The 72,089-nt window shown below is 31.9% G+C and overlaps 2 protein-coding genes across 2 annotated transcripts; both read left to right on the plus strand.

The window, feature by feature from the left end:
- The first annotated feature begins 8,706 nt into the window (after positions 1-8,706).
- On the plus strand, positions 8,707-17,462 carry LOC127710608 (metalloproteinase inhibitor 4-like). Its single transcript, XM_052216560.1, has 5 exons — positions 8,707-8,911; positions 12,512-12,621; positions 14,045-14,147; positions 14,752-14,891; positions 17,264-17,462. Exons 1-5 carry the CDS (start codon positions 8,794-8,796, stop codon positions 17,396-17,398), a joined length of 606 nt encoding a protein of 201 aa, XP_052072520.1. The 5' UTR covers positions 8,707-8,793; the 3' UTR covers positions 17,399-17,462.
- Positions 17,463-32,080: 14,618 nt separating this feature from the next.
- On the plus strand, positions 32,081-52,132 carry LOC127710611 (metalloproteinase inhibitor 4-like). The gene is made up of 6 exons (XM_052216563.1): positions 32,081-32,197; position 33,232; positions 36,502-36,611; positions 39,581-39,683; positions 40,396-40,535; positions 51,992-52,132. Exons 1-6 carry the CDS (start codon positions 32,081-32,083, stop codon positions 52,130-52,132), a joined length of 612 nt encoding a protein of 203 aa, XP_052072523.1.
- Positions 52,133-72,089: the final 19,957 nt, after the last annotated feature.

Here is a 72,089-nt window from a genome sequence, read left to right on the forward strand (position 1 = left end):
TGTTTTCCTGTCGTTTGATGTGTTGGCGCTTTTGAATTTTGTCATTTGATAAGGTGTTTCCGTTTTGAATTTTCTTGAAGTTCTTTTTTTTTTGGTTATTTTGCGTGATGTTATATCATGGCATCCAAGAGTTTTATGGTGGAGAAAACCGGTGCAACCGGAGTGAAACCTGATAACCGATACTGACGTTTGGTATTAGAACTTGCATTTCTAGTCAAACAGGAATAGAGAAGAACGCAGTTGAACTCAAACCCTATAATTTGTTCCAACAGGCTACGTATTAGTCTGAACGAATTACTGTGACCACGCAGCTATAGATGACCTAAATGTTTAAACACGATTTACATAGAAAGCAAACACATGACTGGTATACATACTGTACACTACTCATCAAAGGTGTAATGTTTCTGCAGATCGAACGATTTATCTATTAAATGAATATAAAAAAAACAGAGAAAATTTGAAAATATTCTAATTGAAATAACTTCAGTATCACCGAAGAGACATTTATAACATAACGAGCTCGAGACATCGTTCAATTTAATAGAAACATTCGAATCTTAAATGTATAAATTATAAGACTTGAACATATTTGTTCTGTGTTATTAAAACCAAAACAAGCAAATAACAATCATTTAAAAAATTCCTCAGGATTAAAACTTGCAATAGGAGAACAACGCCTATATACAGGAGGTATTCGAGTGCTCTATGTGGTAACCATTGTATTAACACTGAGGTTGTGAGTTCGAACCCCGCTCGTGCTGGTGCACTCGATTCCAAGTTTAATATCTACAAAATAGCCCAAAAGCGGTGCTTAAAAGTGGCGTTAAAACACCAAAAATCAAATCAAATCAACCTATATACAGAAAACAAATGTTCATAAGATGTGTACATGTAAGGACATAAAAAGATTATTTGAAAATTGTCAGATTAATCAAAACACTATTTTCAAAATCATGTCCTATGGAAAACAATCATATCGAATAAAACACGTAAAACACAAACATTTTCAAAGTCACAAACCACTCGTATCTTTTTGAACCCTATATATGGTATATGATCGATAAAATCATTTATTTACTTGGAAAAAATCGAAAAGAAATAAATCATTATCTACAACATAACCTGTACCATGACGGAATATGTTTTTTCGGATTTTGTTTTACCTAAGCTATCAGTAAAATAAATGTATAGAAATCCACTCAATTGGAGAACCATTCATCTGGATATGCATGCATACAAAAAATCAATATTCTTTTTTTTTTTGACATAGTTTAGTGATTTTTTAAAACCTACAACAGAAAAGCGAGCTACAGACATATTATGAAAAACATTTACTTTGACTTTATCCGTTTTGAAATGGTTTGATGACTTTGAAATAAAAATCCACTTACAAACATTATCTGCTAAATGATAGGAGATTAATAAAATGCATTGTGAATGTTTGATGCAATATGCAGAGCAGAGATCTTTAAAAATTGTAACTTTGAACACATAATTCGAAAAAAAATACGATATTATTTGGGGATTTTGCACTAGAAATGATCGTTAGGACCATAAGATTTCCTTTAGGGATCACCGGGGGAATTATGAAGAAAATTCTGGAAGGGATTAATAATTCATTATTTTCTTCCAGATTCTTATAATAATATAAAATTGATAATGAAAAAAGGAAATTTATCAAAGAGACAACAGCAGACAACAACAACAAGGGTCTTCAACACATCAAGAAAAATATAAAACTGGAGGAGGGCTTCAATATATAATCGAAGTATTTTATCTTTAAAACGAAATTAATATTTATATCGAAAACGTTTCTTTTAAAGACTTGTTTTAAACTGAGATTTACTGTGCGTATTGCTGTGTGTTTCTTTTTACATTGGCTAGAGTTATAGGGGTAGGGTTGAGATCACTCTAAACATGTTTAACTCCGCTGCATTTTTGCACCCGTCACAAGTCAGGAGCCTCTGGCCTTTTTTAGTCTTGTATGTTCTTTAATTTTAGTTCATTTATATGTTTTGGAGTTTAGTGTGACGTCAATTTCCACTGAACTAGTGCACAATTTTGTTTCGGGGCCAGCTGAGGACCACCTCCGGGTGCGGAATTTTCTCGCTGCGTTGAAGGCCCAATGTTGGCTTTTGGCTGTTGTCTGCTCTATAGTAGGATTGTTGTCTCTTTGACATATTCTCCATTTCCATTGTAAATTTTATTATTTTTTCAAAGGATAAAATTATGGATTGAGTATAAAATACATGAAGACAAAACATGAACTATTTTCCATTTAAGCAGTGCTATGTGCATTTCTATCCGTAAAAACAGTTATATTGCTTTCTCATAATGTTTGTTTTATCGTAACTTCAGGCAAGTCTAAGTACAGTTTTACAAATTCACTGGTACTTCATTTAGTCGAGCCGATTTCCGATTCATGACTTTATGAAGTGTCACCATAAAATGGCATAGCACTGTTTGGGTATTAGTAATTGGAACTAAAAATTGAACAGATCATGCAAATGTGACATATGATTAATAAGTATTGCATTATTTTGAAATGTATATCATACTATAAAGGATCTGTGTAAACATTGTCATTCACATTTATAAAAATATGGTTAATACGTAATCAGGACATTTTCTTTGGTCTGAAAATCGACAAAGATTCCCCAGGATGTAAATACAAGTCCCTCAGAAGTGACCTTTCAAAGGTATGGGTTGTGCAAGAAACAAGTAAGCAAATGTGTTTGGTTCGAAGGTGATTAAATTAAGGTAATCGTAGCTGGTTCATTATCCACTACCTTTACTACTTGTTCAATAAAAAGATGGAATTTTTAGGTGCTATTGAATAACATTACATATCTGTTCAAATAGTTATCAAAGGTCCAAGGCTTATAATGTAATACGCCAGACGCGCGTTTCGTCTACATAAACCTCATCAGTGACGCTCAGAACAAAAAATGTTAGAAAGCCAAAAAAGTACAAAGTTGAAGAGCATTAAGAACCCAAAATTTCAAAAAGTTGTGCCAATTACAGCTACTGTAATATATGCCTGAGATAAGAAAATCCTTGGTATTTCGAATAATTCATACTTTTGCAAACAGTAAATTTATAATAATGACCATATAATTGAAATTCATGTCAACACCGAAGTGCTAACTACTTGGCTTGTGATATTCAAAATGTGATATCCAACTATTATAAATCAGCTATTTTCCTGCGTCCTCCACCTATTTAACAACTTTCCTTCTTATGAAGTGATTATAATACATTCCTGCACCACAAGTTTGGCATAAAAAAGGAAAATAAAGTCGAATCCCCGGCGTCGATAAATGAGATAATTATTCTTCAATTGATACTTTGCGTCTTTTGAATTTACATTTGTTATGTGTGTGTATCGTGTCAATCTTGAGACTTAAATCCTTAACAGCTAATTGTTAATATTTGTGTTAAATTGCGATGGGACTGATATGTTTAACCCCGCCACATTCATGACATTCTACATTGTTCAATAAATGCCTATCCATAGTAAGAAATTTCAGTAGATTATGTAGTTGTCGTTCGTTGCTGTCTGTCATATTTGTTTTCTTTGATTTTTGTTGTTACATACAAGTGTTTACCTTTTTTCATGTCAGAGCTTTATATAGATTGCTATGCGGCATGTTGTTTATTCATTGTTGGATGTCATGCATTAACATGTATAATTGCGAACATCCACGATAGTTGATCCTTGGTAGATATATGTCCCATTGGCAATCATAACACATCTCTTTTATGTTACTTTAGCAAACTTATCGAATAAAAATCGGAACAAGGTTTCCCACACATACTGTTGAATACTAACAATATTACTTTTTTTAATAAATAACTGTGGATTGAGTTTCAGATATTTAGTGAACGAATTTCAGTTTCAGCCTTTCTGTCCTAATATACAGATATATTGCTTTCTTAAAGTGTTCTTTCAATTCCAGGCGACAAAAATTAAAATAACATTAGTCATTCAAATTCATTGTTGCTTCATTGTTTTTAACTGTCCGCATTGCATATACCTGTTTGAGTAACAATTTCAAAGAGATATTCGTTTTCTTACCTGGTTAGTTCCATAACAAAGAGGTAAAATTTGATTTGACAATTGAATACAACAGTTTACATATTTTGGTACTTCTGGAGAGATGTCATATAACATCTTCAGGAGTGATGCACAAAGCAATCTATTTTTTTTTGGTCCCGCCGCGTTATTGCGCCTGTCCCAGTTCAGGAGCCTCTGGCCTTTGTTAGTCTTGTATGATTTTTGATTTTAGATTCTTGTGTATTTTTCGGAGTTTAATATGACGTCCATTATCATTGAACTAGTTTACATTTTTGTTTAGGGGCCAGCTGAAGCACGCCTTCGGGTGCGGGAGTTTGTCGCTGCATTGAAGACCCATTGGTGATCTTCGGCTGTTGTCTGCTCTTTTTTCGGGTTGTTGTCTCTTTGACACATTCCCTATTTCAATTCTCAATTTTATTGCAGATTACGTACAGTCTGAACGGTGTTAAAGTCAGTATGATAAACCAAACTGTTTAAGATCTCATCAAAGATACCATATTAATCGCGCAAAAAAATTAAAATAAATAAGAGAAAACTAAGGCCTACATACAATGAAAAAGGGAGTCGAAAGATATAAAAGCTACATTCATACTGATTAGTCAAAGATGAACTGAAAATGACATGCCAAAAAAAAAAAAGAAACTAAAACACGTACAACTGTATACAATTTACAAACAAAGAAAACTAAAGCCATACAACATGAACCCATCAAAATCTGAATGTAATTGCAGGTACTCCGGAAAGGCAGGTTAGATCCAGCTCCACTTGTGGCACATGTCATGTTCTCATGTAAGTACACATCCGATTACAAGTACAACAGCACTGATAGAGACTAATTAGGTTTTATTAATGAGGTTTATTCACTCTAATTTCTACTTTTTTCTAGTTTAAACTAAGATATAACATTGTAAATTTTTACTCTTTATATGAATAAAGGCAACAGTAGTATTCCGCTGTTCAAATGCCATAAATCGATTGAGAGAAAACAAATCCGGGTTACAAACATAAACCGAGGGAAACACGTCAAGTATAAGAGGAAAACAACGAAACAAGAGAACACTGAAGTGCAACAAAAACAAACGACAATGCAACATACACAGAAACGAACATTTAGATAAAAACTGTTATATTCCTGACTTGGTACAGGATTTTTTAAGAAAAATGGTGGGTTGAACCTGGTTTTGTGGCTAGCCAAACGTCCATGCTTTATGGCAACGTTAAAAATACCGCTAAAATGACAACATTACATGACAGAAATACAGTACAAATAAATGGATTTGTACTAGCTGTCAGTAACTGCGAGGACTCTCAACTCGTATTTTCTTGTTAACTTGACCTGTTGATACTATTTGTAAAGCTTTTGTTTTGTTATTTAATGTTTACTTTTTCAGGGTTATATTTGTTCTATATACCAGCTTTGATAAGTGTTTCGTATTACTATAATTTTCACTTCTTCGTACTATGAAAATTATCTATTTTGTGAAAATATTTACTTTCTCCATTTAAACTGTATATACCTAACAACAAAATTATTTTAATTTACCTGTGTATAAAGTTATTGTAAATGGCGGATTTTTGTTCAATGTTCTATGTTTTTGTCTGAAATTGTTTAACATTTCACAGCGGTATAATACTGTTACTTTAATTATGCATCCCTTATTTTATTGATTTTGTATTTACATTGTATCATATATCAAATTTATTCGTTCAGTGTATATTCACTTATGTTAATATGTCGTTTGATTAAGCCATTTCAATTAATTTTTTAAAGTGTTTCTTTCAATGTTGTGATGTTACACTATTGTTTCAGATAAGGGTGAAGGTTTTGTATTAATAAAACGTTTAAACCCGCGGCAATTGTTTGTACTTGTCCTAAGTCAGGAATCTGATGTTCAGTAGTTGTCGTTTGTTGTTGTGATTCATAAGTGTTTCTCGTTTCTCGTTTTTTATATAGATTATACCGTTGGGTTTTCCCGCTTGAATGGTTTTACACTTGTAATGTTTGGGCCCTTTATAGCTTGCTGTTCGGTGTGAGTCAAGGCTCCGTGCTGAAGACCGTATTTTGACGTATAATGGTTTACTTTTATTAATTGTGACATGGATGGAGATATATATAAAAAAAAGAAGATGTGGAATGATTTCCAATGAGACAACTCTCCACATGAGACCAAATGACACAGAAATTAACAATTTTAGGTCACCGTACGGCCTTCAACAATGAGCAAAGCCAATTCCACATAGTCAGCTATAAAAGGCAAATGACAAAAAATTTAATGTAAAACAATTGAAACGAGAAAACTAACGGCCTAATTTATGTACAAAAAACAAACGCAAAACAAATATGTTACACATCAACAAACGACAACCACTGAATTACAGGCTCCTGACTTGGGATAGGCACATACATACAGAATGTGGCGGGATTAAACATGTTAGCGGGATCCCAACCTTCCCATAACCTGGGACAGTCTCTCAATGGCACTCATACCACATCTTCTTATATCTAAGAACACCGAAAACAGAGAAATACATAAATAAATAATATAATAGTACATTTCGACATGTTAACCACAGAATAACAACGAATAACTAACATCAAGTTAGGACATTACACAAAAGCAGCTTAATAGAATTACGAATAGTGTGTCTGTCACACGAATGCATCAACCATTAAAAAAAATTTGATTAATAAATATGTTAACAGTTTATGTGGTTTATCGAGGAAAACACAGTTCAATCATCAATATTTTATATATAATGAGCTTATGAATATAATTTATACATGGCTACTTTTTTACAAGTACTTGTTAACAAGATCAGCAAATCGTGACAACATACTGTTTTTTTAACAGTAAATACAATATGTGAAGTATGACAATTAAATTATTTACAATATCAATACTAAAATAATCATTAGTACAAACAGTCTTTGATATAAGCAGGTAGATGATATTTTGATACTGTTTTCATTCAAACTTTATACGAATATTTAAAAACAAATATTACATCTTAGAGAGACAAATATTCCAATAACTTATAACGAAGTTGGGAAACACGTGTTCGTAAAAGTTGAAGCCTTTGTGTTAGACTAAAATCATGGGTGCCTTAAGTTACTTTTACAACTTTGGTATTTTCACGTTTTCGTCTTCAAGTTTGTTAACAGTAATTCCTACGACATGACCTACACATGTTTAATTTGAATGGCAATGTATGATATTTATCGGCAATGTGTACATTTTCCCTTTGAAATTTCGACCTCAAATTCCTTAGATCATGAACAGAACCTGATACTAGAAACAATTACCGTTGACGTCATGTATCAGTACAACAACGTCACGTGTGCATGTCCCTCTGCGTCAATATACCAATAAAATACGCGCAATTTCGTTTCTGCATTTAAACAGTTAACCAACGTTTCAATTATTGCATATGTTTAAAATGTTAAAAAAAAAAACAAATCCATAAATCCATCAGATAAGTATCCAATGAAAAGAATAATTTATCGTTGTATTTGCTAGTACTTGCTTGATATTCCTGCAAATAAAGTCAGTATCAAAATTTATATGTATCAAGAACAGATTTTGAGAGATCTTCAAAATACAAGCCAGACAAAGAAATTTTTAATGGAATTAAACACTGTATAAACAAAGAGTCAGTTCATGTCTTCAAACTGGAAAACGAACGTTGCCGAACAAATAATCTTATACTGGTATCTATGATGAGTTTATTTACAACCACTGGGTCGATGCCACTGCTGGTGGAGTTTTAATTCCCCGAGAGTATCACCAGCCCAGTAGTCAGCACTTTTGTGTTGACTTGAGTTATCATAGATATGTTCATAATTATAAATTAACTTTTAACAAAACTTTGAATTTGTGAAATACTAAGGCTTTTCTACCTCAGGAATAGATTACCTTAGCTGTATTTGGCAAAACTTTTAGGAATTTTTGGTCCTCAATGCTCTTCAACTTCGTACTTTATTTGGCCTTTTTAACATTTTTTTTTCGAGCGTCACTGATGAGTCTATTGTAGACAAAACGCACGTCTGGCGTAGATATAAAATTTTGATCCTGGTATCTATGATGAGTTAACTTATAGCAAATAACAAATGAGCAAATCTGTGTGAATAAAAGGCAGTTATGTATACATTTTCAAAACTAAAGCCCTTATGTCATAGCGTATGTACATAGTTGGCAATATGTTAAGAAAACAACATGACTAAATGCAAACCTTAAGTATTAATAAAGTTGTAGTGGTAAACGATTTAAAATGTTAAATATGAATTGTACTTCATAGTTATTTTCACAATTAATATTTATTTATGATAAAAATCCCTATGAATATTGTTGTCCATTGAACAAATCTTCCACAATTATTGCAGTTGATTTAATATTATCCTACATGTTAAATTACAATATAACTAGGTGTTAAGAGGTCAGTGAAGGGTTATTTTTGTGAAACATGTGTGCCATTTATTCACGTGTGCTCGTGCTGTACAGCCGAACATCAAACTAAATCGTGCAATATGATTACGTTTAAGTAGCGTTTGTTTGGACATAGATAATATCTCTGTTTGAGCTTTTAGTGTGTTAATTACCCAAGCTATTATCCCCTGATTTTCATTGGTAAAAAACACAAATATTGAGAGATAAAGGAACCAGATTCCCTTATATATGTTGTATTGTATATCAATAGAGAAATAATCAGTTAGGATGGTTTCGAAAGTACTACAACTGATAATTGTTCTAGTATGGATGACACATAGTGTACACAGTTGTTCGTGTGCTGGTGTTAAGCACCCACAAGATAAATTCTGCAAGGCTGGACATGGTAAGTCTTAGTATATCAAGGCCCGTGATTGAAATGTTTGCGTGTAACATGTGTGTCGAACAAGCCTTTTGTAAGTTAAGTTTTAAGTTGAATAGAAACGAAAGATTTTTCATTAATCAATTACAAATGAAGTGATTTGTTTGAACTCTACCACTTCGTCTGAACAAATTATACTTTCATCAAAAAGAAACACAACAACCGAAATCTTATTAAAGAATATGATTTAAATTTTTTTAATCTGACTGAGACATGAAAACGTGATTATGTTTAAATGTCAGTGGTTTTATTCAAAGTACTGATCTCAGCTGTTGATCACTTGTGACCTTTTCAGGTTAGCATGCAGACTGAAGCTCGAGAAAGGCGAACAGGAATAATTAAGACGGTACAACACGCAAATCATGTCTTATTTATGTAATCTTTAAGAAAAATATGTAACAGTTAATTAAATTCAGTCAATAAATTTTCTATCTTACCTTATATGATGTGCACAGCATATATACTGCTACCTTGAAAGTCGCGATTATTCGTTTTCAGACTGGTGAATAAAAATTTTATCGCTATAATTAATGCTGTTGAACCGTGCATCGTCTTCCAGACTGTTGCAACAGTACCAGCAATTTGGTTCAACCATCAACAGTAAATCTTTTGTCTAACCTAGCCGCACTTCATCCAGGTGCTTCACATGAGCAATCTGATCGTGAGACCATCAGAAACAACATAATTTGTCTAAGCTCTCCGACGAATACAAGCAAAGACAGGCTGAGGAAAAAAACTGCTCAAGGTCCTTGAGGTGTACAATGTTAGTGCATGGAATTTGTTGATGCAAATTCCCGGCAACCTTAACGGCAATCAGTACAAAGATGATCTTAAGTCACCACATATGTTGCTGGTTATGAAACTCAAACGGGACATTTTTCAGCATCACAATGATAAGTGGCACACAGCTAGTGCTTCTTATGACTTCTAGCCATTTATAAAGTAACAGTTTCTTCATGGATATCAAAATTAACATATTAACAGATTTGAACTTAGAGAAACACGTGGGGATGAATTAAAAAAGGACAGACGCGCACAAAGTCGTCATCATGTTTCGCATATAATATAGAGAGAACTCTGCAGGACCGTATATTTGTCGTTTGATAGGGTCTGTTCTGTGTTGTAGGCTTACGGTGCGTATAACATATATCTGCTTTATAGTGAGGTCATTTAAATGCTATGGACTCAAATGTGGTACATTTTGACGTTTTGTGTAATTTAAATGTTTGATTAACTATTGAACTAAATTTCTGTGTAATGAGATGTGTATTCCTTTGATATGTCTGTATCAAAAATAATGTTGAACATTTGAGCTAAAGTATATTATGTTTTATGTAATGTTTCTTTTTGAGAGAATATTTCATTCCTTACAAATTTGTTTCCATATTAATTTTTGATTTAACTACATTGTAAAATTCGACTCTTGAGTTTGAATGTCTTTTTGATATATTTCAACGACTAAGGTTACCACTGCTAGTTATTTATTTGACATACCAATACCACTTATAATGTAAAAGCAATTTGATATATACCAAGATGATAATTGAACTCATAAATCAAAGTTATCTACAATGTAAATCCGCAATTACTGTAATACACCATATCAGTTAAACTGTATATTGGTGAACTTATCATGACAATATTAGACCCGTACATAATTGTCGAACATTAATGTATGAAACAACATACATACTTAACACTTATGATTGCATACAACTTTATGTAAATATGTATATGTTTAGTTTTATAGTAAAAAATCTGTGGCTATTGATTTGACACAATTGTAGTATGTATTGATCATGTAAGCAGTGAATGTTTATAAGCTGAAAATTATCTTATAGTAATAAAGCGATCAAGTATGATATGCAATGTTATAAATATCCACCAGAGTTCAATGACCTGGATGTACGCAACTATATGCCAACTTTCATGAAAAACCTTGACGTGACAAAATGTAAACAAATTCAAATGACAAAAAACATAGGCATCATTTATGTCAAAGCAATTAACGAATCACAATTATTTATTATCATTAAACAGTATTTTGAACAGCACATTATTTTATGAGAACACTATTCTACGAGCTTTACAGCTTAATCAAGAACATACTCAGCTCTTCCCGTCCATTGTGAGTAACAAATTTCACTTCTAATTTTCATAGTAAATGACTTTCCATTTTTTTTTTGAATGGTTTTACACTAGTGGTTTTGGGGGCCCTTTGAAGGTTGCTGGTTGTAAATTAAATATTTAAAGAGTGAGTTGTATTAATTACCAAACAATATACAAATTTCAAAAAACTGATTTATATAACTTAGTTAAAATAGACTAAATGACATATTGTAAATTGTATTATCGTTTTAAAGTCGTTCTTACCTCGTGTGTTTTAGCTCGTACATTCGGAGACATAAAAAACAAACAATTTCTTTATTTAATTGCTTTCGTCGCTGAACAGGTTTTTTGTGGGGGATTTACATTGTTTTATTAATAAAAGAACATGCTGAAGAATACTTGACACGTCAGTGTTATTAATGATGTTTGTATGCCGTTCTCAGATATGAACATATATATTAGAAATTCAACTTAAATTATATATTTGGCATACGCCGTTTTGCATCATTCAATATAGATTAAGAAAGCTAGAAGTTCATATCAAATATTCAATAAAAAAACAACTTAAAACTAAAGAATTTTGATACTTAAGCAAGCACATGTTCCAGTTTATACAGGATTAATTCTGACATGTATACATAAACAAGTTTTCATATCTTAGAGATGTTTTATGAATTTGTTGAACATTCAACTATTTGTTAATCCCGAAATAGATGAACAAAAGACATGGCGTATTCTGTTTTTTCTGTGTTATTTGTCTGTATTTTTTATATAATTATGTATTATTCAAAAGATTATTACATGTCATTTTCATATCTGTTATAATATCAACCTTGGATCCGAAGGTTCCATGGCTGGTATTGACATATGGCTGGTATTAACCGAGGGCTGATACTATATATTTCCGAAATGAAAATTGCCATGTTATGATATTTTCATAATATGCTTCAACAATGCAGAAACATACATGTAACAGTTTAATATATTGATCCGTTTCACATGTTTGAGTGGTTCTCAAATAGAAGTTCAAAAAGTTAAATGTTTACGGACTACGGATGCTATGTGTATAACATCAGCAGAGGACAAAAGTATAATATATTGTCAATACTGACGATGAAAAAATCAACAAAACATATCGTTTCCTGTTTCCTTATATTTGTTTTGTACCCTACTTCACTGAAAACGTACCATTGAGGTGTTTTTTTCGGAATTTGTCGATTCACGTCGAAATGCCATGAGATAACGTTAGGTTAGACATGCGACAATATCTGGAAGCAGTTGATAAATATTTTATATCATGCTTTTAAGCACTACTTCGAAAAATACTGAATTCACGTAAATGTAATGCTGGTATCATATTGTAAAATTATGAGTTATTAACTTTAAGTATATGATAACTTCGTGTATTATTTAACAAAATCATAGCGTGTTTTACAATATCGTATGTTCTTTCAGTTTTCTATGGCAAAGTTATCAAGGAGAAACTTATACCAGGTCCAGCTAATGATGTTAACAATAATGACGCGATTTGGGAATATACCTTTAAAATTATTTTCAAAATGAAAGTAAGTATCAGTATCTAAATGATTTTCAAAATTCAAATTCATTGTATGTGTACCTGGAGTATGTACAAAAAATATGTGGTATGACTGCCCAAGACACAAACTCTCCACCACAGAACGCATAGCATAGATGTTAAATCAAACTATAGGTAAAGAATAATAGAAGTGTATTCTGTATTTCTCATAAAAACTGTTATATTACTTGTCGTTAACGAGCTCGAGGGAACTACTTAATATATATTTTGCCAAAAATCTTCATTCTAACCATGCTAACTAATAGTAAAAAGCAATTATCATAGTTTTTTTTTTGTTTTTTTGTTTGTTTTATGGTTTGATTTTATGTTTTTTTTCTGCTGGCATTTAAACTCTTATATAATAAACAAGGCAAATAACTACAAATTTGCTTATCAATTGCCTTATCATGGTTTTCAAATTTAAGTTGGTGTTACTTGCATACATTCGACTTGATCGATAGCATTGATGGTATTTGATTAAATCCGTGATTTAGGATATACAACAGTATAGACAATGAACTGTTGCATTTGAAATCATTGAAAATGGTAGTCTTCATTATCAACACGTCACGTTTATATTCTTTTTTCTATTTTTGTGACGTCACTTTTGTGGGTTTGATGTATTCTTTTGACGCACACTTCATAATGTTTTGTGGTGTCAATAGGAGGTGTCCGTTGTTTTTCTGTGGTTAACATTTTTTTAATGTACTAATATATTATTTATTTATGTGTGTCTCTATCCTAAGTGTTCTTGCGTTTAGTTGTATGTATTCCTGTCAGGTATTTTTTTTTCTTCATTTTAGCAGTATTTTAAACATTGTCATATAAGCGGGAGGTTTGGCGAGCCATAAAAAAAAATTCAACCTATCTCATTTGTTTGTTTTTTTTTAAATGTTATGTACGCAGTGACGAATATGACAGTTGTAGTTTGTTTCTATGTATTTTGGCGTTTGTTTTGTACAAGTTCAGTGTTAATGTTGTTCCGTGATTTTTATCTTACACTGGATATGTTTTCATCAGTTTTTATTCATGATCCAGATTTGTGTCATTTAGATCGACTATTAAACAAAAATATAATACTGTACCCTTTATGTACCAAAATAACATTGGCATCAGCAAACAACATCACTTTTGAATTATTACACCAGCCAAATAAATAAAAATTATAGTATTTTCCCTGAGAAATATTCTAATGTTTGTAAAGAGAACAATTCGATAGACACTTAATACTAAGTTAACTATTATTGAGGGATTATTATCACCCAAATAGGTAATACCTTACTCCTTTTTAATCAATCAAATTAAACATAACCATGTTTTGACTAAGAAAAAATACATGTGTTCCCTAGTAACTTTTATGTATAACATGTAGATATACATTTCCTGATTTATATATTCATTTTATAATACAGGGAGTGAGCGAAGGAGTTGGACAAAATATTGTTATAGAGACAGCAGGAAATGGTGCGCTCTGCGGAGTACGCTTTAATGTCGGAAAGTCGTATATCTTAATGGGTAAATATACTGTATGGTACATATCAATAGTTATACACTAGTACATAATACCCTGTAACGTGGACTTATAAATACAACATATAATTAAAATAATAAAATGGTTTTAAGCGATATGGAATAAACTCTTTCAGGGTTATCACTCATGACACAACAGAAATAATCATGTTGTTCAGTTAGTTGGTGTTTTAACGTGCTTAACAATATAATAAGGCTTTAGATCGGTCGGTAGTCACGTTGTTGTTTTTTTAATGATTTTGGTAATTATCAGGCTAATATGAACCGTCCTGAATTGAACATCTCTGGCAAAGTGCATATTTTGCAAATGAAATTTTATACTTTTTAGGAATACAATGTACTCATACCCACAACATGGGTATATATTGATAACAATGTTGGTGTAATTATAACATTAAGTCATAAGTTCACATTTGAACAGTTATAAAAAAAAAGTCAAAGGAGGAAGTTCCTTCGGAAGACCAAACACCACAGAAAGAAGAGATTAAAGAAGAATCACATGAAGGATTAGTCATTCCTTTTTTTATCAAATGGCATATTTATATATTTAGAAAATCAGCAAATAATTTCTATTTTCTTTTTCATAAAGGTGCAAAAAAACCTGATGGAACGAAAACCATAGCTTCGTGTGATTTCATCAGTCAACTCAGCAATCTGTCACCATATCAATCGTTTTACCTGTTTACAAGAGGTTCTTATTCATACAGACGTAATTGTAAAAAAAGATGCGTATGTGTTACAATATTAAGCTAATATAAATATACGAAGATGTGGTATGAGTGCCAATGAGACAACTCTTCACCCAAGTCACAATTTATAAAAAGTAAACAAGTATATCATATATAGGTCAAAGTACGGTCTTCAACATGTTTGTATTTAAGTTCTTTTTGCCATTTTTTACCTTGGGTTTTCTCATGAATTGGTAATAACATTTATAGTACTGAGCCTGCCTGGATTTGCATATTTATACAAACATTTTTTTTTAATTCCGTTTCTTGTTATCATACGTCATATTTTAATATGTATTATTACTAATATGACTAAGATAACTTGGTTTTATTACCGAAATCTTTGACATTTCTAGTTAACTTATTAATAGCATTTTGTTCATTGCGGACAACCTCGAGATATTTTCTGTACATTGTATCTTAGCACACACATGACTCAGGTTATGAATATGTGTTGGGGACAGCCTATATAAAGACGATGTGGTATGATTGCCAATGAGATAACTCTCCACAAGAGGCCAAATGACACTGAAATCAACAACTATATGTCACCGTACGGCCTTCAACAATGAGAAAAGCCCATATCGCATTGTCAGCTATAAAAGGCCCCGAAATGACAATGTAAAACAATTCAAACAAGAAAACTAACGGCCTATTTTATGTACAAAAAATGTAAGGTTGTTTTATGTTTTATGTCCCAACCATTTTTGTTTTTAAATCTTGATCATCATTGATGAATATATTTTTACACGAAAAAACAAATGCCCTTACAAGAAAATCAGTGACTTCTTAAACGTCTGTTAAGCAATAATAAAACAGAAACATAAATTCCAACAAAAAAAAATACTATACCGTTTAGAACTAGCCATAATAGCTGATTTATGGTATGATATAAGTGCATGTGTATTATAAAAAAGATTTCAAGCTGTGGTCATTGCTCGGATAAATCTGAAAATGTCTGCAAGTTTTCCTACTTTAGCAGAAGGATTCATATTCTTCATTTACTGAAGACAATGTTCCATCATTTTGTTATATAAAATTTTCTGCCCTACCATGTATACATTAATGACCAAAAAACAAAATATTTTGAACATCAGAAACACAAACGTACATTAACATGTTACGTCGTCTGCGTGTTTTATTTTTAATACATTTTTTTGTATCAACAAAATTGAAGATTTTGATTCTTTCAATTCACATCAGTGTTGTGCGGTTTTTCAAATGACGATATCGTAGTTTCCTATGGCCAAACCAAACAACAACGATTAAAATCGTACAAAAAAGGAAGTAACATTATAGTATCTGTTTTATACAAAATATGTCTACTAAGGATATAATTTAATTTGACAATTATTTCATATGCATCGTACTATTTTGAAGACAGCAATCATCATTGCATCTGAAGAATTCAATAAATGATAAAACCCATTTCATTATATTTTTCTTCGGGCAATTCTGACACCAAGATGTGTGTAATACAATAAGCAACATCTTAGAATATGCAAAATCAGACTTATACATGTCATACACATGTCATGATGATATACCGTCAAAAAATATTTTTTTTTGGATATCCAAGAATTGTATCCTATTTTACCAATCACTTTGAAGTAGGATATTCTTTCACAAGATTTAGGTATAAAACATCTTCACAGCTCATTTTCAATGTGAAATAATAAAAACTCATTAATTGATCTAGATACATGTATAAACGTTACAAATCTTTGTCCAGTTACAATATAAATGGTATATATAGTACAATGTAAATGCATGAAGTAAGAATTAATTGAATTGTTAAAACGTACCAAAAATACAAGTCAATTTGTAAGTAATTTATCATATAATCTATATAAAAAGGGTGCTGTGTTTCTTCTCTTGTTTCATGGCATTAGTATCGTGGAAAAGCAGATTATTATAACAACTGTTAACGAAATTTTAGTCTCATACACAGAGGAAAAAATAATTTCTGCCTAAATGTTTTTAAGGTGGTCAATTTAAAAAAATTAAAATACAACCAAATTGGCAACATCACTCGGATTAAATGTTTTAGTAATCTGTTGTTATGCATTTAAATGAGGGGAAATAATGACCCGACATAAGTAATTAATTCACACCTTGGAACATTTCATTGAAACGTTGTATCGTCCATGTTGTTTCTTTAAAAGAATGACCTGTCGTTCGGAAAAACAAAAACTCCATAAAGGCATATTCAGACTGAGAAACACTTCATTACAGCATTTGTTTTATACACTCGTGTATCGCAGACCATATTGTTTTGCGCAACTAGCATATTCATGGTATCTCCAATAGATAATGATATGTCAGCAAGTTGGAGCATATATTGTCAGTAAAACATACGCTTTCTGTTTTCAGAAAATTAGTCCGGACTCAAAAGATTGCAAATATGATCCTTTCAATACAAATGACGGTACCATCTGCCTTGCCAAGAAGGCATTGTGCCGAAGAGAAGGATGGCAGTGCCGCTGGGTTAATAATGGAACATGTTAACGTGCTTATTTCATCAACACGCGGACCTCAATGGCTGACTGAATGCACTTGCAATAATTAAATTGAGTTAAGCCTTTTTGCAACTGATTTATATAGTTTGTTCTTATGTTGTATTGTTACACCTCTTTCCCAGTTTAAGGAAGGATTCATGCCCACAAACTAGTTTACTCCCGTCACATTGTTTGTACCCGTCCCCAATCAGGCGCCTGTAATTTAGTGGTAGTCGTTTGTGCTGTATAATGTAGGTATGAAGGTAATTAAAAAGTCACAATAAAACAAACATTTTGAAAATTTTTGTCAGCAAAGGCAATCTATGCGAGTTTGGAAGACAAACATGGGTGTTTCAAATAATTCAATCTTTTATAAATTGTTTTTTTACTTTCAATAAACCAATCATATCTGTGTCACGCCGACACACAAGTTCTGACTTCTGGGCTGATGTTACACTCGGGGAAAAAACATCCATAATCTACCTAATGGTTGTAAGAACATGAATACACCGGGATAATAATTTAGTACGCCATACGCGCAGTGACTCTCGAATTAAATCATTTGAAAGGCTAAACAAATGCAAAGCTAAAGAGCATTAAAACTGAAACTTCCAACAATGTTGTGCTTCTATAACTCAAGCTGTCGGTTTCCCCGTTTTGAGTTGTATGACATGTGACATGTCGTGTATTTAATAGCTTTCTATACAGTATGGGTTGTGCGTATCGTTGAATAATTTAATTGCTTACATTGTCGTCATTTGATTTTTACTTTTGTACTTATTGTGAGATCTTTCTATTCCACATATCATTTAGTTTTGTTGACGTGATATATCACTTGGTGCAAATGAAGAGGACATCTTTCTGGCTACTACCTATATAAGTATACTCGTAAAAAATATTCTACGATAATACTGAGGTCAAACATGATAGGTTTACACAACTCTTGGATTGCTAAGAGTTTGCCTAAAATGTCTTTGTGTATAAAACGTAACCAGCAATATAACAGTCACACGTATATGAACATAATATGATGTGTGTCTCGTTACTTGTGGTTTATTATACATTTGATATCAATAGTATAGATATAGCTTCACCAGATGCGCATTTCTACAATAAATACCCCTTCTATGATATTCGCGGTCAAATTACAACATTTATTTACAAAATACAAGAACCTATAATAAAAAAGCGAGTATATCTGAAGGACAATCAAAATTCCAAAGTCGGCAATCGTCAAAACAATTTAAAAATGAGAAGCGACAAACTATAGTTAACACAACACTACAGAGAAAACAAAAGACTGAGCATCATAGATTTTGAATAGCTAATAAACCTATAATGATAGTGTGTGAGGTATTAGTTTGGTCTCATCTGACGTTGTTTATGTATTCATATCAGTTCGATATGCCTGTGTCTGTTTTGACGTTATAGATGCCAATATATCTAATGTATGTATCACTCGTAAATTTAAGTCAGGAATTTCGCAAATAGCTCAAAAACTTATAAAATTATTTACATGATACAAATAATTGCTTAAGAAGTTTGTTTGCACTTGAAGAAAACTTATTACAAACGAGATATCACATACTATCATTCACGTGGAGTTGTTTATATAACCTATTAATTCACATACGATCTATGTAAACTTATTGATCCTTTAACATGTTTAAAATTCTGTTTCTGAACTCGTCAAAGTTAAACAAAGAGTAAACTAGGGTAGACATTACACATTTCAACTTTGACCGCGTTAACGTAAAAATAGTAAACGCGCGTTTACTAGTGAACGCGAAAATGGAAGTTAACTAACGAAATATGTGCACGCGGTGTTAACGTGCATTTACTTTATGTAATGCTTGGTCCGCACCCTACTTTAACATCCGATAGGTTTTTAAATTTAACACTAGGAGAATATTGGTTAATTCATTGGTATTGACATTGATTCCGTTATAAACAAATTTAAGCATAAAGAATATTAATACAAAACAAGTTATGAACACTTACTATTGATATTTATATTATTGCATGTTTTTAAAACTGTTTATGACATCTTAAAGCTGAATCTATTGTATATGTTTTGATTGATATTATCATTATAAACATAGCGATAAAAACAAACTAATTATAGATGCGATAATTGAAATTTTGTATTTGCACCAGACGCGCGTTTCGTCTACAAAATACTAATCATTGACGCTCGAATCAAATAAGTTAAAAAGGCCAAATGAAGAACGAATTTGAAGAGCATTGAGGACAACAATTCTTAAAAGTTTTGCCAAATACAGCTTAGGTAGATTATTTTGATTGAATATATATATATATATATATATATTGCTATACTGTTATTACCCTTATTGTCCTATACATTGTCGATAATTATATGTTGGCTTTACAAAAGTTTTTTTTCTCTCGGACTGTTATAACATTTCTCACACTAAATCCGCTGGATGTATGCTGATTTAAGTATGTTAAACTTCATTTATGTAAAAGGTGTAATTAACTTTTAACTAAGTTTAAGTACATTGGAATATTCTTAAATCGGTACTTTTTGTCATAAGTCTTTCGTAAGTGTTCAAAGTAGTGAATATTTTAGTCTTCTATGGTCGTTATAACACATTTAAGCCTAACTTATTCAGTGCGGTAATTGGAGTACTGTTAAGAGATTTGTTTCCTGCCATCAATTCAGGACTGTAAAGTAGCTCAATAAACATGTATGCTGATGATGGGAACAGGTGAATAACAAATACTGAATACTCTAAACATTTCTAAACATGGTCTGATCAAATTGTATTCATAAAATTCATAAAGCATGTAAAGTGTTATATTAATGTTCGTACTGACAGACTAAAAAACTCAATAAGATTTGAATCAATTAATAAGCATATACATATAGTTATTGAGCATTAGTTCTATAATGACTAAAAGATAAAAGAAAAGAGATCTGCAATCCTAAACAGAATTTTCAATAACCAACATATAAAAATTGACTACCATGATTACGACAAAGTTAAATATTAGAATATGATGTAATTAAAAACCTAAAGGAACTGATTATAAGTGAGCAGGATGTTGAAGATGTGCTCGTCAATCTTGATATTTCAAAAGCTAAAAAAAAAGGGTTGCCCAGAATTTTTACTTAATTATAGACAAATAGCTTTGCTGTAGAACATTGGTAGGACAATGGATAGGTGGTTTTTTTTTTTAAATACCTTTTTAACTTTATTATCACAAATTCTGAATTGACAAAATTCCATTCAGGTTTTATCCCTGTTGATTCGACGGTAAACCAACTGCTATGTATAATTAACGATTTTGGTAAAGCATTAGAAGCAGGAAAAAAGGTAAGGGTAATTTTCTGCAAGTTTGGCATAAAGGCTTACGTCATAAGCTTACAAAAATCGGAACTAATGGAACATTGCTACTTTGGTTTGAAAGCTATTTAAAAACAGGAAGGCAACATGTTGTCATTGGTGGAGAAACGTCTCAGCTGGGGTACCCCAAGGGTATATCTTGGGTCCTATTTTATTTCCGATTTATATAAATGACATAGTCAATGATGTAGAATGTGGTATTATACTTTTTGCTGACGACACTTCAATTTATATAATGTTAGATAACGAATATGAAGCGGCAGAAAAGCTAACTAAAGCTATTGAGAAATAACAGAATTGGTATCAGCAATGGCTTGTCAATTTCACCCAACACAAAACAGAAATAATGACCATTTCAAAAAAGCACCATAAACCTCATTTTCCACCAGTGGATATGAACAATAATATCATAAAGGAAGTTGAGTCACACAAGCATTTAGGGGTTTTTATAAACGAAGATCGAAGCTGGAACAATCATGTAAAAATGAGTATTGATAAAGCTATTCCAAGATTAGCATTATTCCGAAAGCTAAAGTTTAAACTTAAAAGGACAAATTTAGAAAATATTTAATTATCTGTTATACGTCCAGTATTAGAGAATGGAGACATTATCTGGGATAACATACCTGACTATTTAAAAACATCTCTGAAAAACTTACAACTAGAAGCAGCAAGAATTGTTACAGGTGGTACCAAACTAACATCGAAACAGTTGGTGTACTATGAAACAGCTTGGGAAACTCTCCAGTCTCGGCATAATAAACATAAGTTAAAAAAATGTCACCAAATGTTTCACTTAGATTGTCCTAATTACCTTCCTGTATTAGTTCCAAATCAGAAGCTAGATCTACACGACCACAGGATTAGGGGGTCCTCAAATTTACAAACTATATTATGCAAAACAAAAAAAAAACAAAAAGTCATTTATACCAGCCGTTATAAACCTTTAAATAATATTCCAGACGACATTCGTTTAAATCAATCAAAATGGGGTTTTAAGACGTATCACTCTCAAAATATTAATGAAATACCTTTGTATTTTCAATAAGGCTGTAGAAGAGAACAGATATATTTAGCAAGACTCCAGAGTAGTGTTCTAAGGGACCATCTTGATGATCTCATCGAAAACGCACTGTGTTCCTATGGTCACGTAGAAACTAGCTCTCATTACTTCTTCAAAAGTCCAAAATATAATGAAATTCGAAGGGGACCTCTCAGGACAGTCTTTTGTTTTAATCTTAATATTATCTCATATGGGGACAGTTTAAAGTCTGACAAAGACAATATGTAAATATTTCATAAAGTTTCTGAATACATAGATAAAACAAAACGTTTTGAAAGTTGATCGTGTTTATATATGTTTATATAAGATGTATAAAGACGATGTAAAATCAAGTGGATTGCCCGGCGTAATTGACTATCATCGGACATGTGTGGTGGTTCCAGTGACTGTCTATCAAGAAAGTAAATAAAAGGTGACTGTTTCATTTTTGTTTGTTTTGTATTTATTCAATTTATCATAATTTTTTATGCTACCTTAAACTTAATATACTGTTGGCACGTACTATTGTTTGCTAAATAGATGTTACCTGTTTTCGAATCCCATATGTGAACTTCATGAAACATTGTAATACTTTATTCTTGTGTAAAAAATGTAATTTTTCACTAATAAATACTTTTTAAACTTCACAGAATTTGTATTTCAAAACAGTTTTATAAGACCCTAACTAAAGAAAACGCGATTTCCGATAAACCATTATGTAATGCTGTAATTCTGTTTTCAATGCATAACATTTACTTTAAAATAGTCATACTAATATTGGTTGACAATAGACAAAAAAGTACGTAAATGCGATTAGATGAAGTGAGGTCGATAAAGGTTCCTTTTTGTGCCAAATTTTTTTAACTTTTTAAGTATTGTCGTGCTGAATCGCCAAAATGCGAACTTCTGTATGATAAAGTTAATACAAACAGTTCAAGCATATATCATGTATATCATGTATATGTTTTACAAAATAAAACCTTTATAATTTAATGTCTTTTTAAATATTTACTCCCTTGAAGATGCCCAGTAACATGTCGGAAAAATAGTATTTTTAATACAAATAGTTTGTGTTAATATTTTGTTCGGGACAACATTCCAATAGACCACATATCAGAAAAGATGGTAATGCAAATATTGTCAACAATTATTGTATTAGCATGGAGTACCAGTGAGGTACATGGCTGCTACGGTGCCTTTTATCAACACCCACAAGAACAATTCTGCTCAGCAGATTATGGTAAGCTCTCGAAATCATGTAGCATGCACCATGGGGATTAAATGACTGTTTTGTTAATAACAAAATGGTCTTTAAAACTAGTGTTATATAAAAATAAGAAGATGTTGTAAGATTGCCAATAAAACAATTTTCCTCTAGAGTTCAGATGAAGTGAATCAAAGCAATTATAAGCCATCATACTGTAAGCCGACAAGTAGAGCAGGATGTACTTACCCTTCCGGATCACACGAGATCTGTTCTGATTTAAGTGGGGTTCGTGTTGCTCAGTCTTAATTTTTTTGTTGTGTTTAGTATTTTCGACGCGTACCTGTTTCGTTCCTTGCAAATGCATTGCTAGTTTATTCGCTTCTCTAATATTCTAAATGACAATTTAGTAGATTTAATGATTTGTTCTGGCGAAATGAACTTAAATGAAGCCAACATCACTAACCATGAAATTTCTGGAAAGGAAGATGAATACCTAGATGGCTTTTGGAACGTCATTTCTCATTTCAAGATATGAATTACTGGTTGAAAATTTGCCCTAATGAAAGCTGGTGCATGTACAGTTAATGTTTTTATTAACATGTTAAATTTAAACCTTCGATTAAATATTTAGATATTCAAGAAACAGCTAGTGTATTTGAATTAATAATATTAGACCTACACAATATTGCATGATGTTTTCAGCATTGTATGGTAAAGTCCTCACGGAAGAATTTATACCTAGTCATCGTGACGATACAGCGAATAACCAACCTGGCTGGAGGTACACAGTTCGTATTTTATCTAAAATGAAGGCAGGAAAAAGAATTTTTTTGAATCGCAAAACGCCTATTTCATGCGTTTTGAACAAAAAATTATGTTCGATTTAAAGAGAAATACGTTTATTATTCACCATTTTCATGAGCAATTCATTACTTTGTCCAAGGAATTTACATGCATTTCTTAACTATCGGAGTAAATAGAATAAATGGCGTTTACGAATACGATGAACGGTTTAACTCCAGTGCCTAAATATAACAAATCCTGATTTATTGTATACAGATACACATATAAAAAAGAGTTAGAGATCAAATAGCCTATAATGTATGCGCATCAACTTTGTTATAACATAAACGCTATATGATTTATGAATTTTGACAGAAACTAAGGTTTCAACCCCCTTATGCAAAGTTGGCTTCGATGGATTAAGCTATTTTTGTTAACGTATGTTTGGTTTATAAATTTTATAGCTCGGTCTTTAACATCCATGGCTTTCAAACATTCGTCTTTAAGTGTTCCTGAGGAAGGTAAATCCAGAAGAGCGCTTCGGACGCACGTAATTTATGACGTGTTGTTTTCATGTTTTGTCTATGACCTTAACGGTTTCTAGCCTGACAAAAAGCGCCAAAATATGACGTCGTATTTTGCATATCTTATCAGTCTGAGAATTGTTCTTAAATTATATGAAAGTCGCAGTTCAAGCTGAATTCGTTAAACTATCCCATAAGTAAGATTTTGATGCTATATATAGAAAAATTCCATATTTTCATTTACTTTCTTACATATCAGGGAGTGAAGGAACGAGTAGGTTCCGAGGTAGTTGAAAAGACACCAGAAGGTAGCTCGTTATGTGAAATTCGTTTAACGGTTAACGAGTCATATATAATAATGGGTAAATATAGATTTTATAATAATAATAATTTCCTTCGCAAGTAAGAAATGGCTATAGTTAGAAGTGTTAAGTAGAACTTTTAAGAAAATCTACTGTTCATAAATATAAGATGTAGCATGCAGTTAACATGGTTCGATAAACGAAGAAACCAATTACAAAATCATGCAAAAGTTGGTAAAAAACGTTACGGGTCAAATAAATTAGAAAAAAAACTGAATTCAAAATGACATTAAACATGTTAAATCGAAATAAAAATTCAGCAATATAAACGCCAATACTCTTGGGGATGGAATTACATGCTCTGAATTTTTTTTAGGATGCATTACGCTGATGGTTCTTCGAGTGTAATCGCAAAATATATTTAATACAATAATAAAGAGTAGCTGTTAATGATCATTACTGATTGATCTTGCACAATGTAGCACTTGAACGAACTTTTTATGAAATCAGTATCTGAAATCTTCTTTATTTGAGTAGTAACATCAAATATACGAAGGTTAGACACCATGATCTCATAAAAGCAAGCTGGGAAAGAACTTTGAACTTTGATTACATTGATTGATTGAATGATTCATGTTTAACGCAATTTTCAGCACTATGTGCTATTACGTTGCGGTGATTGTTTGATGTTAATGAAAGCCGGAGTGCCCATAGAGAACTTCTGACCTACGGCAATACAACTGACTGGAAAAGTACTTAATGTTCAATTGCTTGTGAATGAAAAGAGAACATTTAGAACTGAGATAAATTAAAAAAAAATCTATTCCAACGATAGCCACTAAAAATATTCATGTGAAATTATAATGTCAAAAATCTCTTTAATAGTAATCTCTTTTGTTTTATAGACTTAGTTTTAAAGGCAGATCTATACTTATTCCAGTATATATTTTTATAAACAATTATTCAATGACTGGTTTAATTTCTGATCAATGAATTCAGATTGCCTATTATGCAATGCATTTTGCAACGTCTAACACATACCTCATTAGTTTAAATTTAGTATTATACGGTTAAACATGTATAATAAAAGCATATGATTTAGCAAACTTAGATTACTCGTATTTAAATTTGTTTGTAATTTTCCCTTGATTATTTCAGCTATTTAATTAGTTATTCGTGTATCATATGTACATTATATATATATTCTGAACTTATTTCTTTACATTAATATATGTTTGTCTCTATCAACTCTATCACATGGATATAATGAGAACATAACCATACGATGTGTTACGACAATAAATTGACGGATGGAAATAGGACACACATTTGTCCAATTTAGCTGCAAATAAAATTGTACTGTCAGTGATAAGAAGTTATATATAATACAGATAAAGCTAATCATTTAATCTTAACCGCACATGTGATACATGTCGGAGATATTAACATCAGAAACGTCATATTGGGTAATAGAAAATATTGGAAGGAATTAAAGGGTATGATAAAGATAAGTAAAAGAAAAGAAAACAACCTACACCAAGAATGTCATTAAACAAAATAACATAATACTTGACATTGGAATTCCGATAATGTTAGCATACCCTTTTATACTTTAGTGGCAAGGAATGTTTTGCCTATGACAAATATAATCTGGTAACAAATTGCCATGCTTTTTATACTAAAAGGTGCAAACGATATGGATAGAACGAAAAGAACATCGTACTGTGATATTTCTAGACGGCTCAGCGATCTGGCACCTTCCAAATCGTTGTTACATGTTTACAAGCGGCACTTATTCATACGCTTTAAACTGTAGGAGGGGATGCAACGTAAGTAATAAACATAGGATAGCAAACAGTATACCTTTATTTTTCCCGTGTATTGTCTTACTTCTGCAATATAGAGGGATACAAGTTAATTTCACACCTAAACAGTATATGACGGCTATGACAAACATTAAAACAAATTCACGTAGGCTATTATTTGTATTTGTTCAAAGCAATATAGCAGTTGATTCAAATCTAATAAAAGTTTAGGTTCTAAATAATTGCTGAAACGTAGTTTTTGTGATTGGCTATATCAGATATAAGAATTATGGATGTGCCAAAAAACAAACAACAGCCGAACAATACCAAGCGGCCATTGAAGATTTAAATAAGGATGAATTTAGTATGGTGATGGACTTTTGAATGTTATAACTGGCTCATAAAAAAATCCAGTGGCATCAGTATTAAATTTACTTAACATTATTTTGAACGATTGCATCGTGTCTTTATTAACCACTAAGTAAACATGGATATTTTGTAAAGTGTGTTTTCAATTTTAACTTACTTTTGTCCAATTGTTGTGAAACCGTTCTCTCTACATTAATCCGATGACATGATTCAACACAATTGCTATCAAATGTTACTATTAAACGTTTAAGTTTTAATTTCCAACATGTTAATGCCCGAGTATAAATAAGCTTGTCACCGGTAGTAATGTGAACGTTATTTTTTGGGAATTTTACAGTTTAAAGAATTGCAATTATTTGTTTCCTTGTATGCATTCCTCATTTCCATTCCTAATTTTATAAATGAACAAAATCAGTACATTTGAATGAGACCTAACCCCGAAGGTGACCTATCGAATTAGACATATAAACGGGTTTTACATACCTGAGCAACAAGACGAGTGCTTTATGTGGAGCAGGATCTGCTTATTCTTTCGGAGCACCTAAGATCACCAACAGTTTTGAATGGGGTTCCTGTTGTCCAGTCTTAAGTTTTATATGTTGTTGTGGGTACTGTTGTGTGTCTGCTTGTCCTTACCTTTTTTAGCCATGGCTTTTTCAGAGTATTTTCGACTTATAAATATCCCTTCGTCTCTTGCAAGTAGGTCAGTATATGCATCTCCATGAATAAGTTCGCCCGTCTTTTATGTTGAAGGTGTGATATATCAACGTTAAATTATTCGTAACGTAATGCGTCAAAGTACTATTATAACCCGTATAACTCCAGCATGCATAAGTGCGTAATCAATCTTTAAATGAAAGACTGTGTTACATGTGCAATTGTTGTTTCAACTTACATCCCAAATTCAATTACGATCAAGTATAATTGAAGATTATTGATTCATCTTAAAATTCATTTCCTATCATACATTTCATACAAAAAAAAACAATCTTTAACCCGCAAAAGTATAACTTGTAAAGTACTTGTACAATGTAAGTAAACGTCGATAGGTCGATAGGGTTGATGTGTACATAATTCACATGATGGTATATATATATATTTTCCAACATTTTCGGTATTCAAGAGCTTGCAGTTGCCACTCAGATTTTTTACAACGCCACCAGTGTTGGAGAAAAAAAGTTGATGAACCAGGGGTATGTCAATGAACATCTCGTCCTTTTTATAAACAAGTTTATCGGAAGATACCAAGACCTTCTGGATATATGTATGTATATTCCTCACATCTCACAAATAATACACGATGACCTTGCAGTATAGATTCTGGGTACTGACGTTGTTTGTGATCTTTATAACGTGTTAAATTATTTCACTATACTTTATGCAAATTTCTAATATCATCCATTCATTTCATTGGACATGTGGCATTCGTTAATTTCTTCTAACCTTTCATAAGCCCCGCCCACCCATAACTGCATCTGATAATATTTGCAACAGGGGTTTTTGTCTAAAATTAACACCAGCCTGAGCCCGAGGTTTGCCGAGTCGGAACAATTTACATAGAATCTATATAAGAATGCATAACAAAGTAACTAAGGATGTGACGTTGCATACGGAACACTTAAGTATAAGTTAAGGTCATTACACTTATTAGTAAACTTTCTTGATTGATGACTTTCCGTTTTTACAATCGTCCTCCTGATAACATAGTCCACGCTTAAATCAGGAGGCATTCAGTATAATAAAAAAATGCTTCCCTTGGAGAAATAAAAATATTAACATACTGTCCTTAGATGAAAGTGTTAGGGTGATTAACACCCTCGGTGACGAAAAAAAAAACACTCATACCCACGACTTTGTCTTGGGTGATAATATTTTCTCTCGTGTGTTAATATACCCTAAAAGTTTAATCCAAGGACATATCCAATTGACGTGGCTCTGTACTTATACATCCCGTCATTGTCTTATTGTTTTATGGTAAACTTCTTGTATTCTTGTTTTTCAGTTTTGCTAATGTACTTTGTCTATATGTATTTGTGTTTCTTTGCAACATATTTGTTTGTTTTTAAAGTGATTAAGATTATAACACAGTGTTGTCGTATCCATATTTTTGACATGTTTACCTATTACATGTACATGTATTATGTCTGTTTGTTTTGTTCGCAAATCGTTGTCAATATAAAGGAATTTTATGCGACCGTCATACAAGTAACAGGTTTAGCTGGCTATAAAACCAGATGTAAATCCACCGTTTTCTACATAAGAAATTGCCTGTACAAAGTCAGGAATATGACAGGATTTTACAATACCCCTACAATCACCACCTGACTATGGTTTTTGGGGTAAACATTGAAAAATATGTACAAGACTATCCCTTTTGTTTTTTAAATTCATATTTATAATACAAGAATATAGTTATTGAAGAAAAAAAAATAGCTACTCACACTCACACTTTCTCTCACTATGGAATATGACAGTTGTTATCCATTCATTTGAAGTGTTTGCGCTTTTGATTTTGCCATTTGATTACGGACTTTCCATTTTAATTTCCTCGAAGTTTTTGTTATTTTACTTTTTAAACTTGAACAGAAAAGTTCAGATGTTTTCAAACAATATTAATAGCATATTTGATACACTTCATAAATATAAGCCTACAAACTGTCAAATATTTCATAGGAACACAGTTACTGCATATACATTTCCTTTTGTTTGTTTCAGAACCTGAATGTAGAAGAGGTAGGTAAAATAGGTTGTAAAGTTTAAATACTCTTTCATCCTGTCTTGCAAGAAATGCATTGTGCAAAAGACAAGGAAGACGATGCATTTGGTTTAATGATAATAAATGTTAACTTAATTTATATACATTAACTTGTTCAATTCGCTCGTGTATGTATCTACGTATTTGTTATTAACGAAAAAAATCTCTGTATTACTGAAAAAATTATTACACCGATATTTTCAACATCACAAACTTGTCATATCATATATGCAATTTTATCATCGGTACATGTACATCATTCGTAAATATAAATCAACATAAATAAATCGTATATGCTCAGGTTTTTCACATCAAATCTTTTATGGTAATATTTTATACAAAGCACACAAATGTCGTCATAAAGATAACCAAACTTTTAAACAGCCTTATTCAGAAGGGATGTAGTTACGATACTGTTGTCAAGTCATAATGAGGATCGCATTTTTTGGAATTATTAATATTCATTCACTCAAAGGGTCTTCGCATCAGAACTAAACATATTTATTCTAAATCTAGTTGTTGGCATGATACGAATTATGTTCTTCTCGTATATTTTGTTATGGGTTGACACTTAACCCATAACGGGAGGAAAAGTGTTTGATTTTCATATGACGAAAACATAATCTTCCAATCTGTTTAATTGAGGTATGTAGCTGGCATGTCAGTAACTGCTAGTAGTCCTTTGTAAATTTATGTTGATCATTGTCATTTTCAATTGTAAGTTACCTATTCTAACATCGGACTCAGCCTTACCTAAACTGAGTTTCACTGTGCGTTTTGCTGCGCGTTTGTTTATTCTACATTAATTAAGTGTAGATAGAGGGTTGAGATCTCACAAAGCATGTTAACCCCGCCGCATGTTTGCGCCTGTCCCAAGTCAAGGACCTCTGGCATTTTTGTATTTTGCATAGTTTGTTTCAATCTATTTATTTTCTATTTATTTTTTTAGACATCTTTCACTTCCACGCTCGCGCCGATGACCATAATTGAGACCTTCTAATTCTTTTTCTCGTTTTAATTTTTTCGCCTGTATTTGTAAGAGACCACACGCTACTAACTCGCCAGCCAAGAGTTTTCATATCAGTTATGTATCCCGTCATACTTTGAACGACAAAATTATTTTATTTTATTGATATTCTTTTACTGTTAAGCCTGTTTTTATGTATCCCGTCATACCTTGAACGACACAATTATGTTATATCTACATGTGTGACGTCAAACGCGCGATTCTACGCCAGTGCTTAAAATGGTTCAATCCTTTATGGGTGGATTTTACATAGATAAACAAAATCGTATAATAAAATACCAAAATGAGGAAGTTTAATTTGATTATGCCTATTTTGCTTCTTTGTTAAATTTGTTTTGTTTTTATAGTGATTAAGATGATAACACAATGTTGACTGCTGTATCCCTATTTTTGACATTTTCACCTGTTTGTTTTGTTCACGCATCGTTGTCATAATGGAATTTGATGCGACTGTCATACAAGTGAGAGGTTTAGCTAGCTATAAAACCAGGTTCAATCCAACATTTTCTAGATAAGAAAATGCCTGTACCAAGTCAGGAATATGACAGTTGTTATCCATTCATTTGATGTGTTTGAGCTCTTGATTTTGCCATTTGATTATGGACTTCCCTTTTTGAATTTTCCTCGGAGTTCAGTATTTTTGTAATTTACTTTTTTTAGCAGTCTTTGTAACGAATATGAGAGACAAAGAGCTACTTCATTTTGGGCAAATTAAAACTGTTTTATTTTCAACAGATTCACAATTTTTGTATTCTTTCGACCCTTTTTTCGTATGCAACTGAATGTGACGTACTATGATTTGGTGCTATTACACCTTGTTTAGTCATTTGCATGAAATGTCTAAAATGTGTAAGAATATGGCTTAGTGTATGAGTAGCATATCAACATAAACCAATTCATACTAAATTTAAATTAAAAAAAAAAAATAAAAACGAAAAAGTGTTAATCAAATGAAAAATCGAGAACCACATTATCAGTATTATTTTCATAATAGGAAACTTACATGATAAAAAAAAATATCATACATAAAATAACAAATTCACAACTCTGTATGAATGAAAAGTAATTATGTCAAAGCCAATGTACATATACCTATATGTTATAAACAATCCCCTATTAATATTGCTTCTGCATAGTCGCAGCTTACACTATTGTATTTGATTTACTAGTATTCGACATATTTTATTGCAGTATAATTTAGTGATATGGGGTTTGTGAAGGCTTGTTTCTGTACAATATGTCTGTAATTATTGCATGCATGCTCGTTCTGTTTATCCGAATATCGCATTATTATTGCATCATGCAAGTGAAGGAAATATGTACAGCCTCTGCTTTGTAAAAAACAAAATCACATTTATATGACATAGTATCTTGTACAAGTAACCCCACCAACTATCCCCTGATTCCCATTGACAAAAGAATTTGAAATCTAAATATTGAAAGATATAAGGATTCGGTTTCCTTATATATGCCAGAAATTGAATCAGTAGGGAAAAAGCAATAAGTTAGAATGGTTACAAAAATATTACAACTAGTAAATGTTCTAGCATGGATGACAAATGGTGTACACAGTTGTTTGTGTCGTGGTTTGCATCACCCTCAAGATGAATTCTGCTCTGCCAAATATGTTAAGTTTTAGAATTACTGTACATAAAGGGTCATGATAACTTGTTTTTGTAACATTCATAATTCTTTTTTTTTTTTGGCAATTTAGTTTAGGCAAAATAACGGATGTTTTTCCCTAATAAATTTCAAATGAAATGGTTTATTTGAACGTGATCACTTCCTCATAAACAAACTATACTTTCCCAACAAGAACCACAAAACCATAAATGAGTTTTAAAAGATGAAGTTTCTCAAAAACGTTCGTGTTTGAATCATAAATAGCGATTGTATTTAAATGTCAATGTTCAAAAGTTCAATTCAAAATCTAGATTGTGGCTGTTGATCCCACATGACTTTTACGTGACAGCGTGTTTACAGCTGCAAAGAAAGGCGTAAAGGAATAATTAGGGCAGTTGATCATGCGAACGTGCAAACCTTGTCTTATCCGGGCATTCTAAAAACCGTTGGAATTTATATACACACACCTAAAATTTTAACTAGTTTCAGTTGATACACTGTTTATCTTACTTGCAACGATAAGCCGAAAGTAGGAACAGCTACTCAGAACATCGCCATTGAGTGTTGTTAGGTCGAGGAAAAAGAAAAATGCTGTCGCTAGACTTTATGATGCTCAATCGTGAACGTCTTCCGGACAATTGCAACGGTACCAGCGAATCGTTTAAACCTGATCGTGAGAGTTTCATTAACAACAAAATGTATGCGTGGTCTCCTTCGAAAACCGACACAATAAATTGTGACTCGGATATAGAGTTGTCTCAATGGCAATCTTACCACATCTTCTTTTATCGCCCCACAAGTTAATTATCATGTTGTGATTGGTTAAACGTCGTCACGTGGTGACCCCCATATGGATTCGTAGGGGGTTAGTAAACTTATTAGGGGGTTCAAGACGTCACGTCTACTGTTAATGGTGACCTCATCTATTTATGTTGTTGTGTTTCAATGTTTATTTTTCTACAAAACGCATCAGAAAATATGGCAGCGTGCGATAAATTCGTTATACGGATCTCTACTGACCACCTACGGTCCATAGAGGGTGAATAAAATCCATAGGAGATTCGGCCTGTGTCCTCGCCCCTTATGGATTTTACTAACCCTCTATGGATGCGTAGGGGGTCAGTAGCGAACCATATAACTTATAATATCTATCTACAGACAGTTAAAACCATATCTGTGCAAACCGAGTAACCGCCAGATATCTTTACGTTTATTGCAGTTCATTATATCAATGTCACAGATAGGCCTTCAACACAAAACAAACAAAGCCCACTGCATGCTTAAAACGACACCTAGCACCGGCTATTCTGTAAGAAAATTTCGATAGAGTTTGTAAATACGTTTGGTTTAGCGATGAATCAAATTCATTCCTAAGAGACGCAATTTTTGAACATACATTAATATGAACTGTGTCCTTCAGGTCCTTGCGGATTACAATTTAAATTGAGGAAATATGATGATGCATCACCCGGGCAATCTTAACGCCGCTCTATATATAGATGAGCATTTTTTGGCCGTAATGAACCTCCATAGTGACGTTTTTCAACGCCCTGTTGCACACAGCTTGTGCTGTTGTTTACCCTCGTAACAGTGTTCCCATTGCCGCCTAAATTAACGTGTTTGAATTCCGAATAACATTGGTGGGATGATTTAAAAAAAAAATTAAAACAACACGTAATAAATTGCGTCCGAAGCGCTTTTCTTGATTAAACTTCATCAGGAACGCTGAAAGTCGAATATTTGAAAGCCAAAGATGTATAAAAACTAAAACAATTGAAGAGTTGTATAAAAAGGACCAAAATAGCCCAATCCGTCGTAGGTAAATTTCTCCTTAGGGAGTTGGAATCTTAGTTTCTTTATTAATTTCAAACTTCATAAGCGGACAATTTTAGAAAGGTTTGTTATATATCAAATCGAGACCGAAATACTGACTGATGAGCTGATGATACCCTCGGGTACTGAGCCTATTCGTCGTCAGCATCGGCGCAAATTACGCTCTCTCCACCAAGAATTATATAAAATACTCTATACTGTTTAATGGTAAGCTAGTGTTGTTCATATGTCCCAGGAATAAAATTCATTTGACAACGTCGTATCGTTTTTTAGCTATTCAACTGCTACTACAATTATAAAGACTAAATATTCAGCGATCAACAAAACGTATGAATCGAAAACCGGAAAGGAGGGCGATCAGTATTGTAAAACAAGCAAGACACTGCACTATCAACATGACAAAAATCCAACTGTCTTAAAAGACCATTTTTTGTCTTGATAGGCATGAACAATTACCTGACATACTCAAAAAGTATGACTGATGTCTTGATTTTTTCTTGACAAATTCCAAGTTACATTTAATTTGTATGAACATTTTACTCGACATATTCTCAACATTCTGAGTACGGTCTTAAATTTGTTTTGACAAATTCTCGACATGTGCATACTGTCTTGGAAAAGAGAGGCGAAAGATACCAGAGGGACAGTAGACATGTTTGGAGTTTCTCGACATGTTCTTGGCATTCTTTTTTTTCTAAGTATGGTTTGACATATCTGAACAGTTTGAATTGTGTCTTGAATTTATCTGACAATTCTGAGCTTTACAAATCATGACCATTATCATGAATATACATGATATGTATTGTTCTTTATTTCTATTTAACATGTTTAAAGAATATCTGTTATTACAAGTTAAACTTATCACCAAAAAATTTAAAAAAAATGGTCATGTAAACATGTTTATAAATACAAAAAATAAATATGAAAATATATTATCATATACAAATGTGAGTATTATGATATAAACCAACTCAAATGTGGGTTTGTTAATAATTACAAATATTGATTTATTATTATTATAAATACGTGCTTAATGTCATACTGTACACATATTTCATTTTGCATGCATAATATTCAATGTTAACATAGTAAATAATAGTAAACAAACAATTTATCAATATGTTCAATCTAAAAATTAGTAATAGATTATTATATCATAATGCTAAGTTGATTCTACCGGTAATAGAAATGAGGATAAAACTTTTGTCAGGAATGTATCGATTCACGATTCAAACGAAATCTATTCTGTCGAAACAGTGTCCAGACATATTAAAACATCTTTAAGACCGTCAAGAATGTGCCAAGATATACTGTGGATTCCTTTTTATTCGTTAGGTTCCAATTTTCCTGGCTTTTGTGTTCAAAGCAGTCTTGTAAAACTGTGAACGGACGTGAGTGAGGATTATGGCTGATTTTGTCATACATATGGTGATCCGAATTAGTTTTATTCGTGGTATTTTTAATTTCGGTGACTAGAGAAACCTGTCATATCAGAAAACACCGTGTAAATAGTGACGTCTGTTTCATACTTTTTGACAAGATGACGTCCGCGCCAAATATCCTGTTTGATCTTCATAATTTTATGTATCGAATGCGACTGAGCATATGCTGTCATTAAGGACAAAATGTCCACCAGCAAAAACATCGACTGAGTGGTTGTAAAGGAAAAACTAAACAGAAACATCGACTTAGTGGTGGTAAAGGAGAAACTTTGCAGATTCATCAACTGAGTGGTTGTGAAGAAGAAATGAAGTTGATATACCAACTGAGTATTTGCAAAGGAGAAACAAATCAGAGACATCGACTGAATGGTTGTAAAGGATGAACGAGGCATAGATATCGAATGAATGGTTGTAAAGGAGAAACGAGGCACAGAGACATCGACTGAGAGGTTGTAAAGAAGAAACGAGGCAGAGATATCGAATGAATTGTTGTAAAGGAGAAACGAGGCAGAGATATCGAATGCATGGTTGTAAAGAAGAAACGAGTCAGAGATATCAAATGAATGGTTGTAAAGAAGAAACGAGGCAGACATATCGATTGAATGGTTGTAAAGAAGAAACGAGTCAGAGATATCGAATGAATGGTTGTAAAGGAGAAACGAGGCAGAGATATCGATTGAATGGTCGTAGAGGAGAAAAGAGGCAGAGATATCGACTGAGTGGTTGTTAAGGAGAAACGAAGCAGAGATGTCGACTGATTGTAAGGAGAAACGAAAGATTCAAAATAATTATTCAAACATAAAGGTGGTAAATAATTTGCCATCTCATGGCAAAAAAATGATAAAAAGACAAACACGAGTACTCAAAACAAAGCATAGAAAACTAAAGACTGAACAACCAACACGATCCCCACTGAAAACAAGGGTCAATAAAAGGTGATGCGTAATGACACATTGATACCATGTAATGAGGAGATTGTCCGAACAAATTTTAAAAAAGCATCATGGTGTCAAAATATCGTTTACTTTTTCAGTATTCTATGGCAAAGTTACCAAGGAAAAGCTTATACCAGGTCCACCCGATGACGTAGAAAATAATTTAGCTACTTGGGAATATACATTTAAAATCATTTTCAAAATGAAGGTAATAAGCAGTTTTTAAATCGATTTAAACGTGCAAAATCATCGAATGTCTAAATAGAAATACATTCAGTATTCTCGAAAACATTTTGATATATGACATGCTCATAACACAAGAACCACCATATATATTGATTTCGAGAATTTGTATGCTAAGATACTTAGGATTCATTATTATTCGTTTGATACCAATTTTCATTGGTTTTGTTGGTACATGTGAACCACGAATTCAAGTGTTCAACGAATAACACATTTTTTATAGGCTTTATATGTAGAGAATGGAAACCACAAAATCAAATACCCACGATAATAAATGAATCCACAGTATACAAAACAAAACACAAAAAACTAAAGACTGAGCAACAAGAACACTACCATGAAAAAACATTATACTTTGAGCCATATTACTATATCACCTTTCTAAACACCAACCATTTACCTCATTTTAAGCAACGGTAGTACCCCAATCTGATATTAAACTGTGTTATCAAATTTGTTTTTCTCAAGACCACCACTTTGAAGTGCTGATACTTTAACTATCTGGCTCCAGTGAAAGAAATATAAGCAATGTTTCTAAGCGTGCATATGTTCCAAGATCTCTAAAAACAAACTGATTTAAAAAATGATTTATTTAATCATTTCATATGTTAGCTTACTCTAGATAATTCTGGGGTATATCGACCGGGAATGTATCATTTCCTGTTTACGAAATGACAATGCACTAACCTTGACCTGTATACATCAGGTTTGCTCTTCTCTAAATAAAATGTTATGTAAGTATATTATACTGTATCAGATTTGCGAAATCGGCTAATCTTTAAATAAAAAACATGCATAAGCTACTTAAGACATACGCTATCATCTGGCATAATTTAAATTACAATAAGTATAAGTATATTTGCATAATTAATTACATACATATTTAGAGTTATAGGTTCTTATTTAACAACAGATTCCCCGTTTTCTATGAGCACCGTCAAAGACAATATATATTTCAATAAGAATATCTTAACGGAAACTAGCAATGGAAGATACATTGTGTGCCTCTTTTTGTGACGTTAAACATCATTTGATATAAAATTGAATAAAGAATATCGGATAATTGATAAATTGCAAAACTACTTAATAAATACAGAAAATTATTCGCACATTTATTAGAAATAAAAAAGAATATGGTGTATTAATACTCAATTTTACAATACCAGCTTAAATGTTTTTGCAGAAACTAGGCCTACATAATGAATAATACAATATTATTTTAGTTACTAGCACCATTTAAGCATAAAACTCATGCCCAATGCAATGCGTATTCATTAACTAGAGACCAAGGCACAAACAGACCATGCCTGCTAAAATATTGTCAAATTTCATAAGATAGTATGGCGATGCTTACTTTACATCAGGCGAAATATTTAAACTGGCAAGCCAAGTTTTTCAGCATCATAATTTCTTGTTCAAAATCTTGATCATTTAAATATTTGTGGCACAAATTAACGTGTCTTCACCTCAACAAACTATAGGTTTAGTATATCTGCTCACAAGGTGTATCGATTAGACTAGCTAACTTTTCACATTGGTTTACATTTTGGACAACACATCAGATGCAAATTGCCAATTTAATGAATTGAACTTAATAACTGTTCTGTTTAAAGTGCTAGAAAAGCTGTCAATCGAAAAAGAAATCATAATGGACCACTTTCGAGTTTGTCCTTCACCGGTGAAAACTCGTCAATTATGCGCGCCTTTATGACGTCATTTACAAGATAGAGGGAATCGCCTGTATCCCTGCACTATTACCATTCACCAAGCGTCTTAGTGATCATCATTGTGCAGGATAAACTAGAAATAATGTTTGTTCTGTAGATAATTCCCTAATGACAGCAGTGCTGATTGTCAATTATGAGAATTCAATTTGCCGAATAATTCGTGCAATATAGCATCATAGTTTTCCAACCACCCGCTCAACATGGGAACGGAAGTGATGATGCCCCTAAACGCACGACTGATGTTCACTAAAACCAAACGTTTTGACGGAAATGCATCAAACTAGAAAGTTGTCTATCGGAAGGCTCGTTTATTATCATATTGAAATTAAATTACTCGAATTGATATCAAGCGATATCCAATTCTCACTCGTTATGAAACCTATAAATATGTTGCCATGATATCAGGAAAATCAGCCAAAATTAGATTTAGTGCGAAAACTGTATCGTCAACTCAATATACGTTGTGGAAGAGTCAAATGGTATTCTTAAGGATGCTACTCTTGTTCTTTTTATTTTATTCATGTATTGCCATTGACAAAGTTTGCCCGCTAACCCATACTTTTATTTTCATAATTGTATTACATATTGTTTAACAAGCCATATTTGTAAATCTTATAAAATCCTTTTCATATTTTTATAGTTTTTGAAACAAAAAAGTGGTTAATGTTAAAACTAGGATAAAATCTAGAGAGAATCATTTCCCGTCAAATTTTCAATGGCTTATACATTGTGGATCTCGAAAACAAGTGCACGGACCATTCATTTTTTTCTGCTTTTTTAGTTTCTTTATTTCTATACTATCAGTTTACTATCACTTTGAGCGTTCCTGATGAAGGTAAATCCAGAATAGCGCTTCGGACGCATGAAATTATTAAACGTGTTGTTTTCAATTTTTTAGAACAGTCTTTTAAAACGTTTGTTATTTTGAAAGAGAGTAGCGAACATCCGTAAGTCTATTAATATAGACTTTTCCTCATTTATAAGGAAACCAGCATCAGCCAAGGCTATTTTGACGACGGACGACTGCGAATTACACGTGTTTTCATCGAGAATTATGCGGAGTATAAAATCAAAAAAATGTATTCCGTGTATGCCAAATGTTTACTGGTGACCTTAAACATTTTTCACTTTAAAAATACTCTGTCCTCAAAATTCAAAATATCTTAACTGATTAAATTATATATAACGATATACATTTTGAATACAGGGTGTTACAGAAGGGGTTGGTCAAGATGTTGTTGTAGAGACAAGAGGAAATGGTGCTCTCTGTGGAGTACGCTTTGATGTCGGACAATCTCGTATCTTAATAGGTAAACCTAATGTAGCAAACTTCTTTGTACCATTTGAATCATCGGTAAAATAATGTTGCTTTAACATCATTACAACAGACAGAAACTTTGGAGCTTCCCCTCCATATTACACATGTTCGGAACTGAAGATTTTGCGACATTTATGAGTTTGAATATCTTTTTGGTATCATTCGCCTTTAGTAATGATTTAAAGCGGACGATTTTTCAATGTATTGATGGCACTTGTCTGATATGGAACAGCCGGAGTTGACAACTACTGACACTGTACACAGTTGAAAATTCAAATCAATCTAATTCATACGTTTTACTCTTTTGGTGTAATTACAATATACCAACTTTAGTCATAAGTACCTAACAGCCATATAGCGTATATTAGACATCGGAACTTAAAAGAATTACTGACTAGCTCGGTAGTCAAAGCTTAGTACAACAGAAACGATTGGGTCAGCATCCCTGAAGAAGCACCCACCATTCATATGAGTCAAGGAATATTGTAGAGTTTGTACTATTCTGTACTGCAGAAACACGATGTGTTGGGTCGTGGAGAATAGACAAACGTGGCTGTTAGGTACTTTCAGACATTCAACATAAAGATAAGTCAATCAAGAAGAAATTGAAATATATTTGCATTAATGTTTAGTCTATCCTTTTAAAATAAAATGCATATTTTAAAATATAGAAAATAAGCAAATATTTTCATTTGTTCTTAAAGGAGGAAAAAAACCCGATGGAACGAAAACAATAAATCTCTGCAGTTTTAGGAGAAAAATCGGCAATCTATCCACATATCAAACGTTTTACCTGTTTACAAGAGGTTTTGATTCGTATAATTTCAACTGTAGAAGAAGATGCGTGAGTATCATATTGTTAAATGATTTCGCACATGTTTGTCCTTATTTGATTTCTTTCTAATGCGTGGTCTGTATACATCCGTACTGTATTGTATATCGTAATATATTTTTTTATGCATTTTTGTTGTCAATCCACTTTTTTATATACAAAAGTAAGTGTTTGGATTCCAAGAATACTTTTTAAAAAATAAACCACCTTTATATAGGTCTTTTGAATCTATTTACATAATTTTGTACCAGCGGGACAACTAAAGACATTGGCATTATAAAAGGAAATATGTACTGTGCTTTACATATCTTAGTGAAATCGTTATAAAAATCGGTCGGGATCAGGCCGTTTTTTTAATACTTAACCCCTTATGTTTAAAATCTCGATGAACACTGACAAAAGGTGCATTCACGAAAAATCGCTTTCAGGGAATAAAATCCTCTACAAAGACTGTAAATAAGAACACAGAAACAAAAATTAAAAAACCTTAAAGGTCCATATCGTCCAAAGGGAACCACATTAACTAATTTATGGTATAAAACAAGTGCATGTTTATCATTTTTAAGGTTTGGAGATATTGTCATTGTTGATATACATTATTAAAATTGCTTTATATTTTGTTATATAGCAGAACGATTCACAATATGCATTTAGTGAAAACAATCATTGATCTCCTTTTTTGTTAAATGTTATGGTATACATTGATAACCAACCAATTTTTATGTTATTTTAACCCTTTCCTCCATGGAATTTTTTTTTTACATACTTGATTTGCATAGGATTTTTCATTAAAATGCTGAAAATATGCTTACTTTAATGAAATATTAACTGTACCTCTAATAGACTAGTTAGACATTTGAAATTTTTTGTCAGTTATACATTTAAGTCAGATCTTCAAAATTTACCAAAAAAAAATTTTTTAATATTGTTGCCATGGTAACAGATAATGAGATTTATCCAAATATAAAATTAAAATGGTTAAATTTTGGGTTAAATCTTGTAATGTCAATTTGTTTCTAAGAAAACAATGAGAGAATTGAAAGTACATAAATAATCTGAATGGAAACTTTATTTTCTTTAAAAATTGTCTATTTTTTTCCTCATAGCAACAGAAGTATTTCCGTAGCAACCAAAGAAAATTGTGATTAAATTTTGAATTTAAAAAAAAATGGTGAAAATATTTAAAAATAAGGTTTTTACAGGTTAATCAAGATGACTCATATATTGGAATATATTATGGAAATAATATTGTACATTATTTTTCCCTAGCAACAGTTTCTGTTCATAGCAACCAACTGAAATCCTGTATAATAAGTAAAAAATGAACAGTTGACACTTAGATATTTTGGATGATAACAAATGGAAACTTTTTATCACAACATTGCACTTGAAAAAGATTTATCATATGTGTGCTCCTAGCATCCAAATAAGGCCCAAGAATCAGACTAAAAAGTAGGTGCTTAGGCCAACAAATTAGAAAATGCATTATTAGTTATCAGATATCATGTTTCTAAAAGAAAATCTATGATGTTTGTGAAGTTGTTTAACAAAGACCTTTTTGTATACTAGTAGTGATAAATATCACAGTTTGAAAAGGCAATATGAAAATAATAGCATGTGGTATAGTTTCTTTTTATTACATTTTTGTACACCATTTTGCATCTGGTTTTGGTTGTGTTCAATGGAACACTGACATTGTTAATGTTAACATGCTGATTATGCATATGCCTGTTTCTCTTTGTAAAGTCCCCTTGAAAATGTAACATCAATCCTGAAATCTAGAAGGGTATTAAACTTTTTCTTATGTTGATATCCTGCTGTGCATTTCATCACAATTTGAATTTATAAAAAAAAAAACATTATTTCAATTTAGGTTTTTTCCTATAAAGGCAAACCCCTTCCCCTCCAGAAATAACAATACATTAACTTGAAAGAATTCAGCTAGCCCCTTCCTTGTTTCACGTCCAGTGGCAAATATTTCATGCATATTCAGAAGGAGGTCCTTATAAATCCTTATTTGTTTACCTCTTCTCAATGCTAGTCTTCTAAAGACCTTTCTGTAGACTGTTTTGCATACAATAATGAAATAAGGAAATGTGGTAAGATTGCCAATGTGACAACTTTTCAACAGTCCAAATGATGTGGATGTAAGACAATGACCATTCATAGTTTATGTGTTAAGCATGTTATGACAAAATGTGAAGCAATCTACACTAGAAAAGCAACGGCCTGATTTATGCTAAAAGGGTAAACAAAAAGATGATAGACAGCAACCAACAACAACCACGGAATAATAGGCTTCTGACTTTGGACAGAAACATACATAATGTTGTTGTGTTAATTATGATTATGAGCGCACATTACTCCCCAAAGAGAGGCAAAAGGGACTTTCAAACGCATAAGTCGAAATAAACTGACAACACAATGGTAAACAACGAAAAAGAAAAAAGACAAACAACAGTATACAAAACACAATATAGAAAACTTAAGACTGAGCAACACAAACTTGGGCAGTGATTCAAATAGACAATAAATGTGGATAGTAAAATTAAGAATGGAAATGGGGAATGTGTCAAAGAGACAACAACCCGACCATAGAACAGACAACAGCAGAAGGTCATCAACAGGTTTTTAAAGCAGCGAGAAATTCCCGCATGTGGACACAGATGATGCCCCCGCTTGCATATCATATAGTTGTAAAGGGACATAACTGAAGAACGGTAAGAGTGACGCTACCAAAACTTGAACTTGATCTGAGTTTTGTGGTAATAAGCATTGTGTGTAAGTCTCATAAAATTTGGTTGAGGCTAACTTGAGTGGAGAACAGAAACTAAAATTCAGCAATTTTTCTATTTGTAAACACGCATAACTCTAGAACGGTTGTGTATAAGTTTTATAACATTTGGTTGAGACAAACTAAAAAATTCAGCAATTTTTATGATAATAAAGGGACATAACACTAGAATGGTAAAAGTGTCGCCACCAAATTTCGTACTTAATCTGTATCATGTAGTAATAAGCATTGTGTATAAGTTTCATAACATTTGGTTGAGGCAACATAAAGTTAGAAAACGGAAACAAAAAATTTGTACTTGATCTTAGTTTTGTGGTAATGAATATTGTGTATAGCATAACTCAATAATGGTTAAAGTGACACTACCCAAATTCGAACTTGATCTGTGTTTTGTGGTAATAAGCATTGTGTATAAGTTTCATAACATTTGGTTGATGCAAACTCAAGTTAGAGAACGGAAACCAATTTTGGGATGTACGTATATAGACGGACAAGGGTAAAACTTAAAGCTTCCACCGCTATGGCAGGGGCATAAAAAAAGGAATAAAATGTAAAAGTCTGCTTTGAATGGCTTGAATCGATAGGAGTGCTAAGCATCCATCCAAACTCCTGCTCTTTAATAGCTGACTTGACTCATTAGATTGGCAAGAAGTACATATAAAAAAAAACAAAAAAAAAACATGTGAGTTAGTGAGTATTGATCTAAGAGTACACAGTTACTGAAAGCTAGTTTAAAGCCAATTAATTATAACTATCAATAGGTATTTTGTTTTCTCCCAGACTAACAAAATATTAGTCAGTAACAGCCAGTGGAAGTAGAAAACAAGTTCCTCAAAAATCAACTTGAAAAAAATTTGCAACATACAATGTATGAACATGACATGTTCTTTCATCAAAGTTTAGGATACTAATATTATTTAATATCCCTCTTGTTCCTCTACTAAACATTAATAATAAGATGTGCTGATCAGTTGGTTGCTTAAATTTAAGGTAGCTTTTAATCAAATGAGTAACTACATTTTGATTCTCTGAAACCCGAAATACGGCGAAAATCGTGAAGAGAAAAATGCACGTATGTCTGTTCTTTTAGTCTGACATATTTTATAAATGGGAAGTGAACCGCAAAGTTAAGGCTCTGTAATTTGTTAGTCAAATTGTTACTACTAAAACAAAGTGGTTCACGGAACCATATGCCTTCATGATTGTTGAAATAAACATCGCGGGAAAAATATTCATCATCTTTTGTTTGTGTAAACATCACTGTAAAAACGGTAAATTCTTTTGGTGGGCGGGGCTTAGAATCACAACTTACGGATGCTGAATATTGTTGCATAATTCGCTATTCTCGTTAATTTATTTGAAGAACTTAAAATAGTTATGATTGAAACTTAAATGGCACTTTCTATAAGCAAAAACATTGAAAGATTGTACGTTGAATGATTTTTTTGTGGTCATTAGAATTTGTATGTTCCCGCCCACTTAATGACTCGCCGGAAGTCGTATAATGGGATTCCCCAAACACATGTTTACATTTTACAAGTTGCTATATTTGTTCACTCAATGGGTCAGAAAAGAATTGTATATCTCCGCGTTGTTCATTAAATTTCTGATATTTCAACGTAAGTTTAAAAATAAAATGCTTTTGTTGCAATAATGTACGAATCCAAAGCGAGAAAAGCGGCAGTGAACACTCGGAGTTTCAAAATAAAGTTTTTCTTACGGAAAATAATTTTTTACGCATACTGTATCGTAAACATTGATTATTAGGTATTTTATAACCAGTTGGTATTAATAACCAACAATAAATGTAGTTAACGTGACAATGTCAGTGTTCTGAAACTTGGTTGTCATCAAGAACCTCGAAAAAATGGCGACGGCTATTTATAACAAAAATCGGCACGTTTAAAGTATTAATGCATTGCGAAAACAAATATTTCATCAATGCAATTCAAGTCAGATATTCTTATGAATATCCGTTTTATATTGGATACAAATTTTATTAAGTCTGATACAGACATTTCGTAGTCAAAGTGTTTCAACTGAGGTACTATACAGAGGCGTCAAAAACCGTCATTATGGAGTAAAGGGGGTGGCGTCAAAAGGCGTCATTATGGAGGAAAGGGTTAAACATATGAAAACACAAACGAAACCTTTAGCCTGTGTGTAAGATTTTAATATCAAGTAACGCGGTATAATTGTCAATGAAATACACGATATATTTTATGGTTGTTTCACTAGTCCTTATGTTTACGGACTTTAACGTGTGATACAAAAGATAAAATCTGCATAATCTGCAACAAATGTATAAATCACCGCGAAAATAATGGATACTTAATCAACAATTATTCGTTTTGTCTTCAAAGAAAGTACGTTTAGAAATTACAAGTTCTAACTCCGTCAGGGATAGCAGCTTTATTTATTATATATATATATTAAAATAGGAGACTTTTGGCTACAATATTTTCTTGTATCTGCTTTTAGTCAAATAACTCCTCATGTATCAAAATATGTCTAACCCTTTCACATCCAAATGTTCAGTTTTTTGCGTTTTTTATAAAAGAAGTTAAAAATATATATATATTTTTACAGTATTATGTTCAATTCAACAAATTCAATACGTGTACTAGTGTTGGAAATATTCGTGGTTTTAATTTGAAAAGAAAAGTGTGTTATGCCAAACAAAATTAAAAGCATTAGGAATCAAACACATTATTTAAAACGAATCCATATTATAGTATTTTGTTGTACAGTACTACCTGTGACATTATCTTATTAATGGTGGCCATAAAAACTATGTCCACCATGATGGCCCTATATGTCCATCATTATACCCCCTGTTGCTTAATTAAGTACAGCTCTTTATAAGAACCAGGCAGAGTGCCATATACATGTGATATATGAGGGTTTCAGATTTTATCTATAAATGACCTAGTAGAAGCAGTAGCTGAATACTGCTCAAAAAATAAATTTGAGTGGGAAAATATGAGTGGTTGCCATAGTAACGAACACTCTATTTTTTGGTAGTTAAGCGTGGTAAAATCTTTCAAAAATCAGCTAAATCACTACAATTCAGAGCCTGATTATGAATAGAATCAAACTTTTTTCATAAATTTTCATGTTTAACATTGATACAACTTGGTTTAAGCTTCATTTTAGTTAAGATTGCATGTCAACCAAATTTGTAAATTTTTTGAAAAAATTTACCAAAAAATGCATATTTTCAACTTTTCTGAATTATAGATTTTTGTGAAATTATCAAATTTTCTCGTGTGTTTTTCAGAAAAGTGCAAATGTGTCCAGCATAGTTAGCACTGTATTTATTAAGTTTGAATACTACTTTAGCAAATTAAATAGAAAAATGCGTGGGACTCTCTTTAATTTTATCACCATAGCAACCGATTTTTTCCTTGGAAACGGAGTTATTATATGCAGAATATTGCAGTTTAAGAACTGTAATGTCCTTAATTGTTTCATAACCGATAAGAAAATACATAAAAGCAAACGCTGACTCTAAATTACCATCGTCAAGTGTTGCAGACTTCAATAGTTACCATGGAAACACATATAATGCATAGCAACATCCATTATAAAATGTATGAATGGAAATTTATGTAAAAAAAAATAAAAATATAGAGGGTGTTCATTTTCAAATTGGAATATGACTGCATGCTTTGCTTCACTCACAGTCTTGTCTGTTCTTTTCAGAAGGTTCAACAAATGTAATATATAATGTTACATTGGGGTTGGAGGGTTTTGGAAAAAAAGGGGGGGAAGGTTTATTTTTAAAAAAATTTCATACATGTAGATCCTTGAAACAATAATTGCTGCAACGTTTGGTTGGATTTTGTTCCGTGTTCATCATCCGATAATCAATTTATGAGTTGTTGCCATGGTAATGGACACTCTATTTGTTGGTAGTTAAGCGTAGTAAAACCTTTGAAAAATCAGCTAAATCACTACAATTCAGAGCCTGATTATGAATAGAATCAAACTGTTTTCATAAATTTTCATATATAACATTACTATAACTTGGTTTAAGCTTCACTTAAGTTAAGATTGCAGTTCAACCCAACTTTTAGATTTTTGTTAGGATATACTAAAAAACACATATTTTCAATTTTTCTGAATCATGGAGTTTTGTGAAATTATCAAACTTTCTCGTGTGTTTTTCCGAAAAGTGCAAATATGTAAAGCTTAGCTAGCATTGTAGTAACTAAGTTTGAATACTACTTGACCGAAATAAATAGAATATTGCGTGGGACCCTCTTGAACTTTATCACCGTGGCAACGTATTTTTCCCCTGGAAACGAGAGTTATTATTTGTTGAATTCTGCAGTATAGGGACTTCAATGTTCTCAATTGTTTCCAAACCTTTAAAAAACTACATAGAAGCATATATATACTTTTACTTTAAACTACAATCGTGAAGTATTGTTAACAACATTTGCCATGGTAACAAATATCACCCATAACAACATCCATTCAAAAGATATATAATATAATTTTATGTAAAAATTACATATAATTATGTAAATAATGTTAAATTTTCTAATGGTAATATAACTGCATGCTATGCTTTGTTTCACTCACAGTCCTGTCTTCGCTCCTTGAGAAGGTTCAACAAATTGAATATATATACACTGTGGCATTTTGGGGGAGGGGGTGGAGGGTTGTTAGTTTTTGTTTGAATCTTTCATAGATCCTTATAAGGACATTTGAGAGGTTTAGCTACCTATAAAACCAAGTTTAATCTACCATTTTCTACATAAGAAAATGCCAGTACCAAGTCAGAATTAATATATGACAGTTTTTATCCATTCGTTTGATGTGTTTGAGCTTTAGATTTTGCCATTTGCTTAGGGACTGATATTTTGTGTACAGTGTAAATCTTAAATAAATGCTTCAAAGTCAAACCAGATAATATTAACTATTTTACTTATTTCTGCCAAAAAAGTACTGCATTTTTGAATATTCAAATAAATGAAATCTGATTTGGATTAGTGTTTGTGCTCAATGGAATTCATTACGACTTGTTGAATAGTTATTCCTAGTAAGTGACTATTTTGGGATCGAATTTAAAGAAGATCATATTCAAGTGTGACTGTGTCAAAACAAGGGGAGGGAGAGTTTAAGATTTGAAAGTGAAACCTTTTTTTCTGATTATTTAACTTTCTAAATTTAGGTACATCTCTCCTCGGTTCATCTTTCTCTAAGCATATTAATGAGGGAAAGAAAAGCTATTAATCTATACTCAATAACGCTTTCAGATATGATTTTTCATACACCTATTTGAAAGTACTTCAAAATGGAACTAAAACTGTAGGAGATGGAGGTTATACGTCAATAACACAGCAATCAAACGACAAAAACATCTAATGACATCTAGCGGGCAACATACAGTTTTCAACAATACTAGTACTTATAGGTATCTATACAATATGTCAAATTCTTAATCATTACTAATTTATATAAAGACTTAATTGAGAATAAATCTAACAGAAATGAAAAAAAAAAAAATCTTCCATTAAATCGCAATTCTTCAAGTAATGTAACAATTTAGGAAGAAGCCTAAACATAAGAAAGTTAATAATTTAACACTTATCAACCTTTTATTACTACACAAAGGCGTATTCCCCCCTTTTTTCCCTACAAGAAACTTTCCTTGGAGCCGTGGATTGCAGTATTTCTAAAACATACACGAAAATTGGTGGCGTTTATTATGTGTTAAAACAGTTATTGGCCAATCGAATCGGTATATATCATTTACTCTACACGGTTGGGATGACCCTTTAACCCGAACTCCTCTAAAGATACAGAGTGATTGACAGAATGGGGCAGTAATTGACATGATAGGAGAAAAGGTGAAAACATTATATGGTATGTATTAGAGGGAAAAAAGGGCTCCAGAAAGGTTCTCCTATGATCACATGGTCACTTTTAGAAATTTCTTCAGTTAACCAGGCCATTTTAGGCAAACTTTACAGTTCTAAACTGATCTGGTTCTCGGTTTTAATCGTTTTTAAAGTATCAAACAAAGCAAAGTAAAGCAAAACGGGCATAACTCGGGAACAGTTAAAGTGACGCCACCAAAATTAAAAATTGGATCTCTGTTTTGTTGTAATAAGCATTGTGTATATGTTTCATAACATTTTGTTGAGGCAAACTAAAGTTAGAAAATGGAAACCAATTTTGGGACGGACTAAGTTTACATGTTTACTATCTAAAAGGAGAGGAGGGGGATTTCAGAAGGATTAAATTTGTGCTTCAACTAAACCCAATCTCCCCTGCAAAAAAGATCTAATGTTACCGGAATCATGAAATTATGAGATATATGTAGTACGGTGCATAGTAAGGAATGATTCATAATTAATACAATTATTTTGTACAATAATTTTGTTCTGATATAATTTTGCCGAAAATAGCATAATTATTTTACCGGGATTAGCACAATGCCAACTTAGCAGATGTACCTATTCGTCTATCTCGGAGATCCAGAATTTCAATTGCGGAAAAGTAGTACAACACATGATATTAATGATATGCTTATAGCCATATATATTAAGAGGATTCCATTATATTGGACTTCTGACAGCAACGATCTCCAATTGACTATTTATTTTTTAAAGTCGCCACCGACTTTAAATGTGTTCAATTGGTCTGTCCGTCTATCCGTCCGTCCATCACACTTTAGTTTCAGTTTAAAAATGCTTTGACCAAATGATTCTATTTTTTGGTTTGTAATCTTATTATTATGTTACAGGTCAAGTTTGTGATTTTTGCTGGTGGGATAACATCTCAGACTTGTGTGTGCCCTAAGAAATTAAGAATTTTCTTACAATCGGTAAGGAACAATATTTATCATGCCTTACCATAAGCCAGGTTGGTCTATTGCAATCCCATGAAGTTCGTCATCTGTTAACTTTCATAAATTGATTATCAGATGATGAACTCTGAACAAAATCCGACCAAACGCAATTATCTTTTCAAGGATCTACATGTATGAAACATTTAAAAAATAAACCTACCCCCTTCTTTTTTTCCCGACCCTCCAACCCCAATGTTACATTATATATTACATTTGTTGAACCTTCTAAAATGAAAACAAACATGATTGTGAGTGAAGCAAAGCATGCAGTCATATTCCAATTCGAAAATAAACACCCTCTTTATATGTATTTGTTTTACATAATTTTCAATTTATACAGCTTTTGAATGGATGTTGCTATGGATAATATTTGTTTCCATGGTAACTATTGAAGTCGGCAACACTTGACGATGGTTATTTTAAGTAATGGTATGCTTTTATGTATTTTCTAAATCTCTTTTTCATAAGTATATAAGTAAGGAGGCCAATGAAATTTTGCACAGTTGTCATAAATGTTGTGCCGTTTATTTTGAACCATTCATTAGGGCAAAAAACTTAGTTATCTAAAAAAACATTCAGGAGTTTAATATCTTAATGGAATAACAAATTGTATCATTGTAGAGCAATTTATTATTATGGATGATCTTTTTTGCTTCTTATTAAAGAAGGTAATGCACAGTTATAAATGGTTAATGTATATATGTTACAACAATAAAATTTGACCATCATCCAGTTTGTTTGTCCATGACACTTTCTAAAAGTATGAATATAACAATTCATTAAAGATGGCTTCTTATAACTTGAATAAGAAGAACTTTGTAAAAAAATGAATTATAAATTTTCTTTAAAGATGGCTTCTTATAACTTGAATAAGCAGAACTTTGTAAAAAAATGAATTATAAATTTTCTTTTAAGATGGCTTCTTATAACTTGAATAAGCAGAACTTTGTAAAACAATGAATTATAAATTTTCTTTTAAGGTTAAGGTTAATTTGTAACTAACCCATATTCATGGAAAATGATAGTATGAGGAGTGGGGCATCTGTGTGCTATGAACATATTTTCTTGCTGTATAAATAGTTACACCCTACCCCCAGCTGGGTCGAGGGGCCTATTTGAATAATTATTTACAATTTAAAACACTTATTTAACACTTTCAGTGACAAATTGTTTAATTTGAATAAACTTTGAAAGTACTTTTAAAAGTAGTAACTTTGGGAAATAAAAATATTAAAAATTGACTTTTTACTGAAAATGATGGAATTATTTTTGCATAAAAAGCCTAAAATGTTGTATTTTTGTTACCAAAAATGCTTATAGATCCCAAAAATTTGAATCATTTTTTTAAATTATTATGCTTGATAAATAATGTACAGTACATCATTTGAAATATTAAACTTGGTAACTAAAGAAATTAAATCATTTATATATGGTAAACTTCACAATTTGTAAAAAGTAGAAATTTGAGAATTTTGTTCTAAGTTCAACCTAAATTTACCCGAAATGTACAACTGAGGTCACAATATTGTTTTTACAATCTGATTGTATGTGTATCACATTGTCTTGAAAATGAATTGTTTTAATTTTGTTGGCAAAATACATACCTGAAAAATAATGAATAAAGTTGGCTGATTTTTCTAAAAAACGCCTTGTTTTTTTATGAAATTTTGCCTTGGCAGTTACCATGGCAACCATATATAATTTTGAAAAAAATGTGCAATTTCCAAACATGCCAAAGTAAAAGGATCTGCCTACAAGATTATGGATACTTGAAAAAACGACAATCAACCATATACTCTTTATTTTCAGAAAATCGGCCCAAAGTCAATAGGCTGTAAATATCATCTGGAAAATACAAATGATAAGCCGACCATATGTCTTGCTCAGAAGGCACTATGCAAAAGAGAGAGAAGACGGTGTCGCTGGGTTAATAATGAAACATGTTCATGATGTTAACTAGCTTATGTCATCAACAAGCTGGACCTGAATGGGTTATTGACCACCCATAGAAATAATTTATCAGACTTTTTGATCGACATGTTAATTATTTTCAATTAAAGAGGTTGTCCATTTTTGATCAGTTTTACATGTAAGGTTAAGACACTCATTGAACTTGCATATTTATATAACAAGTACCAATTTTGGTAGTCATAAAATATCTCATCTAATTCATGTTATTGATACATTAAGGTTTGGTTTCCAGTTTCCACGAGCAAGGTTCTGTCAGAAAAACGCTTCCGTTTGTTGTGAACAATGTGAGAAGTAAACAAAATTAACAACCGAATTGGTTTAATCTACATTAATTTGTATTCTGTTGAAAAACTGAAGAAGTATTATTTACATACCAAAATAAAGCCTAACAAATCATAAGTAACCAAGGATTTATGTAAGGGGTTTTTTGGTTGACATGAAGAATTTGATTTTATGATGTCTCTACGTTGCAAGGAGATTTAGTCCTAGCTGAATGATTTTTTAACAGTTTTTAGCTAGATGTCAATAACTGCAGGTACTTTCATATGTGTACTAAGTGTCTTTTTTGTTGTTTTGAGGGTGTATATATATAGATTCCACCACTGCATCGAGTGTGATACAGTATTTATCTAATTGAGACAGTTAAATTTTTAAATTTGAAACGTGAGGCTCGCCGATCAGTTTATATATTGCAAATTCAACTATCAAGAGTGGATAATTATCGAATTGCACGACATTTGGTGGTGGAGTCTGTTTCTCTAATGATTTTTAGACGATATGCAGACAATCTTTATCCTTCTTTTCGAACGACCAGCAAAAAGATGTGTTCTTTCTTCGTGACGTCATCAGCATGGTAGTCTTTTCTCATGACGTCACAATATGAATTTCAAAGGAAAGCAAGAAAATTTGACGTCATAACCGAATTCTGACCAATGAAGAACTGAGATCAAACGAACCCCACCATGCACACGTTTATTAAATAAAAAAGAATCAAATCAGGTAAGGGATAAATTGTGTAAGAGTTAGAAAAATACCGTTCTGGTCTGTGTTTTTATCAGACATTTATTTCTGATTTGTTTCGTTCTGATAAGTTATGCCGTTTGCATCTGAGATTTATAGTTTCATCTTATGTTGTAGAGTTACACCACTGTCCCAAGTTATTTGGACGGCTTGACTCCAGCAAACTAGTTAATCCCATCCATATTCTGTATTTGCCGTTCCAAGCCAAGATGCAGTAGCTAGACTTTAATATATTTAACGTTGCATGCCATCTAAACAATTACACCTGTTCAAGCAATTAGGTTCAACAGCTGACCGTCAACATCCTGGCCTGCATAGAAAACACTAGGATCTTCAGGTTGCTGCATCCGGTTACTTCACCTGAAAAACCGGACAGTAACATCAACCAGAACAAATATCTCAGGTCACCGACAAAAACCGGATCAGACAGTATGAAAGCATCCGCGTAGGAACTGCTTAAGCACTACACGTCCTTACTTCACCACAGTACTGCGACAACTGCATCTACCTACAAGGGTTCGATTGTGCAACATAATATATTGCACACATTGTGTAAACATCAAAAGACTCAGGAGCCAGGCTTTTGTTAAGAACGTCTCATTCTTTATCTAAAATAATCATTGAAAAGTACCATGACCTAATACATAGAGAATAATACATGGTAAAATCCGTATCACATGCTGTAATCCCGTGATATCAATTTCAGCACGAGGGATGATTTTGGTCGAGTATGATACGGTATGTGATACGGATTTTGCCATGTTTTATATGCTTTATCAGATATTTAAATACGAGAGTTTATATGAACTGCTTACTGATCGAAAGCACCTGGGTTACATTCAGGTTTATTTTTGCCTTATTCTAACGGCTTTATCATATATAGGAACTGCTTAGTTATTCATCCAAAGCACCTTGGTTAACTTACAATTTGCGTCCTGTAGTCCATAGAAACATTTTGTTTATCGAATTTTGTTGTTTATTTGTGTTTTGTTTTCATTGAAATTCTTTTTGTTTTACTTTAGTAATGTTGTACTATATAAAACACATTCTGAATAAAACCTGAATAAAACCTATTAATAAAAAAATAGTAACAATAAACCCGCAATTGAATAACAAGTATACTGTAATAAACAAAAGACTACTTTGAGACGTGAGAAAATGTGCACTTTTGAAATATCAAAATTTATAAAGTTTAACCCTCTTGCTGACCGTTTTTTTATGATTTCATTTCGTGTGCCAGAAAATATGAAAGCTCGACGTATGTGACGTCACAAAAAAAATGTCGTAATGACCGTTCCATTTTTGACCCAGTTAAGAAAAATATTTCTCTAATTTTTGTGCTATTTTCATATTTCCGAGAAGGGGTGTGATAAAGGGTAGGCATGCGATAAAGGGATGCGATAAGGGGTAGACATGCGATAATGAGGTGTGATAAAGAGTCTGCATCAAAATTGAGCGATACAGATTAAACAGCAGGCTATTTATCAAATATTCAAAACTACTGTATTTACTACTAAATATATGATAAATAAAAAGTATGGGTCTACTTCACAAATAACAAGATGGACTATATTATAAGTGTTGTAGGTTTATATCATTTGTAATTTTATAAGAGTGGCCCTTATATTGGAACCGACGTTTCTTTATTACTTTATTATAAAAGCAGTTATGATAATTCTGTCTTAGCAAAAAAATATACAATGTCAGAGTATCATGTCATACAGAAAACCAACATTCAATTATATCATATTTTAACAACAAATGCGTTTAAAAAACCAAGGCAGAATGATGCGTACAAAAAAGATATGTAAAGGATACAGGGAGAGAAGGATCTGATACAAATAGTGATTCAATTCTTTAACGCAACGATTGTTAACAATAAATGGTTAGAAATGAAGAAAAAAAATGAAAAGAAATACGTAATAAAAATTGTATTTTGTTGCTTTCAATTCTGTTAGTGTAGATCACAATATTGGCATTGGATATATATATATATGTATATATATGTATATATAAATGTGTAGAAATTATGGCAAATAACTACGAATTTAAGAACTGCATATAACGAATTATGTTAATTTTCTTTTGTTCAGTTGGAAGTATTTCTATTAAGTTTTCTATACATATATTTCTATCATCATTGACGTCTGAGTGGAAGCTAACAGAATAATTGGGATCTATCTCTTGTTCCCTGTTTTGTATGTGATGATATTGATAGTAATTGAGCATTTGAGTATTGATGACTTGGTTGCTCATAAGATGTATTGTGGAAAACAGGTTACCCGTAAAAAGAATATTGGTATTTTGGTTGCTGATTTGTAAAATATTGGTGATTTAATTGCTGATTTGGAGAGTATTGGTGAATTGTCTGCACAAAAGAGTTTTGCTGATAAAAAGATTCTTCACTTGAATTAAATTGTTCAGGATTAGAGGGTTTATCACAGCTGTTGTTAAGTAGTTTGTTGAGTTCTTCATCTACTTTACCAAGTACATAGTTGGTGAATTTATCTCTAATTCCCACTATGAGTTTGTCACTCGAGGTACAATCAGGAATAAATTTGTTTTCTGTGTTAGGGATACTGTGGAAAGTCCCACCGTCTCCCTGTGTAGTCTTATAGGCCTCTAGTGTCTCAATTCTCGTCAATAGATTTTTTACAGTCTGCTCCAATTCTCGGTTTCTGGCTTCAGCTTAAAACAGTCTATCCAGCACTTTAGTTTTTTCTGACATGTTTTCATTAATAGTATTCTCCTTCAGCTTCTGGGAACCAGATGAATTTTTTTTTTCTAGGACTTCTTTCATAATGGTCATAATGTTGTTTAAGCACACAAAGTTTCAATCAAATCTGATGACACCCTTTGTGGACTATTTTGCATGGTTTTATGGTAGGCTAGGTGTTAAATTTTAGAGATACATGTACTAATTTTAAACAAATTGTTTAATATAGGAACTTATCCTTATCTTAATGTATGGATGCTGCATGATAGAAACTGGATTATTTAAAACTATATTCGTCGTATATGTTTTTACTTGTATTAAACATGTTAAAAGGTTTCAGTTACTATATAGAATGGCCTACTTGACTTTTGGCAAAGAATGATTGGAAAGCTGTCAGCATTAATTAATAAAGTTCTTTCCTCCAACCTAGAATTTCCGGATTTTTAACACACGTCTAGTCCGAGGTGTGTGAAGAATTAAGTCAATCTTTGCGTTTCCGGTTACTTTTTTTTTGTTCGCAGAATATGAATTTTGTGCTATTTAAAGATTTTCTAATCCTTTCAAACTAAATACCATAACACATTAGCAGAAGAAAGTATCTGTCACAAGATCTTTTACTATTTTAAGGAAAATTAAATTCTACATGAACCCCGGAACGGTTGTAAGCAGGCAAAGGAGTATTAACCTCCAGAACATGACTGTCATGAAGAGTTGAAGTAAAAATTCTACATTGTTCTAGCAAGTATATGAAAGGCATACTAGTAGAGAGTCAATGTCACGAATAGCTGATTATGAAAATGCAAGAGGTGTGATTGTTTCACACGTCGCATATAAGGTACACTCAAGCCTTTGTTCATAATCTAAGCTTAAATAAACGTTACAGTTATCTTCTAAATACGCACAGACAAAGTAAAATTAACTGACAGCCAAAAAAAAACCCAACAAACAACAGAAAAATGTACTATTTTAAAACATTATAAAATTCGCATAAGCGTTTACTGATTCTCTCTCTTTCTCTTTCTCTGTCTCTCTCTCTCTCTATGTAGAAACTCTAACAGTGGCCATGAAAGTGTCTTTATTTCCTTAGCTCATATCTCATTCAGATGCCCATTGCATTGGGAAACGGGTGTTCTAGTGGCTGTGCTGCATGTAGCAGGTTGATAACTTAAAACCATTGTTACAGGCATAGGTGACACATAGAAAGTTGCAATACATTTGTTTTCTTTGTTCCTTCACTACATCGCGGTTCAACGCCACCAATTTCGCACTTTGTACTGCTAGATCTGGTGATGTTAAGTTGTTTTTTTATAATTTCATTTCACATTCACATTGCATTTTTTTTTCTTTTTTACTCTGTGATGCTAAGCAATTGAGAAAAAAGAAGGTACTAGATTGATTCTGCTCACGTCATGCATGCACATTATGTTGATATGTTAGTAAAATAAATATGCCATGTATAACGATTTTATAATCTAAAAATCATCAACCTGTGTGAAAAATTATTTTATTTCTACGTTTGAGCAGGAACATATATATTAGATATACTGTTCCCAGGTTTGAGTGTTATATGTTTTTCTTTCGACAGTAACCAAATTATCCAAAATAAGGTTTAAAATAAGTTGTTCTGTGAGTGAATGTTTTCAAATCTTTTATTAATACGTACTACATAAAACTGTTTTATTTTTAATTTGCCCATGGTGCGTTTTAAAAAAATGATGTCCTAAAATGTTTATCACCTCAATCAATGAGTATTCATATACCTTAAGTATAATGTCTGCGTTCGCTTTTCTGAATTATTTTCTTAATCCTGTTCATAACATCTACATTTTGTTGTTAATTGTTTCGATTAAAACAAATTTTATCAGTCTTAATTATCACGGTTATCCTTAACTTTGCATGCACATGGTAATAACCGCTGGATACCAAAAGTCTACCATGACCAGATGACCAGGTTAATTTACCTTTCTCAATGTTTCTTTGATGTCAACATTTTAATTACACAACTTAATTTGCACAGGACCTCGATTAAGAAAAATCAAACAAGGCATAAGATCACTCATTGTTTTGTTTTCATCTGCATTTATTGCCAAAATGGAATATACACTAAACATGCTAAAAATAAATCAAATATATCCCATCGGATATTCTATTTTTTTGAAGATTTTTTATTTTCACACAGTAAGCCGTCTTCGTATCTTCTATAGTCATGATAGTAGAAAGAAAAAAAAAGCAAAAAAATAAAATTAAAAGAATAATTATAATTTATTTTCCTGTAGATTATTGACAAGAAAGTGAAAGATTGACTTTGTCTTAAATTCGTCATTTTTTAGTGTTAACGATTAATATTTTTTTTCAGTTTTCAAGTTGACTTTTACAACCTTCATCACAACAGGTTTTGGCCATGTACATGAAAAAAAACATTCACTGATTCATTCACGATGACACTTTATCAAAAGTTAGCAATCCGGCCTATTCTCTTAACACGATACTAGTAATCTAACCATGTTTCACCGCCTTATCAACGGAAATTGGCGTTACTAAGAAAGGGAAATCACTGATTTTAAAAATGCCCATATGTTCGAATAGCAGAATACAATGTATAAAATTACAAAAAGCCTTCCATATGACCCTCTTGATCAGTGGCTGATCCAATATTATTATGAATTCATAAAATGTTCAGTGCTTGCTATTTTGTCTTAAACCGGTTCTACATTGTACATAAATTAGGAAGGAGGGTAATATATTTTTTTTATCTCATAATTCTTCTGTTTTTAATTCTTTCAAGTGGTTGATTATAAGTCCCTTTTCATTGAATGTTGCTGCAACTATCAATGGTTTATTTTCTACTGTATCTTTTAATAGGTCCACACAGGTCCCATCTGCTTGTACACCATGTACATGTTGTATTTATTGTACTTATGATTCTGTTATATTATTTCTCTATTTTTCAAAGTTCATTTAATATACATGTATTTGTAAATTTTTTTACAAACAAAAAAGTTCATGTGTGACCCATCAATCAATTAATTAATACATTTCTATTGAAGGGTAATTTGTAATCAGCATCTCATTTTACTTTAGAACAATGTGAAAGAAGAAATGTTGTTCACATTGAAGCCCGTTTATTGTGGGTTTTTTTCTTCACAATCTCGTAAAAGGATATTCGTAACGATGATGTGATAACACAATCCTTAAAAAGAGAAAAAAAAAATATATTAAATTCCAACACAACAAACTTTGGATTGATTGGTACCAATAATAACAAATATCCGTTAATGGAACTGTTTCATACGATGTTATTTACATTTACGGTTTAATTCAATTAAAAACCATATATATTGATGAATTTCGTGAATTTTCAAAGAAATTGATAACCTTATGCAATTGGTATAAAAATAAAGAAAATAACAGGCAAATCGCGCACGCTTATATATTGTTGATCGGATCATTTGTTTATACAACTCCAAATAATCATGTTTTTCTATGGTTTTTTTCGTTAGTGGAGATGTTGTTCTGATGTTTTGTCAATCACGGAGTGCTTAACCAATTGAGCTTGACATTAAGGATACTACCGAGAACAACAAATAAACTTCTTCATATCTCGCTATTGACACGGGTAAACGACATAAAGATAGAATTTGATGATGAACGTGAAAATTTCAACTTTCCAATTGCTAACTTCGCATTTCTCAGCAGTAGATGAGTGGCGAAAGATACCAGAGGGAAATTCAAAATCGATAATAAACTGACATCACTATGGCTAAAAAAAAAAAACAACAGAAAAACAGAAAACTGAAGACCAATTAAGGAACACGATTCCAACCAAAAACTGGGGGTGATCTTAGGTGCTCCAGAAGGTGTCATACCCTCTGTTCCAAGGGCGTTCACATATCTCAGCTAGTAAGTCTCTCTGGTTAATTTTCACTCTGTGTGAAGTTCATTAACATGAGTATGCTGTTTAAAGAAAATCGGCAGTTGATAGTAACCATCAAACATTCTTTAAACAATAAGAAGTGTCAACGTTTCAATAACCTGAACGGTACCAAATTTTCTGCATCAGATGTGCATTTCGACAATTAATGTATCTTCAGTGATGCTCGAGGACAAATTATTTGAAAGTCCAAAGCTTATGAAAAAGATGAAGAGCTATGAAACAGAAAGTACAAAAGGTATAGCCAAAGCCGGGAAGGGAATCAGAGCTTTGCACGAGAGAGATACATTCCTCAATTCTAAATAATTTTCAAAATTTTGAAACAGCAAATTAAAAAACACAAAATCCGTATTTTCATGCCTGTACAAAAGTACTAGAACTTAACTCACTGGAGCAAGATCTCGCAGTCCTGCGGTCTGTGACATGCTAGATAGTAATATAGTCGGAATTTTTAATATTGCCGAATGTGACAGTTGTGTTATTGTTAATTCACATGACGGAGAATGCACGCGTTGCAAGAAACGCTTACATTGTCGACACAACCGTATAGCTTGCTACTTCTAGAGTTAATGCTATTACCGCAGGTTTCATTTGTTACCTTTAATTGTCCCTTCCTTATCGATGTACGATATTTTGTACATAGATAAAGCACTGTCGCCTTAATTTTTAATATTTTACTGTCATTTGTTAATTACAAAAAACTATTTTTTTTTAGATTTTTAATATCACACTGTTTTATACACACACACACACACACACACACACACACACACACACACACACACACACATAACACACACACACACACATAACACACACATGCTTTAAAAAGTTGCGTTACAATGTTCAATTCCAATTTTAAATACATATAAAAAAGAAGATGTGGTATGATTGCCAATGAGACAACTCTCCACAAGAGACCAAAAAAATATTGTTGTTAGATGTTTTAGTATACGAGATAACACAGAAAGTATGGCAATTCCCCCAATAAAGACCAGGTACAATAACTTTCAATGTTCTGATAACGTATTCAGTAAATTTATCTTTACATGACATTTGGGATAAAGTAGAACGAAATCTGCAGGTTAAAACACAGCCGTAAATTATCAAAACGTCTGATTTGACAAAATGTGAATTAATTAAAACCGACTATTAATGTATTAACAACATACAGTTCGGTGCAGACCAAGCATTACATGTAGACGGGCGTAAAAAGTTAACGCGCCGTTTACTCGCGTGCACTTCATGTAAACGCCGCGTTAACTGTGCGTTAACTCCGAAATTTCAGTAGACATTAAAAGTTAACGGACGTTTACTTTCGCGTTAACCTCCGCGAAAAAGGCGCGTCTTCTAATTTTGTAAAGAGTAAACGGGCGTTTACTTTGGCGTTTACTTCCGCGTTAACGTGAAAAAGGCGCGTCTTCTAGTTTCGCAAATCTCGAAGTAAACGCACGTTTACTGTTTTTAGTAAACGCGCGTTAACGCAGATTGTCATCGTATCCTGTTTACCCCGTCCTTACATATCAAATGATAAGGTACACTAAAATTGAATACCCAACTGGTCATTTTCGATTGACATATTGACGATTACAGTTAATGATCTTACACCCTTTTAATTAATTGAAAATTAATCATAGCTAGTATATTTCTTTTTCTGCACAAATAAATAGTGCAAGCGTATGTCCTTCTTTTATTCGAGTAATTAAATTATCACCAAAATCCAGCAGTTTGCACATCTCACTGCCAGCATCAATCAAGTATAACAAAATTATTTGACCGCATCATCCAAAACTGACCATTTTATTATTTGCACTTTATTATGTAAATCCAATCTTACTAGATCTTACTATACAAATCCTTGGTAAATCAACATAGCCTCATAGTAAATCAGTAATATTTCAATGTCAGGATGGATTGTATATAATAATAAAGATGACAGCAATATTGGAACACAATGACTTCAAAAGTTTGTCCACATTTATTTAGAGTGCCAGCATGTCCTCTTTTTATAAAAGATATTGGATCGTAAAAAAATTTCAGTAGTTTTGATACCTCTGGCTGACTCGTATAAAACATTTTTTGACAGAACCAACCAAAACTGACCATATTTTCACATTATTTTGTAAATATATAAAAGCTTATAGTGAATCAGTAATAGTTCTATGTCAGGATGGATTGTATAATAAAGATGACAGCAATGTTGGAACACAATGACTACAAAATTTTATCCGCATCAATTTCGAGTGGCAGCATGTCCTTTTTTTTTATTCAAAAAATTGAATCGTAAAATATTTCAGTAGTTTTGATACCTCAGGCTGACTCGTATAACAAAATTATTTGTCCGCATCAACCAAAACTGACCATATTTAAAATATAATATATAAATCTTATAGTCGCATAGTAAATCAGAAATATTTTTTTTGTCAGGTAGGATTGTATAATACAAATGACAGCAATATTGGAACACAATGACCATAAAATTTTTTCCGCATCAATTTAGAATGCCAGCATGTCCTCTTTTTATTCAAAATGTTTAATCTTGAAAAACTTTCAGTCGTTTTGATACCTCAGGCTGACTCGAATAACAAAATTATTTGTCCGCATTTACCAAAACTGACCATATTTAAAATATAATATATAAATCTTATAGTCGCATAGTAAATCAGTAATATTTTTTTTTTGTCAGGAAGGATTGTATAATACAAATGACAGCAACATTGGAAAACAATGACAACAAAATTTTGTCCGCATTAATCAGAGTGCAAGCATGTCCTCTTTTTATTCAAAATATTGAATCTCAAAAAAAATTCAGTAGCTTTGATACATCAGGCTGACTTGTATAACAAAATTATTTGACCACATCAACCAAAACTGACAATATTTGCACTTTATTCTGTAAATATATATAGTCGCATGGTGAATCAGTAATTTTATTTTGTCAGGATGGATTGTATGATACAAATGACAGCAATATTGGAACACAATGACCATAAAAAATTTTCCGCATCAATTTAGAATGCCAGCATGTCCTCTTTTTATTCAAAATGTTTAATCTTGAAAAACTTTCAGTCGTTTTGATACCTCAGGCTGACACGAATAACAAAATTATTTGTCCGCATTTACCAAAACTGACCATATTTAAACTTTAATATTAGAATCTTATAGTCGCATAGTAAATCATTAATATATTTTTTTGTCAGGATGGATTATATAATACAAATGACAGTAATATTGGAACACAATGACTACAAAATTTAGTCTACATTAATTTGAGTGCCATCATGTCCTCTTTTTATTTAAAATATTGAATCGTAAAAAAAATGTCAGTAGTTTTTATACCTCTGGCTGTCTTGTATAACAAAATAATTTGACAGCACCAACCGAAACTGACTATATTTGCACTTTATTTTGTAAATATATAAAGCCACATAGTAAATCAGTAACATATCTATGTCAGGATGGATTGTATTATAAAGATGACAGCAATATTTTAATACAATGACTACAAAATTTTGTTCGCAGCAATTTAGAGTGCCAGCATTTCCTCTCTGTATCCATAATAATGAACCGTCACTAAAGACAGTAGTTCGGAATGGTTTGTATTTGAAACAAAACTATTTAACGGCATCATCCAACACCGACATGACTGATTTCATTTGTACTTTATGATGAAAAGTATGAGAAGTTTTCTACTTGGAATAGTACACTGTTTGTTTATTATGTCGGTTGACTGATTTTGTTTGTAGCTTAACGTCCAGGGGCAAATATTTCATTTATGTTCACAACCAGTATATTTTTTTCGGACGTCCCAGATATCATTTATTATCGGTAAGGATAAGTCTGTCTAAATTGACGAGATGGTACATAATTATTCAACACATTATTCATATCCCTACACTGTACAATTTTCGTTTGAACATTTGGCAAAACAGAATCGTAAATCCAAGGCAAACAAGGCGAATTACGATGAAAAATCCATGTTTTTAATGCATCGAGTTATATTTAGGAAGAGACTGTTAAAAATGGGGAACAAAGCAACGTAAAACATGATGTTTATATCACATCATATATAAATATTTTTCCGATGCGTTGGATAACCTTTCTATCAAAAAAACATTTCCTTAATAAAGTTTCTAGAAAGGGTTTTATATGCATTTTAACGACGTTTCCGTCATAGTAGAAATATGTTTGTGAGTCGATATTTGTACATGTACCTTTTAAAAGAAAATATAGAAAATCAGCTACTTAAAGTTATTGGAACTGATTTTTTTGCAATTGATAAAAATTATAATATTTCGAATTAAAAGTGTTTATAAATTGTTTTGGTTTTAAACACATATACGTAAAATAATTAGATAAAGGTCGTTTTGACAAAATAAAATAAATGTACAAATGTACACAAAGTTTATTTCATAATTTACACAATCAGTTAACGCGAAAGGTAAACGCGCGTTTACTTGCAAGTGCACGTAAAAATACTATTGTGAAATCTGTAGTAAACGCCCGTTTACTTTTAAGTGCACGTAAAAATAAACATTTGAAATTTGAAGTAAACGCCCGTTTACTACTGACTAAACGGACACAGAGTAAGCGCGCATTTACTCGGGTAGACATTAAAAATTCCCATTTTGACCACGTTAACGTACTTATAGTAAACGCGCGTTTACTGTTAAACGCGTACATTGAAGTTAACTAACGAAATATGTGCACGCGGCGTTAACGTGTGTTTACTTTATGCATTGCTTGGTCTGCATTCAACTGTATGTAATCGATTAAACTACCAAGGACCTGCCATCTCTGTCATATTAATAAAAGCATTTTTTTGATTTTTTAATTTTCTGTGACAAACATCCCATGCATATGAAGGACAATATCATATCAATGAGTCTTTTGTAATGCACTTTGGTTCATACTGACACAATGCGTTTCATTGTTTACGTAGTAGCTCCTCAGATACATTTTTGTATTTTGACAAGTCCTGCATGTCACGTGCTTAGTGTAGATGTGGGAATTTCAAATTTGATGAAAGTCAAATATTTGAAATTTACCGTGTTTTTAGGTGGGTAAAACAGAGAATCCAGCGAGGAGGACATTTCAAACCAAAATAAAGTTATGTTTTGTGTTATTGTTATTGTTCGACTGTATTACTGAAAAAATGAAATTGGATTTAGTGTGTCCTTAATACCTTGAAAACAACGTTTTAATAAAAAAAAGTTAAACATCACTAAATTGTACCTATATAACTGCTTAAAAACAGCAATGTTTACACTAGTCGCCGTGGCTCCGTCGGTAGAGCATTATACTATGAATGATTGTTTGTTTTTAAGAGGGGGTTCAAATTTCCCGCAGATATTTTGCATTTTTTGTGTTGAAATATTAAATTGTAACGTTTCTATCATACTTTCTCAGGTGTTTGTTTAATTCATTGAGTCATTATGGATCATTTTGACTATATATCATTTCATTAAAGAACAAATAAGGTGTTGCTCATTGTGTGATTTCCTATTACTATCTTTACTCTTGGTATACATTCTATTCCTGTGTTTACATTTATTATATATATGCAAGGAACAACTGCCGTTAAACTGAAGTAGGTGCTTGCAATTAACCAATAACACGAGAATTGATTATATAGCAATGAATCCCTAATGTTGTGTGTGTAATATAAACATAACGAAAAAATGGCCAGAGCAGGAAAATTTCAAAACAACAAAAACAATTTTCGAAGCCTTGAACATTGTGGAACAAGAACGATTTTGGAAATGGTATTATATTAACACATGCAGGCAGCAATTTCATCGTCAATCCTTAACTGTGTAGATACTAGCACTGACAATCTACATGCTGTCTCGTCGTCCATCGTTCAAGCCAATATGCAATTCAGACACACTAGCTGTAAACAATGCTGTCTTTGGCTTGAATATTATGTGGATATTTATACCCATCCAGTTAATGGTTGGTTTTGTGAGTGTAAGGTGGGAGCCCTAACTGTGGGATGCTGTGCCCATGTAGCAACGATCATGTGGTACATTGAATATGCCAGACATACATACTATAAAACCAAAACAAACAGATATTCCGCTCCATTTAAAGATGTCAGGATAGACATTGAAACAGAGACCGATCTTGAATCAGATTAGTTGTATGTTTTGTATTTTTATCTAACCCACGTTTTTTTACTACAATAGTTTTGTTAGTTGTAAGTTAAACAGAGCTATACAATACATGTACGCTACAAATCATATACCAATATTAACACGCCTAACTAAAGCATCATATTTTTTAATACAAAACTAATTTTGAATATCTATGAATTGATAATTCACACGTTAATGCTGATCAGGGGCGTTACTACAAACAAAATTTTGGTTTTGATAAACCAAAAATCAAAAGTATGGGCCTTGCTTATAGTAGGAATACCTGTTCAATATATCAAAATAGATGATGTGACGTATGTTCATATAATTAGAATCTATCTGGCTATCAATGATAAAAATGAGGGGAAAATGGCCCTACCTCTTTTAAATGTCAGTAAATGTTAAACTACAACATCAAAAATTTACAATGTTACTTTATACGCTTCACAAAAACATAGAATACTATAAGAATTCAAAAGCCACTGAAATTACATATATAAATTGCAAATCACACAATGACGCTTTTGAAATTGAATCAGGCTAATAATATCATTGATTTAGAATAATATTCAAATCAGAGACATGTATGTTGGTCGTGGAAATAATAGACGTAGTTCTCATAGCTCATTTATGTTATTGTATCGCTTTGTGAATAATTATGAATAAATTGTTATTTTTGAAAAAAGTAATACGATTGGATGTTTACAAAGAACACATTGGTTTTGTTAAATAAGAGTTAAAATAAAACTAGCAGAGACAATTAGTTAAATTTACCTGAAAAATATAATGGAAACTTTTATAAGAATAGTGAGGTCAATAAAAAAAAAGTCGAATAAAACAAGATACAATCCGAAATTGCTTCTGTTTTTATAAACAAATTTATTAAGGGCTGTATTATAACAACCAACCTAACTGACCATAAAAAAAGTACGAAATTTGCACTTTACTACAATTTGCGTAACAAGATTTATTTTCAACTTACTTATCTTAAACATGTTGTTCATAATGTTTTACGTCAACGATATTCCTCCTTTATTTGGTATTAAGATTAGAATTTGCTATACTTATTACTGCGTGTTCATAACAAATGTATAATCTTGCCACTAATAAATTTGGTATTGCACTTTCCATTTGATTTCCAAAATAAGGTTACCCCTCGAATATAAAATAATTTGCACAAAATTAGCAGTTTTTCCCCTGTTCTGTATCGACTACATATGACTTCATATTTTTCTGCACTGTACGAATATTTTTTGTATCCTGCAATTTAACATGGAACTTAAACACATATTTTATATATTTTGTCCTATAATGCACGAATGATGCTTTAATCCTACGATTCTACATTGAACGTGATCAAAACGTTAGTTTAACAACCAAACCGTTGAATATGTTTTAAAGTGAAATCGATATGACTTAGACACAAAGCACGACGATGATCCTTATTGAACTGTGATGTAAACAGTAATTTGAACGAATAAGAAGGAGCAAACCAGAAGACTATACACGTATATTATACGTTTAGTTCACGTGTTTTTGTACACCTGTAATTTTATCGTAGAAAATACGATTGCAGGATCAATGGAATTGCATATTGTTTTAACTAAAACTTCGAAATAATTGATTTGAACAGTTAATAAACATGATAACTACAGGCAACAGTGATATACAACTCTAACATGAAGATTACTAGTTATTTAACATAACATCATTTACTTTTATGCTCACAATCATTTAATGATACCTATTGTGATTCTAAAATCTAGAAAAATAATATGTAAAAATTTCTTCAAATCTATAATATTTTTTATACAATATCTTGTCCATTCCTGAAATTCCAGAAAATAAAATCAGCATCTATCAATGACTTACAAAAATGTATTCATTGGCCACACAAACAATTCATGAATAAAAATCGTTGGTGTCAACTATATATAGCAATCCCTGTAAAATATTTCTTTACATAACCCCTGTTAAACACATTTTTGATTGATCGATGCACCAATTTAAACAGATGGATTATATGAGAACATTTCTCATAAAACAAAATAAGAGATAATTATTCATTCAGGTGATACAAAGTTTTAAATATCACTTCACTTTATGTTTGTACAATTTAATCGTCTGAACTGAAATTTGGCAGCAGTATACATGCTCCTGTAGGAATATTTCTCTTGAATGGTTTCCTTCAGTTACTGTTGTAGATACTATTTTATTTTTACTATGCATTGCTAATGTAAAATACTGCTTGTTTTATCTTATTTTGAATACATTTTTACATTTGGAGCAGCATTTGCTAACCCTTCTGGAGCTTCTGAGATATCCATGTTCGAATAGGATTCGTGTTGAACATTTTCTAGATTTATAAGAGGTGTTTTGTGCACTTTTTGTATTTTCGACGTTATCTTGCTATTGCGTTGTCAGTTTCTCTACATGTACAACTTATGACTTTTAATGTACTTTGGCATCTTTCGTCGCTTTTTCTTTTCTAATTAACAATAAATAAACAGTACCAACAAGGCCCATGAATTTCATACTTCAAGATATATGTGTTCATTTTTATTTCCGGATTTTCGAGTCTCTTGGTAGGGGCTGCTTCCATTTTCCAAATTAAGAACTCTTAAATTGTCGTATTAATATAACAAGCAGGTGTACGTATTGTTGTGCTCAGCATACCCCCTCAAACTAAAAGTACCGTTAAACAAACAAGTATGGGATCTGTGATGAGTAGGCGTCTAGGAGACCCAGATTTCGTTTACACGTTACAATTCAGCAGCATCAAGCTACAGAAAGAATATTTATTAGAAATAAGAAGATAAGATTGGCTAGAAGTATTAAGGAGGGTTGAGATCTCATAAAATATGTTAAGCCCCGCCGCATTTTTGCGCCTGTCTCAAGTAAGGAGCTTCTGGCCTTTGTTATTCTTGTATGTTTTTTTTAATTTTGACGTCAATTGTCACTGAACTAGAACACATTTTTGTTTAGGGGCCAGCTGAACCTGCCTTAGGATGCGGTACTTTCTCGCTGTGTAGAAGACCCATTGGTGGCCTTCGGCTTTTTTCTGCTTTGGTCGGGTTGTCTCTTTGACACATTTCTATTTTCCATTTTTTTAAAGTCTTTTTGTTCAGTTTGGTTTAAGAACAATGTGACATACATATTTTAGGATGAACGGACAACCAGACAGATAAACAGATGAAAAATATGACTGCAATACAGTTTCACTCCTTTAATAGGAGGGTTAAAATATGTATCATCCATTTTTAGCCTACTATTTATTGATCTTCGAACGAATTTTATCCGTATTGATTTAATAAGTTAGTGACAAAGTTAATAAATGTGAAATAATTCTTATTGAGACAGATATCTGTCAAATATCACATGGCAATAATGAATGAATAATGAATTCTACGTGAGAATACTAGACATATTACTTTTCTTTAGATTTAAAAAGGTAGGTCTAATGAAAAGATATGTGCAGTTAAACTCCGTCTATTTGTTTATTCAGTTACGGAATATTTTTCATTCCCTACATCAGTGAGAAAAAATAGTGAAACGTTTAAGTGTAGCTTGCAGATCGACTAAAAAGACCGGAAAGTTTGATATAAAAAAAATACAATTACGTCATTAATACAGTAAAAACTCATTAAATAACAGTCAGCTGGAAATAAATGATAAAACCCGTGGAGACAACATTGGCAGGTAAGTTAAGTTGTATATGTTTTCTCATTACAAGACTCCAGCTGGGTCACTCTTTAAGAACATTAACATGTAAGGGATAGCTTCGATTTAAAGTAACATCTGTTTGCTGAAGGAAATCTCCAATAGTTACTTATTTGATTTATAAATATCGGTAAAAATTATTCCAATTTAAATCTGAAAACTTTATTGTGACAATAGTACAATATCTAAATACAAAAGGACGAAACAACAAATGAATATTTAAAAAAAGTTAATTTGGGGATTTAGTAATAACGAAATCACAGAAAGTATATAACTCTACGGTTTCAATGCAATTACAAAATATAAAATATTCAAACACTAATTTGTATTTATAAACTAACTGTCAACAAATTTAATGTTTCGAAATACTTATGATATTCTACGTCAGGAATATATTATTAGGCATCTGGCCTTGGTTAGTCTTGTATGCTTTTTTTTAATTTTAGTTCATTTTTATGTTTTTGGATTTTAGTGTGACTTCCGTTTTCACTGAACTAGAACACATTCTGTTTAGGAACCAGCTGAAGCCCGTCTCCGTGTGCAGGATTTTCTTGCTTTCTTGGTGGCCTTTGGTCGGGTTGTTTTCTTTTTGACACACTACCCATTTCTTTTCTCAATTTTATACCTTATCTGAATTAGGCAAACCTTCCGGAATTTCCAGTCCAAAAACACCTCACCTTGTCATTTATTTGACTACTAACGTTTGTGATTCGAATGCGACGTGTGTTGTACAGAATTAAAAGTATGGGATCTGTGATGAGTTGCCGTTGACTGTCTACACACTTCCTCTAGTAATGGACTTCAAGTTTTACTTATACATTATGGTGGAAGACTATATGTTGTTAGCTTAGATGTTTTTGTATCGATAGGTTGCTTCTCTTTATTTCATTGTCATTTCATTTATAAATTTTCCTCGCTGTATTCATTAAATGTCGGTGCAAACTTTTTCGCATTAATTCATTGGGTTTTTATCTTGTAGTTTGTTTTTGTAGTTCAAAACAATATAATGATTACACAAAAGTGCCACTGTCAATAATAAAATAAAGAAACATTAACAACAGAATCAATATCAACAATGTCGAAACAGATAATTCAAAGAAACAATAATACAATAATGAAAAGATATTAGAAATAATAATAATGACACCATGACATCAATAATGATATATGAAATAGTTATACAATTAAGAAAACAAAAAAGAATGTCATCAAAACAGGTACATTATATATATAAAAATATATTTATGATGACAATATCAACCAAAAAAACCCCATTATCAACAATACATATACACCATAGAATTAATACTAATATACAAAATAGCAGCAAAATGGAACCATCATCCTTATAATTAATAATATGACAATAGAAACTATGAGAACAATAAAGATTCACCATAGCAATAATATTAATAGAAGCAATGTCAATAATAAAGATACATCATAGCAATAATGATCATTGAAACAATGTCAACATTAAAGATACACCATAGAAATAATAATAACAGAAACAATGTCAACAATAAAGATACACCATAGAAATAATAATAATAGAAACAATGTCAACCATAAAGATACACCATAGAAATAATAATAACAGAAACAATGTCAACAATAAAGATACACCATAGAAATAATAATAACAGAAACAATGTCAACAATAAAGACACGAAAGAAACATCATAGTAATAATGATCATAGAAACAATGTCAACACTTTTATAAATTTTAACTTGGATAGAGAGTTGTCTCATTGGCACCCATGCCACATCTTCTTATATCTATTAAAGATACACCATAGAAATATTAATAACAGAAACAATGTCAACAATAAAGATACATCATAGGAATAATGATCATGGTTTTTATGTTATATATATCTAATACCAATTAATAGATAGACATTAAAAAAACTGGAAGACAATTGTCAACAAATAGAGAATTGATTTAGAACTAAATGAAAGCTTTGGAAATGCATGTCTTAAAACAATAAAATCAACTAATGGAAATAGTAAAATGGTCCTGGACAGTAAAATGAAGAGAAACATATTCTTAAGAATAATTTTAAAGATTGCAAATGAGTGACCATTGAGGAGTTTGGAGATGAAATACCGTAATTGTAAAATCTATTAATAATATTCATCCAGGATTTACAGAATCATCCACTAAAAAGATAGATTGCAATTTCTTTGATTATCATTTCATATAATACAGCGTAGTGTTCCATTCATTTAAATGTCATTTGATCTGAGAAAATCGGACACCACGCATGTATAATTATTATTCCAATTTCTACTACTGATATATCATTATTATCATAATGTGATATATTTTTTTTTTTTTTTGACATTGTGTTTATATATTTGCTCTGTGTATATGCATTCAACCATCTGTGATATTAATGTTCATATCT

This window comes from Mytilus californianus, unplaced genomic scaffold, assembly GCF_021869535.1.
Source record: "Mytilus californianus isolate M0D057914Y unplaced genomic scaffold, xbMytCali1.0.p SCAF_8, whole genome shotgun sequence".
In the NCBI taxonomy this organism is placed as follows: domain Eukaryota; kingdom Metazoa; phylum Mollusca; class Bivalvia; order Mytilida; family Mytilidae; genus Mytilus; species Mytilus californianus.

What these genes read in the sequence shown, in the direction of transcription:
- LOC127710611 (XM_052216563.1), top strand. Translation starts at nt 32,081, where the DNA reads ATGGTTACAAAAATATTACAACTAGTAAATGTTCTAGCATGGATGACA. An exon ending in AAATCATTTTCAAAATGAAG is followed by an intron (nt 36,612 to 39,580) that starts GTAATAAGCAGT and finishes TTTTGAATACAG; the next exon opens with GGTGTTACAGAAGGGGTTGG. An exon ending in TCAACTGTAGAAGAAGATGC is followed by an intron (nt 40,536 to 51,991) that starts GTGAGTATCATA and finishes CTTTATTTTCAG; the next exon opens with AAAATCGGCCCAAAGTCAAT.
- LOC127710608 (XM_052216560.1), top strand. Translation starts at nt 8,794, where the DNA reads ATGGTTTCGAAAGTACTACAACTGATAATTGTTCTAGTATGGATGACA. An exon ending in AAATTATTTTCAAAATGAAA is followed by an intron (nt 12,622 to 14,044) that starts GTAAGTATCAGT and finishes TTTATAATACAG; the next exon opens with GGAGTGAGCGAAGGAGTTGG. An exon ending in GTAATTGTAAAAAAAGATGC is followed by an intron (nt 14,892 to 17,263) that starts GTATGTGTTACA and finishes TTCTGTTTTCAG; the next exon opens with AAAATTAGTCCGGACTCAAA.